The sequence below is a fragment of the Perognathus longimembris genome, chromosome 16 (genome assembly GCF_023159225.1).
Source record: "Perognathus longimembris pacificus isolate PPM17 chromosome 16, ASM2315922v1, whole genome shotgun sequence".
In the NCBI taxonomy this organism is placed as follows: Eukaryota; Metazoa; Chordata; class Mammalia; order Rodentia; family Heteromyidae; genus Perognathus; species Perognathus longimembris.
Genome location: NC_063176.1, coordinates 34,713,969 through 34,786,057, shown reverse-complemented (window position 1 = coordinate 34,786,057; position 72,089 = coordinate 34,713,969). Strand labels below are relative to the sequence as shown.

At 41.5% G+C, this 72,089-nt stretch overlaps 1 protein-coding gene across 2 annotated transcripts; it reads right to left on the bottom strand.

Annotated features, from left to right (window-relative positions):
* Positions 1-11,820: 11,820 nt before the first annotated feature.
* On the bottom strand, positions 11,821-40,882 carry Bend4 (BEN domain containing 4). Of its 2 annotated transcripts, none has more exons than XM_048364480.1 (5): positions 40,246-40,882; positions 31,678-32,241; positions 21,090-21,181; positions 17,261-17,501; positions 11,821-14,915 (listed from the first exon to the last, which is right to left on the bottom strand). In XM_048364480.1, the coding sequence occupies exons 1-5, from the start codon at positions 40,772-40,774 to the stop codon at positions 14,698-14,700; spliced, it is 1,644 nt and encodes a 547-aa protein (XP_048220437.1). In that variant the 5' UTR covers positions 40,775-40,882; the 3' UTR covers positions 11,821-14,697. The 2 variants fall into 2 exon arrangements, with proteins under 2 accessions (XP_048220437.1, XP_048220438.1); XM_048364481.1 differs by having other exon boundaries at positions 14,779-14,915; positions 17,332-17,501.
* Positions 40,883-72,089: the final 31,207 nt, after the last annotated feature.

Here is a 72,089-nt window from a genome sequence, read left to right as displayed (position 1 = left end):
ATTAAGACAAATTTAAATTGAACTATGTTAATAAGCAAATTAAATTTTAAAAGACCCAAATGTACAGTGCTGACAAAAATATTTTTGCATTTACAAAGATTACAGAATAATATGGCAGAAACTACCCATTTCAACATCAATCAAGAAAACTGTAAGCTCATGCCTATAACTTCACTACTTAAGAGGCTGAGATCTGAGCATCTTAGCTGGAGACAGTCCAGGCAGGAAAGTCCATGATATTTTTGTGTGCCTTGGTCCTGGGGCTTGAACTCAGCCTGGGCACTATCTGAGCTGCTTTGGCTCAAGGCTAGTAGTGCTCTGGCTCTTGAACTACAACTCTACTTCTGGCTTGGTGCTTAATTGGAGATAAGAATCTCTCAGACATTCCAAAAGTCATCTACAGATCTCAGCCTCCTGGGTAGCTAGGATTACAGGCCTGAGCCACCAGCGCCCAGCTCTGTGATACTCTTTGCTCAAGGATAGTACCTGGGCTCTGAATCTAAGCCCCAGGACCAACACAACATGAAAGAAAACTAGGATAGATATAGTAATCTTCGACAAATATTTTTTAAACATTACCAGGAAATCTTCAGAAAAATAATAGTTTCCTAAGTACTTACCTGTGTAAAATCAGAGCCTTCAAATACAGGAAGCTTGGGGCTGAGTGGTGACTCCGTAACAATATCAAAGCCCTGAGTTCAAACCCTAGGCTAACCAAACAGACAAAAAAAAAAAACCACCAAAAAAAAAAAAAAAACAGGAAATAAAAGAGACAGAACTGAGAGGAGAAATAAATCTGTGTAACAACTCACAATAATCAATAGAACAGGCAGGCAGCCAGAGGTGGGTTCTTACATAAGTAGAAAGAAAAAAGGAAAAATTAAAAGAGCAGCCTGCCTAGCAAGTGTGAGGCCCTGAGCTCCAGAACCAGGACAAAGAAGATCATACCAACTATTGGAAAAGGAAAAAAGGCAAAGCAAGCGGAAAAATGGGTAAGTGTATAGAAGACATGAGCAACAAGTCTGTGGATTCGCTGTATGTCCTGGCGGGCACAGTCCTTCCACCCCAGGCCTGCAGAACCTAGTCTGCTGAAGGGCAACGGTATGTATAGTTGCCAATCAAGCCCATCTGCTCTGCTGTAATAAACCAAGTCTTGGATTTAAGTCACACCAGTTATGTTCTTTGACCACAACAAAATGGAATTAAACACCTGTAACATGGAAAATGGAAGTACAGGACAACAATAGCAACAAGGACAAGAGTGGAGGAAGAAAAGGGCCATGTGAGATCTTTCATAAAGCCCTAAGACTTCATCTCAAAGCGGACTGTGTAAAGATGTATGTTGTAAATCACCACAACCATTAACGGAGAAAAAGAAAGAAATATAGCAAATATGCCCATAGTAGAGATAAAATAGAATCATCATATTACTGGATTAATCCAAACCAAGTCAATAAGGAAAGAAAAGAACAAAGATGGGACAACCAAATTAAGCTGTTTGTTTTTATATTCATGTTCATTTGAAGAGGTAGAAATTATTTTACAGAAAAGGAAACCATTTAAAATAATTTTCCTGGGTCTGGGAATGTGGCTTAGTGGTAGAGTGCTTGCCTAGCATGCATGAAGCCCTGGGTTCGATTCCTCAGTACCGCATACACAGAAAAAGCCAGAGCTAGCTGTGAGCAAAAGAACCTCAGAACAGTGCACAAGCCTTGAGTACAAGCTCCAGAATCAGCAAATAACTAATAATTTCCCTAAGATGATTCTCTCAGACTGGGATTTGAATTTGGTTGTACTTTAAGGAGGAAGTATTGTCTGACATGTAGATTTTAGCTGCTTGTGTAGAAAATTTTAAGCCTACATCATCCATTGTGCATAGGATTGACATTTAAATTTCCAATATGGCTAAAATATGTTCTCACCTTTCAGATGACATTGAAGCACAAAGAGTTATTCTTTTTAGTCTTTGCCCATCTGTCATTATTCTCCTCTGTGGGCCAGGATAGGCCTAGGTTCTCTGTAACTGAGGGATGAGACAGTAGTCAGAACTAGAAGGCCTCACTCCATACAGCCTGGGTCAGTTCCCACAAGCCTCTTCAAATCTTGTTGTGTGTACCATCTTGGTATGTTCATACACATATGTAAGCACAGTATATGAATGTTAGAAATATTTTACAGCTCCAGACAATATATCAGTTCCTGTGCTAAGCAGATGGTTTAAAAAAGTAAAGCAAATATATCATAGAACTAAAGTCCTAAAAGGGAGACACAGACTTTTTATAGAACACACACACACACACACACACACACACACACACACACACACACGTCTGGGCTCAGGGGCACATGTAGTCCCAGCTACCTTGGGAGACTGAGACAAGATCACTTGAGCCTCCCGGCCTGAACAATATAACCACTGTCACACACACACAAAATACAAATATGGAATATTAAGCCCAGTAGTGAAAGCAGAACTCCATGATGAAAACAAGGCCCTATCTGAAGCAATAGGAGAATAGATACCTCACCTTCCCATCCCCTCCCCAGCTCCTAGCAACCACTGACTTCTCTTGAGCCCATGGTTTGACCTCTTCCAGAATGCTGTGTTATTGGAGTCACATGGCCTTTGCAGTTTCTACTTGAAGTTTCCTCCTTGGCTTTTAATGGCTTCAAATGTCATTTCATTCAGTATTAATATTCTACTTGTGGATGTGCCACCCAGTTTTTATCCATTCACCTACTGAATCACACAACTAAGTGATTTTTTTTTACTAAGTTTAATTTATTTTAATTGTCAGGGTGAGAATGATTTATAAGAATGAAAATTTACTATGAGCTTTTCACAATAACATAGTCTTCTGAAGGGAAAAAAAAAACTTACCAGCTGTTCAGGAGCCCCAGTTTAAAATGGGTGCATGTGCACTTTTTAAAAGCTGGAAGAGAAGCTGTAGCCTGTGTAGACCTATGCCTGTAAGGGACGTGCTAGACCTGCACTCTTCGAGGGTTATTCCTGGGAGAAGAGCCAAGCCTGGAGCCTGGATTCACTTTCCTATTTTGCCAGGACCTGAACTTAACAGGGGCAAGTTTTGATTTCCTCCAAGTGGAGGCTGTGGGTCTCAACCCAATGAGCAGCTGCAACAGAGCAAAGGCAGCCCAGGTGGAAAGATCACTGGATTCTCCTTACGTGGTCTCCCAGCTTTCTCCTGGTGAGAGAAATCGGGGGCTACGCAGCCAATTAGCAATATTTAAAGGAAATAGAAATATAAGACCAATCGGAGTTGGTCATCCAATTGTTTCAGAAGCAAGAAGCATCCTGTGCTAGAGGCCAAGTTGGGTTACAAGAGAGCCAATCTCAAAAATAAAGCAAAAGCGATTGGATTATTGTGTGGTCACTTGTTTGTTAAAAAAAAAAAAGCTTTATATTTAGAAACAAATTTAAATGGCAAGATTTTCAATACTCTCCCTAAGTATTTTCATGGATAGGCAGTGGAGACATCTGCTCACTGAACAGACACCACGAAAGAGTAAAGCCATGCAACCCATTCTGCTTACTTTGCTGATTAGTGTTAAGGGGAGGGAGCGAGGGCAGGAGGGAGCAGAGTGTGCCTGATGGCAATGTAAACCAGCAATCTTGTCTGGTTACCACAATGGGAAGGATGCGCAGCATAGAATTGCCCTTAAAAATGTTTCCTGGAGCTAGGCACTGACTGTTATAATCCTAGTTACTTTGGAGGATTGTAACTCAAGGCCAGAGTAGACAAAAAATTGCTCCTAACTCCATCTCAATGAAGGGAAGTTGGGCACAGTGGCTTGCATCTATTGTCCCAGCAATGACAAGGAGCCTAAAATAGGCAGATTGAAGTCCAGGTGTGTACTTGGTCAGGAAGCAAAACCTTATCTTGAAAATAAGCAGCAAAAGCCAGAGCGGCAGGAGTAGTTCAGTGGTAAAAGTTCAGTCTAGTAAGTGTGAAATCCTGAGTTCAAACCCCAGCACAGACATGCTTCCATGTAGTTACTTCTTGGAGTGGCACCACTTTGCTTTTTGCTGGTTATCTTGGAATCTCAAAGACATTTATCCTTGGGATGGCCTTGAACTGAGATCTTCCAGAGTTGTCTCCTGAATAAGATTACGTTACGGGCCGGGGGGGGGGGGGGGGCGGGGGAGGCGGGACTGGCTGTGGGGCTGGAACTCAAGGCCTGGACACTGTTCCTGAGCTTTTTCTCTCAAGGCTAGCGCTCTACCATGTTGAGCCAGAGCTCCACTTCTGGTTTTCTGGTGGTTAATTGGAGATAAGAATGTCAAAGGGCTAGGAATATGGCCTAGTGGCAAGAGTGCTTGCCTCGTATACATGAAGCCCTGGGTTCGATTCCCCAGCACCACATATATAGTAAATGGCTAGAAGTGGTGTTGTGGCTCAAGTGGTAGAGTGCTAGCCTTGAGCAAAAAGAAGCCAGGGACAGTGCTCAGGCCCTGAGTTCAGGACTGGTAAAAAAAAAGAAAATGTCATGGACTTTCCTGCCCCGGCTGGTTTTGAACCATAATCCTCAGATCTCAGCCTCCTGAGTAGCTAGTATTACAGGCATGAGCCAACAGCACCTGGCTTGCTTACATTTTTAATGGACAAATGTAAATGTTTTTCTTTAACTTGGTTAGCTCAGGCTCTTGGCACAGACATAGACCGTCTCTACAGAGCTTTGAGATCAATCAGAGCGGGGAGGCATTCACGAAGGCCTTGGAATTGCAAGTCTTTTCAGTACACATTGAACATGCAGTTTATTTTGTTCAGCCAGAGCTGGAAAGAATAAAAAAACAACCAATTGTTATCAGCCTGACATTGCGATTATTTTTTGTCTTAAAGTCGTACTGATACTAACAATAACAATTGTTGGAGGGGAATGTGGCCAAAAGGGAACCCTAGCTTCAGAAACTAGTTTGCAAAGTAAGTAAACGATTTTGTGTGGGGTTGAGTCCTTGGATGTGTGTGCTGAATGCATTGTGCATCTTGTTTCCTCATCTGTGGACCGGGGATGATATGAACACTTACCTTACATGCTCACTGACAAGATTCAATGAAGAAGTATAATAGTAACACACCTAACCCAATGATTGATATGTGTTGACTATTTAAGAAGTCATCTATGCAAAGCTCTCACGATTTTAATGATGCAGAATCAGAGACCTTTGAACTACGGACTTAGCCCTTTCCCCTTGCAGCACTGCATGTGAGTGTGGGTGGGCTGTCTCGATTTCTAGTGTGTTCTGGCTCCTCCCCTGAAGTCTAGCTGTGATCCTCAAGTGAAGATCACAGTTCTCTAGCTCCAGAGTCACCAACCCTCTATCTTGCCTCTTCTGGCTGACTGTACCCTGCCCACTCTCTGTCACACCAAGTGTCTCTCAACTCCTTTGGGTATTTCCTGACAGCCTCTGGCTGGAACTTGAGGTGTGTCACTAAGGAGATCTCACCGTGAGCTCTCACCAGCAGCTGTCAATAGGAATGGGGAGAGAGGAAGGAGAAAAATAGTGATTCAACCAGATTTGTCAGCACAAGGAATCATTTCTGAAAGCTCTGAACTGTCAGATACCACAGCTGAGACAAAATCACCTCTTGGTATGACATAGCCAGCTTTAGGCCCTTATTTTCTGTCATTTTTATGATTGTTTCAGACTTCTGAAGACAGTTCATTTGGGGATCTTCATAATTAACTTGGGATCGTCGTAATTAATTGCTTATTTCCCTCCAAATAATAACTCAGTCATTAGCTGCCAGTTTAAAAGGGGTTGTTTTGTACATGTGTATATATTGTTTTGTATATATGTATATATGGTTCTGAAATTGTCTAAATGATATATTGTGAATCATCTTGAAAAAATCCACCAATCTAGTATTTTGACTATTCTGGACATTTCATACAAATTGAATGAATCATCTACACATGAGTCATCTACACATGGCCTTTTATTCACTGGTGTCTTTCACTTACCACATTTTCAAGGTTAATTTGTCTTACATTGTACAGAACCTTATGCCTTTTTTTTTTTTTTTTGCAGTCATAGGGCTTGAACTCAGGGCCTATGCTCTGTCCATTAGCTCCTTTGCTCAAAGGTACTGCTCTACCATTTTGAGCCACAGCTCCACTTCCAGTTTTCTGATGGTTAATTGGAGATAAAAGTCTCACAGACTTTTTGCACCAGGCTGGTTTTGAACTGCAATCCTCAGCTCTCAGCCTCAAGTACCTAGGACACCTTTTTATGACTAAGTTTCCTAATGTGGCTCTATCCTCTTATTCACTAATTGATGGACTTTTGGATTTTGCAGGGGGGGTGTTAATTATGCCATTAATGTGTACAGATGACTGTGTATGCACATGTATTTTTTATTCTCTTGGATATTTCACTGTGAATCAAATTGCTGGGCTCTATGACAAACTTTTCCTGTCCTGGAATTAAATCCAAGGCCTGTGAATGTTAGGCAAGCACTGAGCTATATTTGCTGGACTTAAAACTTTTTAAGGAAGTACCAATCCATTTTTTTTCAAATTTTTATTATCTAACTGATGTACAGAGAGGTTACAGTTTCATACGTTAGGCATTGGATACATTTCTTGTACTGTTTGTTACCTTGTCCCTCATACCCCCCTCCCCCTTACCCTTTCCCCCCCTGAGGTGTTCAGTTCACTTACACCAAACAATTTTGCAAGTACCAATCCATTTTTTAATATGACTACTTTCTGACCAGCAGGATCTGAGGGTTTTTACCACGCTAGTTAAGACATTGGATTTCCCTTATGATATTCAAATTGTCTATTTTTAATTGGGCCATTTTTCTTTACTGCTGAATTGTTGAAGTTCTCTATATTCTGGCTCTTTTCTGTTTCTTTTGGGACAAGGTTTTACACTGCAGCCCAAGCTGCAGCTGGTCTCAAACTTGTGACCCACCTGTTTGGGCCCCTTGAGTAGCTAGGATCATAGGCCTCTACAATCAAACCAATACACTCATCATATATATGACATGAATATTTTCTTCTGTGAATTTGTCATATCCTCTGAGGGCCATTTTTCACTTTGTTGAAATCCAACATTAAGTATTTAAGTGTGTTATTTATTTTGGTATATTAATAAAACCATTGCCAAACTAAGATCATGACTTGTCTTCCTCCAAGTTCTGTATCATTTGGGCTCCAGAACTTTTAAGCCTGTGACCCATTTTGAGTTCTATTTTGCTTGTGGTCCTATGGTCCCACCATGACCGGCTACAAAATCTATTATTGATCCATTGAACTACCTGGGCACCCTGTCAAAAACCTCATGGGTCATTGTGGCACAGTCTTATTCAGATGACTTGGCATGTGGAGATAGGCAGGTAGAGGTACAAGGCTGGCCTGACTGAGGGAAAGCATCAGAATGCTTGCCTAGCAAGCCTGAGGTTGTGGGCTCTGACCCTAGTACTACCAAACAGAAAAACAACTGGACATAAATGTAAGGGCTTTTGTTGGCTTTGAGCTTCCTAATTTCTGCAAAGCCAGCTAGATACTGGCTGATTTTACTGCATCTGGAGATTGAATATCGCTTTAGTAATACCAAGTCTTCTACTCCATCACCAATGGGCTATCTTTCCACCAGATGCTTTAAATTTTTTTCAGTGGATTGTTTTTAGTGCTGGTCCAGAGGCTTCAACTCAGGGCCGGAGTGCTGTCCTCGTTCTTCTTTTACTGAGGCTAGCACTCTACCACTTGAACCACAGCTTCACTTCCAGCATTTTGTGGTTAATTGAAGATAAAAGTCTCAGACTTTCCTGCTCACACTGGCTTCAAATTGTGAGCCTCACAGCTCAGCCTCTTGGGTAGTTAGGATTACAGGCATGAGCCACCAGTGTCTGACTCCAATGATTTCCTAAAATTGTTAAATTTAGTACTTCTAAGTATTTTTATGGGTGTGCTCAATTTTGTTTTTGGATTATTTATTTCCAGACTTGAGAGAACTGATCTCTGTATACCACCTCTTAGGTCCTGCAACCTTGCTCAGAGTTATTTAGTATGTACCATGCTACAAAATACTCAATGACCCACGCTCCTTAATATAATCCTTTCAAAATTTTAGAATAACTTTAATTCTAGCCCAAACTGTCAGGATTAAAGGAATGCTTTCCTCCAAAACCACTAATCTCTAGAGAAAAAATAAAACATCTTTATGTTTCCCCTAAGATGAAACTGTCTTGTTCTTTTACTTAGTCTGGCTTATGAAATAAAAATTTACTCATTGCTAGCTAGTGTTTCATAATCATGTCAGACACCTATTTTATGCAGTAAGAGTGGGAAGCCACATCCATGTTACCATACTTAGCCAAGCTTTTTTGCTTTGTGCCCAGAGCACTGTCCAAATATCAGAAACCATCACTATGTGTGTTTTTCAAGGTCTTAAAGGGCAGCTGCCATGATTTCCCTTCATGAAGGAATGGTATGAGGAGAGAGAATTATGAGTTCAATGTGTGAGCATACAAAATTCTGGATGGAAATCCAGTCACTCCTAGTCATTACTTCACTTCTTCCAGTCATGAGCTCAAATGAACTGCTGAAGATGCCTGTTCGCTTCTCTGACATACCTGAGCAGTAACTGGGTTTTCCTAAGCACGTGCTATTTTCTTTGTATTTCAGAGATGAGCAGAAAGCCTCAGCTTTTTTAAAGCTTTTATAATGAATTAGGAAAAGATGCAAAAAGAGAAAATAAAAACACTTAGCAGACATGACATTTATTGTGCAATTTTATTCCCAACAGAACATGTGGCATTCTAGAGGTATATGAGGTAATAAAATCAATACTCCAATTAGAACACCTGAAATAAGTGGCTCTAGTAACAAATGTCTCTTATAATTAAAAATATTCAATGTTTAAAAAACTCTTATAACATTTTAAGTTCCTAAAAGAAATGTACCTAACACTTAAAAAACAACTTACTCTTCTATATAAATTGTTCACAAAATTTTTTTGCTATTCTATATTACACTATGCATTTGTAGTTTTATTAACATGTTCCTAGTGAGTATTATTAACTCTACACAATACAATCCAATAGAAATTATTCATAGAGAATCCACAAGACTCCAACAATAAAAATCTTAGGACCAATGGATTTGTCACAGTTTCTTCACGTGTTATCGTAGAAAATAGAGTAAAGGCAAGTTGGCCCCAAGTTGGCTGCTACATGAAGTTCTGGAGAGGAGACACACAAAGGCAATGCTTAAAATGGGCAGGGTTAGGCTGGACCAGTGACCTGGAGTGTTGGTGACCCACCTAGGACATGATCTGTTCCCAAGAAGCAACAAACCCTCATAGCCTGGGGATGCTCTTGAACTTAAACACAGCCCAAGAGATGGTAAAGGATGGTAAATTAAGACCCTCTGCTCCCAACCAGACTCAGCAACACAAAACTAACACATACCAAGCAAACAGAATGTTGGTTAAGAACCAGTGCTATTTCTAAGAGTTTTCAAATGGTAACCCTTTGCTCGGTTCAATCTTTTCCTGTGTTATGATAGAAATGAACTGTGCCTTTAATTTACTATTTCTTCTTCTCACAGATGACAATCCTTATACAGAAACCTGAGCTGTCTTCATAGGGTATATGTGCTGTAAGTATGAACATGCTTTGGAAGTCATTTTCAGGAGCATAAACTCAACTTTTCCCTTGATGGCATGAATAACACAAAAGTGTTCAAAGTGTCAGCAGGTTTCAAGAACTATGCTTGACTATGCAGAAAGCCAAACTGCTTTGTAAAGCTAGAGACGACTTTAGTTGAGTGATCTGGCTGTTTCTTTATCCATAATATGAAGACAACAGGAACAGTCTTCCAGAGCTACTGTGAGGATTAAAACTAGAGGGTGCATCAGGGTGTTCACCAAAGCCACGGGTGCAGAGGAAGCCACTGGTTGCATCTGGCTCTAGCTTTAGTGAGCTACTGTGGTTGGGCTGGATGGTTTTGAAGGAGCCATTGTTTTCTACCATGCCCGGCACATGGGGCCACGTGTACTGTTGCATCGAACACATTTTGAATGGGTTTTACTCGGAGACATGTTTTCGTTGCAATTTGGTAAATTATTTCTGCCTTTCTATTAGACAGCAATGGATGCTTATGAGGAAAACGAATCTAGTTACCATGAATGCAAAGATTTGTTAATTTAGTACTTGCAACAAATTGACCAAGCTGGTTGGCAGGAAGAAAAAAAAATCCTGTCCTCTCGATGTTTCTTATTGTCTAATTTGCTGTGAGGGTAATGGTGGTCGGTAATGGGTAAATGAATTAGGCAGTTTTTACGTTTACATGCAGGAAGTGCTGATGGGCTCTCATTGCCCTTCATGTTGTAAGATGTCAATTCTCCCCTCTCCTCTAGAAAACACAAAGAACCAGTGCTACTGGCTGATAATATGAGTAGCTTTGCCAGCAGCTGAGTGACATTCTCCTGTTATTTCAAGTGAAGTGGTTATTTTTATCCAATACTTGCACGACTGAAAGAAGCCATCACTATGTTTACAAAAATACATCATAATGATACATACTGCTGTTTAGACACATTTACATTAGAGTTCTGACTCAAGCGTTCTATTTGACATGTTTTGCCAAGCAGTTCTGGCAAATGTCGCCACATTTAACATACACCAGCAAGACTTGCACCATATGCGCAAAAATCATTTTCTATTACATTTCTACAAATCTGTATAGGAAAGCTGTCAAAAATTAACACAGACCTGTACTGTGAAATGACATAGCACTGAATGAGAAAGCTTACATTTAAATCTTTTCTAGGAATGACCCTTTTTAAGGTAATTAAAATCTAAGTGGAAACTAAAGAGGTAGTCAAGAAGGACTCTGGTTTAGGTGGAGAGCACATATAGAATACAGAATATAAATGGGGGCTGAGAGTCCCTGGGTTAAATATCCACAGCACTACAAAACAAACATCCCCCAGAATAAAAAGCATCACTGGTCAGGACAATGCATGCTTGCTCTTCTGAATTCATTGTGTGCTTCCTCGTTATGTAACTATCCATACATTTTTTTAGAGCAACAGAAGGAGAAACAAGATACTGAAAGAATTGGAGATATGTAGAAATCAAGAAACTGTAGACCATCAAGTTTGGGTTGTCGTCCAGACTTTGTGTAAACATTGTAGTATGAGAATAGTTATGGGACTTAAAGGCTGATGCCACATGAAGTATACTGAAGCCATTTATATTTCCTTATTATCCCCAACACAACCTAACTCCTCTACACCTATCCCTCAGTATCCCTGTCAGTGGAGATGGACTCTCGCTATTCCTCACCTTCCTGGTGGAGGCCGTAAGTCACAAGTGAGTCCCCTAACCATTCTAGTTGGCACAAGGAATGCCAGAAGAGGATGGAAGAAACACTTTAAGGCAGAAGATGCTCCAGACTGAAGTGTTTACACTGGTTCTTGAAAGCCTCTATTGCTGAGGTCAAGTCACAAGATTCTAAACAAGGCACTGTCAAAAGACAGCAAGGGCTGTAGCCTTATTAACTGCTTGCAGAAGACCATGGCGCTCCAGGGGTTCCTGGCCAATGTCCAATACAGGTCATTCCAGGATTACCTCAACCTCGTGGGGACTGTGCTGGGGGCATCCAGGCACAGTGGAAAGCAGGCACAGCCTCTGACATTTTCATGTCAGGACACTGGACACTGCTGTTACTTTTGGCAGGTATGGACATGATAGCTGGGACTCTGGACCCATCGAGTCACAGCCCCAAACAGCATTTTCTCTCAATGGTGGTCACAACAACCCTGCACCCTCCTTTTCTCGCCTTCAACCTATTTCACACCAGGAACGGTAGAAGTTGACCTAAGACTAAGCCTTCTTGTTAGGGTAATATGTTCAACACACAAGACAGGGATGTGGAAAATCCAATCAATAAGATAAGCAGTGCTTTCAGATGCCTAGAGATCAATTAAAAAGGCTGACAGGGCAACAATGACATCAAGGTTAAGTGATGAACTTGTAAGCTTGTCACACATATAGGTCACCTTACCACAAAGCAAAAGGACATCATTTGTAAGCCCTGATTTAAGAATGAGGTAATCATGAAGGAAACCAGGATCAACTCAGGTGGCACAGCAGTCTTAAATGGTCAGGTGCTAAGAAGAGGAGCCAGTAGAATCTGTGAGCTAATGCTGTAGCAAAGGCTAAGTGTAAGTGGATGCTAGTACCTGGGGACAAGCAGTGAAAGTTAAAGAAATACAGTAATTACAGTCAGGGGTAGAATGGAGCGCCTGACTGAATTCCAAGTTCTAGACCCTAGAGAGACATTGGAACTGGTTGTGGGTGCTGAGCATCTCATCCCTACGGGCCTTTGGTTTCTTCACGTGTAGGATGGCTGGTCCTACATGTAATGCTCCAGTACATTCTAGAATGTGTGATACACATCCTGTCAAACAGCTCAATAAGAGAAAAAATTCACCTGAAATGGGAATGAAGGGGAGCTTTAGGAGCAAAGCTGGTGTGTAAACTATCACAGGTGCTTTCGATCACAGGTGATGAACATCTCAGCCCTCTGAGGTTCCTGTCCCCTTGGCTCACACCTGTGATGAGGTCATGTCACTGAAGGCCATGTGGAGCGAGCGCACAAAGCTCGCGTCACCCTACAGAGGACCAGAACCACACAGGACTCCAAAATGATATAGAAGAAATATGCATAATATGTCAAACTTAGAGTAAAACAAGAATGATTAAAGGTTTTTCTAACCATGGTCAAAGATTGCTGCTATAGGGGAAAAAAAGGACAATGTAGCAAGAACGACTAAAGCCAGTGCAAAACAGAAAAACAGACAAGATAAGGTGAGAGAGAGAAATGAAGCAGTGCTGGTCTTGCAACTTCTCTCCATCAAAGAATCTCTTAAGACAGACTGCCAAAGCCTCTGTACAAACATCAAGTTCCTTTTCAACTCTGGACATACAAAGAGACTGGTCTCACTGTTGTCTGAACAAACAGCTCATTTGCTCATATAGTTTCTTTTACTTCAAAATATTACTGTTAATTTTCCCCCATTGAGATTTCACTATCAGTTTTCCCTACACCTTTTGACAAATCTGGCTAATGACCATCGCATAAACATTAAGCTTACCAGCGGTTGCAAGCCAGTCAGAAGAAAAGCTGGAGGAAGATGCCGTGTAGGCATTTACATACACTAGATACCCTTTATTGTTTAATGCAAATGGTCATTGATGATTTTACTTTGGAAAAAATAGCCAAAAATATTTTATAAATGGATGCTAATCACTTTGAATATTTGTCCTATTTTCAAAACTTTGGTGTTGGTAGATAAAATTCCTAACTTCCAAGAAAGCTATTACTATAATATTTCCTATTTAGCTTGTTGCTCAACAAAGAAAATTGTGATCTAGCAAGTTTGGTAATAACAGGAATATCTGCTCATATTCAAAGCTAAGTGTTCAGAAGTAACGATTCTAGCACCTCTGGTAAGGAAAGGTTGCAAAGATACTACTAATTTCTTGTATGGAGGTCAATAAATTAAACAGGAGACGTGGGCAGGAGAGGACCAGTGTGAACTCTGCCAGAGACTGGGAGTTCTGGGCAACAGTGGGGGGTGGAAAGAGTCACAGACATGTAGCATGAAAACAGGTTCACCGATGAAGCAGAGGTTTCATACAAATTCTCAAGGTCAAGTAGGCACACAAAAGACCCTCAACCTTCAGAAAAACCACTGACGAGCCCATTGCATAAGAGTCAGGATGGCCTCGAAGTTGCACCCACATACCAGACATCCTGATCGATGCAATGAACGCCATCAGTCACACCATGCAGCTGGTCTTCAGTGCCTCAAACTGAGAGGTGCTTTCTCTGTTCAACCCATCACTCTGGCATGTAGACAAAGCGGGAGTAAGGCTGAGCAAAGGGTGGATTCTAGCTGTTCTGGAAACTGAGTATTTGAAAATGGTTTCTGGATCTTTGGATGTTTCTTGAGTGATATAATGTAAAAGCTACTTACTGTTTGTAAACTCCAGAGATCACAAAAAGCCTTTTTAATCAACACAGAGGAGGTTTTCCCTAGTAGAAAAAAAGTAGTTAATTATAAATGACCACTGTCAAAGCAGATAACCTCTGAGTTCTGAATTCAGTTACTAATAGACCTTGTAATAACGTATGGGAGCACAGGTGTCAACCATTCAGTGTCTGCTGTGAATTCTGGATTCAAGTCTTTGGAAAACATAAAGACAACTTATGATTAAAATAAGAGAATGCTTGTTCCTTAGACTCAGCCTATCAGTAGGAGTTCTCCCTAGAGTAGGAGCACTAACCTTCTGTTCCTTGGGGCACAGATCTGCTCAAGAGGCAGAGCTTATCTGAAGATTCAGGACAGGTAAAGGAGCCCCACCCCCTATTTCTCCCACCCTCACTGTCTAGCCAGTAATCAACTTTACATCAACTGTAGTTGTTTTTTTTTTTTATATAACATAATAGTCCTAAAGTCTGTAGTTGGTGCCAGAGACTTCCCAAACAACCTAAACATCCATTTCTATTTGGGAACGATGGCAACAAGTGAAGCTTTAAGGTTGAGAATGTGTAAAGTACTATAGGAAAACATGCTTTGGATTCTCAGGTCACAGTAAATGGAAATTCACAATTGGAGCTCTGGAAAGCCCAGCTGCTGCGGTGGGAGATTGTCCACTAATCCCCAGATCCATCCTGTGAACTCTTATTGAAGACTTCGTCCTGTGAGGCCTGGTGATCGATCCCTTCATAAAATGAGCCACCGTTGTGCAGAAAAGTCCCCACTGCCCGTCCCTGGCGGGCATGACCCACGGCATCGCTGAACACTTTGTTTATCTGTTCCTCTGAAGGCATCCACCAATCAGGGTTGGAGGTGCAGTGCATCCTAATGAATTCTGTGGGAATATATACAACAGTAGGAGAGAGAGAGAAAAAAATAATACAGCTAGTTTTGGCAGAAAATGACAGGACAGGCTGCTTAACTTATACAGATGCTCTATCAGAAAAGTTGCATGGGAGAGCCAGTGCAATGCTATGATGACATCACATGCCACACCCAGCTTATTCCACCCAAACTTCCTCAACATTTAACTGCTGAAAAGAAAAGTCAACTGAATAGGAAGATGGTGTGTACCATGCCTGGTATATTAGTACATTCCAAAACCTACGTCGTTATATGCTTGACTTTCGAGAAAGTCATCTCTAGAAGCACAACAAATACTGTCACTAAATTTTAAGTGGCTGCTAGTTTGAAGATGAAGTACAATAAAATCACAGGGTCTTGATGCATGAGGTAACTTTATCTCAGTTCAGAAAGGCAAGATGGGCTGTACTCCCTTCTCCTCTGCTGTAATATCTGCATATGAACTGGCAAAGTACTTTTTCAATGTTGTGTCATCTAAGTACTTGACTTCACTACAAGGCAGTTTGCCTGCCTGGAAGAGACAAGTTTCAGCCAACTCCAACAGACAGTCCTGACTTCTTGCCTGTGTACTTTTTACCTAAAGGCTGGGTGGGACCCCCAGTGCAGGCACTGGCTCGGCAGCCAGGATGGCATGAAGTGAGATAGTACATCAGTAGATATCTCACAGTAGCAACATTGTACCTCTGTCAGAGTATTTTAATCTAACTTGCTTCCCTAACTTGCTTTTAGAATGTAAAATATGAATAAAGTTTCTGCAGAGGGATTCAGCTGTGACACCTTTTATCACTTGGCTCCTTTTGGAAACTTAAGTATAACTTCCCTTGTGTCGTACACAGGAAGAACCCCATAGAACCCTCAACCTCAACACTGCCTCTGGTGAGTGACTCCGCTGTCTTTCACAATGCTGGACTGAGGGAAACTGAGACACATCGGCTAAGAGACAACCTAGAATTTCCAAAACCCAGAAGATGTTCTAGATTACTGATGCCTATGTGAACGATGTTTTGAATTCAGGTGGCTTCCTCAGGTACCAGCCAGCTCCATCAAGAGCATGCATGCCTTCCCCATCCCTGCTCCAAGAGAATTTCTGGGGTGGACAAGGCAATCTCAGCTGCACTTTTAGGCCCCCTAAAGGCTTTAGAATGCTGTGCCTAAGGTTAAGCCTGCATCCCAACAGCAAAAGTTGTATTGGTCACACTTTAAAAAACAACAACTGTGACTTCTTTATTAGGAAAAATTTTGATCCAACATTGTCTTTCTAGTTGATGAAATTACTATTAAACTGCCTATACAAGTTAACATCTGAGCTTTCTGAGAAGCCTATTTCTGTGTGTGTGTGTGTGTGTGTGTGTGTGCGCGTGCGCATGTGCAAGCACACACGTATACTGGCTGTGATGCTTGATCTCCTGGGTACTGTCCCTTAGCTTTTTGCTCAAGGTTAGTGCTCTAACATTTGAGCCACAGTTGTTTTGGTGGTAAACTAGAAATCACAGTTTCACAGATTTTTCTCCCCTAGGCTAGCTTCGAACTTGGATCCTCAGATCTTGGTCTCCTGAGTAACTAGAATTACAGGCATGAGCTATCATCACCCAGATAAGAAATATTTTTAACACAGGAAATCTTTAATCAAAAATTTTAAAAAGTATACTTCAGGCACTAAGAAGAACCAAATTCCAAACAAATTTAATGAGTTGGACCAAGTATTCTTGAAGAAGAAGAAAGCTAGATGGGGAGCCCAGGCTAGAATGGTAGCTTACCATTTTATCATTTTTTCTAAGAGAAGAAAAAAATTGGGGCTGGGAATATAGCTTAGTGGTAGAGTGCTCGCCTAGCATGCATGAAGCCCTGGGTTCAATCCTCAGCACAACAGAAAACAGAAAAGGCCAGAAGTGGGCACTGTGGCTCAAGTGGTATCATGCTAGCATTGAGCAAAAAGAAGCTAGAAACAGTGCTCAGGCCCACAGTCCAAGCCCTAAGACTGGCAAAAATAAATAAATAAATAAATAAATATCCCCTTGTTCCAGTACTGCTGGAAGTGGCCTTCTTTGGTAGCAAAGAAAATCTGAATTTAAAGCGTGAAACATGAAGTGCTATGCAATGCTTAGGTACCATAAGTGAGAACAACAAGACTAAAGCAAACGAAGATTGTTTAGAGCTTCTCAATACCAAGTAGATGGGGCACATGGAAAGCCTGTAAGATCTCAGTGGAAAGAAATCAAAATACAGGAAGGCTAATAAACATTTGTACGGGGAGCCACAGCCAATGCGGTGAAATGGGATCACGGATGGTGGACACTGAGCGGAAGGATGCAGTACCTCGGAGGCATGTGACTTTAACTGGATCCAGAGGGCGTCTTTCAGGACCTGTCTCTCCTGACTGCACTGACCTTTTCCTTTTCCCAAGGCCGCATGAGTACTTAAGCTCATCGGTTGTGAAAACAAATCTGATGAGGTATCGCAGGAGCCGTCGCCCATCTTTCTTTGAAGAATTTACAGCCTCATCCCACTGTTTGCTCGTTATGTAGACAGGATAGTTGTTCAACAGCTGCTTGCTTCCCTGGAAAAGCAAAATATTTTCTCATTACCTACAGAGCCAGGCAGCCAGAAGCCAAAGCGATCTCCATTTCAAAGGCAAACATGCTTTTTAACCAAGTGGCTGTGCTGACAATGAACCAAGTACTGAAGAGCACAAGTAATTGCTCACACTCAGAAACGGGCACTTTTCAAATTACATTTGCATTTTCTATAACAAGAGCCAATGAGGTATAATGAACACCTTTGAAAGAGGAGCTATTTATAACTCGCATTTTAACAGGTAGGTTAAAATGTGTCAAGATCCAATGACAGGGAACACTATTTAAATATAACCTGTAACTTTCCTTTTCAATCTATTAAAATATGCAAAAATGACTTTGAAGACTGCGATCAAACAGGTCCCTTCATCCTTTGGCTGGCAGTCAAGTCCTTGTAGAAATGATGCTGGTGGTCTATTTTAATAAGATATTACTTGTGTTTAATGTACCTAACATCTGATAGTTATTGCATTACGGTGGATGCAATATTAAAGAGTGAATTTTTAGAAAGAGGAAAACTGAAAACTAGGAAAATATAGTAATGCAAAACATTATCCTTCTGCAAATGCTACTATGTCAATTCATTTTTTTATTTTTACTTTTCACCTTCATAATTTATGTCTGCTATAAAATTCCCAGGCTAAATAGCTGCAGAGGGACTAATTACAAGAATTTCTGTAACATTTATAGGCCGTGTTGAGTCAATTGCACCTACATGACCATTACTTTAGTTCTGGCTGTCCATAAAATTCTACAGTCCAGGACAAATTAATTAACCTGTGATCTCAGTTTTAATGTACTCCTTTCCAAGTAATTAAGGTATACAAAATAAAAAAAGGATAACTCATCCAACAGTTTTACAACTGCAAATTTACTATATGTTATAAATTTGGCACTGTTTGGGTCTAACAGTGTTTTATTTTTTAAAGTACTCTAATTATTTAAGCATCGAGAAGCGTAAGCAGCACAGAAGGCAACAGCAAAGAAGTGGCGCCAGAGTTGGTTAGGAACCATCACTGAATTGCGCACATTTTCCTGAAGTCTGTGCTTTGAAAGGCTGGGTTTAAAGTCAACACTGATGTCATGTTCTATTAGATTAACTTGAGCAAGTTACTTCAACTTGTTGGACTACACTTTCCCCTTTTGTAAAACAGAAGACCTACATCAAATGGGCTTAAGATGTATTTGGTGCCAGGTACGGCCTGTAATCCTAGTTACTCAGGAGGCTGGGATCTGAGGACTACTGTTCAAAGCCAAACCTGGCAGAAAAGTCCCTGAGACTCTTGAAAAAACAGAAATGGCACGGTGGCTCAAAGTGGTAGAGTACTAGCCTAGAGCTAAAGGGCTCAGGGACAGTGTCCAGGCCCCCAGTCAAGCCCCACAAGTGACAGAAAAAAAAATATAAATGAATGAAGTGAATACTTGGGAGCAAAGATGAACCCTTAGCTCTGTGGACAGTAGGAGATACTGTGTCCAGAGATAACTGGACAGTGCGCAACGAGCAGAAGATTCACAGGCTCTTTCAGTCTGCAGGAGTGAGGTGTGACTGGGTCTGGGCAGGGTCAAAAGAAAATGAGAGATGCAGAAATGAGGAGAGCAGGCAGCCAGCTCACAGAACCAGGGTGTGGGAGACAGACAACAGATGATTCCTCAGTGAGATGGCAGTGGCTTGTACCAAGTTAAGACTTCGGGGTATGACAGGAAGAGGAGGGGCAGCGCTGTTTCCCTGAGAGAGAACACATTAGGTTCTGAGTAGTTTACCCTCAGCCCGAACTGCAGTCAGGTATGGTCTAGGGAAGGTAGGAAGGTGGGATCCAAGGCTGGTTGGCTTGGAACCACTAACTGTATGGAAGGCGTGTCTGTGGAAGAACATTAGTAATAGGTGTCACCCATTTACTAAATGTCTGATAACGAGTCTGAGGTGCTCAGGCCAAGCACTCTGCACATAGTTTAGGGTTCCTTCTCTTTCCAGGAAGCAGAGCGCAGGCAATTACTGGACTCTGGGTTCACTCTGGCGTGGTGACTAACTACCCTTCTTTAACTTCAGCTCCATTCTGTCAAAATAGGGATAATGATGGCATTTTGCTAATTGTGGTAAAGTGTCCACAAATCTCCCAACAATGAGCTCCCAGGGCATAGAACAGCACTTGCCTTAACATAGTTCACTTGTCAACTGCCAAGCCCAGTGCAAAGCTGGCTGCACCAGCAGACACAGCACTGGTGGCTACAGCGAAGCACTTGCCTGTGGAGCTAGGGACATTTAAGACTTTGATGAATATAAATTTCAACTTCTGACAGCAACAGAGACAAGGGGCAAATAAGAAGAAACCCCAACCATCTTTAATTTAAACCCCTCTTTTATTAATGGTCTCTTATAAATACACTTGTTGGCCTTAGAAAAGGAGACTGTACAAGGTGTTTTTACAATTATTTAGCACTATGTAAGTTTTAAACTCCCCTCCTGTATGTGAGCTCACTTGCAAAGTAGATTATTTCTCCAGCAAGGTAGTTGTATCTTTTCCCAAGGTCTCATACCTTAGAGACAGAGCTGGGGAACTCCTCCTAATGCTGTTCCCCTAAGATAATTCTATTTTAAGATGGGAGACACTTTTAACAATCCAAGAGCTAATGATCCCAAACAGGGGTTATGTCAAATTCGTAGCAAAATCCACTCTTACAAGAGCTCAGCATTCATCCAAATGCAGAAGGCCACATAAAATATGCATCTCATAAAATATAGAAATATCATTTGGAGGCAATTTTCACCAGAAAACAGAAAAGAAAGAGAACAAGCAATTTACAGCCCCAAATACAACCCAGAACACCCTATGGGTTAGGGATGAGAGTTATTCTCCTAGTTTTAGCATAGTTAATAAAAATAAAATGTGATAAACAATAAAAGGAGAAAATGTTCATGTACCTGAAGTAATAAGAATAGTATACTTGCTGGGCACTGGAGGCTCACACTTCTAGCTTTTGGCTAGCTATACAGGAGACTGAGATCTGAGCATCACAGTTCAAAGCCAGCCCAGGCCTAAGACTATTATTGCCAGTTAGCCACAAGAAAGCCAGAGGTGGAGCTGTGGCTCAAAATGGTAGAGCACTACCCTTGAGCAAAAGACCTCAGGGACAGCACCCAGGCCCTGAGTTCAAGCGCCAGACCGATCAAAAAACATAAAAAAGTACAGTAATAATAATGATGGGTGTTAAAAGTTTAAATGATCTTTTCCTAGGAAATACAGATTATTTTCCCTATTTTTATGGAATTCTGATTCTATATCCTCTTCAAATAGCCACCAACTTTGACCTATTGTTGGGTTGCTTTTGTAAAAAAACAAAACAAAACAAAAAAGGCTAGGATGACTAAATCTCATTTAATTTCTTCATAGACTCATATCCAAATGGAAGACACAGGCACAGGTGTAGATTTGTAGCTAGTTCTGAATTAAGACCTTTGAACAATGAACATAAGCATGAAGCAGAAGGTGTGGTCAGAGAGGTTCCCAGACGAAGAGAACTCTTCCTCTAGGGAAACTACATACAGAATTTTCCTTCTCTTCCCAGAGGCCTACCTCAGTTGGCTGGTCAGCAGGTTGTGGCATCAGGAGCTGGTTGTGGTGCTGTAGCACTGTCTTCAGATAATCTAGAACGGTCTGGCAGGGCACTAGGAAGGGGAATGCGATAGTTATATTAAAAAAGAGTTCTTTTCATCGCAATATACTCTGAGATCTAAAAAGATGTTGATATGAACTTTAAAAACAGATTCTATTTTCCAAAGGAAATAGAATCTTTTTTAAAATTTGACATTCATAGTTACTTCATTTTGTAAATATAGAACAGATGCTAAAGTTTCAGGACAAGTTTTAGGATAACTTTCAAATCCAACTTATTTCAAGAGAAACCTAGGTCAACAATAAACAAGGAATACCTCACAGAAGAAACATGCTTCATTTTCTTTGACTCTAGCTATAACCTGAACACCTCAGGCACTTTCTGAAAGTAAAGTACTGACCTAGTGTTTCACAGATATTTTTCTTGTTAAGGTACTACAGTTTGAATTTAGGACCCTGATAGACAAGACACTCTATACTACAAGCCACACTCTCAACTCTCTTTTGCATTAGTTGTAAGAGACAGCCTCTTGGTTTTGGACCAAGTCTGTGCCTGGACTGTGCTTGCTCTATTATGTTTTCCACGGTAGTTGAGATAACAGATGTGCATCTGTGCCACCATGCCTTCCTTTTCACTGAGATGAAATCTCACAAAACTTTTAAATTCACAGGCTGGCCTGGAACTGCAATGTGCTTGATCCAAGGCTCACATGAATATGCACAGCTATTGGATGAAAAGGTCTTAATGATCTTTTTTTTGGCTAGGATGACTTTAAACTGTGGTCTTCCCAATCTCAGCCTCCCAGGTAAGTAGGATTGCAGGTGTGAATCGCTGCACCTGACCACAGGTTTTTAAAAAAGGATAATATTCACACCATTCACGTGCCGGCAGTTTGGCCTTTGGTGATGTTGAGAGATGGTGGAACATTTTCAGAGGAAGATTCTAATGCCCAGTGTCTGGGTGGAATAGATGATGGTCTTGAAAGGAACTGAGACAGTGGGACCCTGAGATAGCTCCAGAGAATGGGCCTGCTATGAAAGACCAGATCCAGCCCCTCCTATGCTCTGTCTCCCAGTCTTATCATATACCTCTTCATGTCACCTCTGCTCCCATCAATGTGCCATCTGCCATGACCTACACAGCAGGCTCCTTGCCAGGCCCAGCACCATGTTCTTTGAATTTTCAGCCCACAAACCTGTAGACTAGATTATCTTTTCTCTATTATCTACCAGTCTCAGTTCATTATAGTAACATAAAATGGACGAATACACTTTTTTCTTCTGTTCCAGTACTATGGCTTGAACGCAAGGGCCTGAGTGCTGTTCCTCAGACTTAGCTCAAGCAGCTCAACTGCTGGCTTCTTGTTATTTAATTGGCTCTAAGAATCTTATAGATTTTCCTGCCTGGGCTGGCTTCGAACTGCAATCCTCAGACCTCAGCCTTCTGAATAGAGAGGATTAGAGTGCATGGCTTAATGCACTCACTTTGAATGACAGAATCATTCCTGTTTCATTAGTAAGCAAGAATCCCATCCAATTTAAGTTTGCTTCCCAGTATGAATATCCCTGGCTGTAGAGCTCATGCTAAATGTATCCCGTCCTCTTAAGAAGCTCAACTGATTTGATCCAGTTCAGGTTTGACTGCCCATTGCACTGCCCTGTTTTTGCAAGACCTTATTTTATAAAATCATTGAATAAGAGACTGGGAATGAGGCTTAGTCGTAGAGTGCTTGCCTAGCATGCATGAAGCCCTGGGTTCAATTTCTCATCACCACATAGACAGAAAAAGCCAGAAGTGGCACTGTAGCTCAAGTGGTAGAGTGCTAGCTAGCCTTGAGCAAAAGAAGCTCGGGGACAATGCTAAGGCCCTGAGTTCAAGCCCCAGGACTGGCAAAAATAAATAAAGGAAAAAAAGGGCCACGCTCCCTGATGGTCTAGTGGTTAGGATTTTGCATTTCCGGGTTCAATTCCCAGTCAGGGAAGCCTTTCTTTGGGGCTAGGAGTATGGCCTAGTGGTAAAGTGCTTGCCTTGCATATGTGAAGCCCTGGGTTCTATTCCTTAACACCACATATGTAGAAAAAGCCAGAAGTGGTGCTACGGCTCAAGTGGTAGAATGCTAGCCTTGAGCAAAAAGAAGCCAGGGACAGTGCTTAGGTCCTGAGCTCAGGACTGGCAAAAAAACCCCAAACAACAACAAAAAAGGCTGAGATGTGTATTCAGTGATAGAGCGCCTGCCTAGCCAGTATGAAGTTTCAGTAGTACAAAAAAAAAAAAAGATATTAACTCAATATAGATATCATTTTATTGTACCATTGCACAAATGCCTACATTCTAAGATTTGTTAAGAGTGCTTGCAGAAGTATTAGCTGATTTCTCTTACAGGTAGCTTAATAATCTAATTTATGTGAATTTTTGCTGTGTTTTAAGATGTTATTTTGTCACACTGAAGGAAATAATAAACATTTAATCTAAGCCCCAATTTTAAACTATCACCACCAAGCTTTCCTCACCTGCTTTTCTCACTTTTTTTTCCAGATGGCAAATAGATATTTATCTTCATCCACTCACTGCAAATGGCCTAGGGTTTTTAGGCAACATCACATTATTACATAAATATAAAACTTATCAACATCCTTTAGAATAATTTAAATGACAAAAAGCAGGAGGTTAGGACATTTTTCTTCTTGCCAAAAGATATTTCCCTTAAAAAAATTTTTTTATAGGCCATAAGTCATGTCCTTCCATGAACTGTAATCTGTCATTTAATTATTCGGTATGTGTGTGTGCAAGTACTGAAGCTTGGACTCAGGGTCTCACACTCACTTGGCTTTTTTGCTCAAGGCGTGCACTCTACCACTTGAGCCACACCTCCACTTCCAGATTTGTAGTAGTTAAGTGGAGATAAGATTCCTAGTGACTTTTCTGCTCTGGCTGGACTCGAACCTCAAATCTCAGTAGGTAGGAGTACAGGCATGAGCCACCAGCACCCGACATTTAAAATGTACTCTTCAAATTGAGTAAGTACTCACTGAATACCCACAGAAGATAACCAAAAGAAAGTCAGCTGCTTGAATTTGAAGTATGCTGCTAAACCAAAGCTTAATAATAATAAAAAATTAAACATCTTGAATTTTACTGGCCTATGAAAGTCCAATCCAATTTATTGGTGTTGTAGAATACACCTTCTGGATTTGGGCACTCAATATGGAGAAAAAACAGCAGAAGAGCCAGCCAGGTCTAGTGGAACATACCTATAATTCCAGGATATGTTGAAGCCTAGCCACAGCTGTGTAGTAAAACCCTGTGTCAACACATAAACACACACACACACACACACACACACACACACACACACGCAGAGTTTGAGAAACTAAGGGTACTAAGGGATACAGGCTATAGTTAGTTCAGGATGTTTACTTTAAAACTTGTAACTTCTATATCAGAGTCTTCTGGATCCTATAAACCTAGTTTATGATTAGGATAAAATGTAATGGTACCGGGAGGAGGTAACAAGTTGAACAAGAAATGTGCTCACTGCCTTACTTATAAAACTGTAACCCCTCTGCACATCACTTTGACAATAAATAAGTAAATATTAAAAAGATGCAATGGTACCTACGGTACTGCCTTGTCAAATGACTGGGGGAAGGCTTAAAGCTAAACTAAGCTTGGAAGTTTAGTAATTGACTAATCAGTATTTAAATGAACTTCCTTTGATCTCACTATCCTTATTCTATAGTTTTAAGAATGAATATATACATACATATATGTATATATATATATATACACACACAAACACACACAAACACACACACACCCACTCTTTTTTTTTGTCAGCTGTGGGGTTTAAACTCTGGGCCTGGGTGCTGTCCCTGTGTTCTTCAGCCCAAGGCCAGTGCTCTACCACTTGAGCCACAGTGCCACTTCCAAGAAAGTATTTTTAAATGAAATATAAAAATGCTTCCAAGGAAACATATTAAACTGAATATGGCCGAGTGGGTAAAGTGCTTGCTTCATATACATGAAGTCCTGGGTTCAATTCCTCAGCACCACATGTATAGAAAAAGCCAGAAGTGGAGCTGTGGCTCAAGTGGTAGAGTGCTAGCCTTGAGCAAAAAGAAGCCAGGGACAGTGCTCAGGCCTGAGTTCAAGCCCCAGGACTGACTAATAATAATAATAATAATAATAATAATAATAATGTGTTAAAAAAGGGAAGAGGTAGGCACTGATGGCTCACGTCTGTAATTAGCTGCTCAGGGGCTGATGTCTAAGAGGCTGTTTTAAAGCCAGCCTGGGCAAGAAAGTCTGTGAGACTGTTAACAATTAACCACCAGAAAATTAAGTGGTACTGTGGCTCAAAATAGCAGAGTGCTAGCCTTGAGCAACAGAGCTGAGTTCAAGCCCCAGGACTGACAAAAGAGAGAGACAGAGAGAGACAGAGAGACAGAGATAGAGACAGAGAAAAAGAGAAGGAGCCAGCCAGTACTAATAATCATAAACAATGATCTACATTTTAGATGTGGAATGATGGTGATGGTTATTCCTTTATCACCCTTATAAAAACCATGAAAGTGTTCTGTAGTGCATTGGTGCATCTGAAACGTAAGTGGATTTCATATTCAGATTTGGGTCCCATCTCATTCATTCCCCATTCATTATGTATATGAAAAAATCCCCAAATCTGAAAAAAAAAATCAGCAATCTGAAACAGTTCTGATATTATTACAGATGAGATATTCAACCTGTACTGTATGTAAATAAAAAACTTTTGGAGTGAGCATAACAACTTAACAGTTGTAAGAGAAGTATCTCACCGACTGTTCTCTCTCCCTGAGCTTGTATCTATGATCCTCAGTGTTGAGCATAGGTCTGGAAGAACTGCCGGGCCAATTCTCCCACTCTGCACACACCGGACATTTAGGCAACACTGATAAGCTCTGACTAAGGCCAACTGATTCACATGTTGGAAGATGATGGGATTGTATATGTATACTTATTGGCTACTGGGGGCTGTATTTAAGCAGTAGGGCCTGTGTACTACTGCCTACACCTAGGAACAAGGCTGAAGTCCAAGAAGGCTCAGGACAAAGCTCCTATTTAGTAAATAACCACTCCTTAGGGTACTCTGAATGGCTCTGTCCTTCAGTCTCTCCCCTCATGGCCTTTAAAGGTCAGAGGCCTCTAGTTTCTCCCTCCCCATCCTAGAATGTGGAATACTACTCTTGGCTGGGGCTCTTTGGGTAACTGCCTAGGTTTACACAGAGAGGCTACAGGGTTGATTAAATATTTTCTGTGAAAAAGCCAAAAATAAGTCAGTCAGTCAGTCTGGAAGATGGAGATAGTAGAGCAAGGCCCACTGCCTACCCAGGAGAAACATGGAACACACCACAAAGGAATTGTGGAAACCGATTCTCCTGCCTCTTTGTTCTTTAAGTCTACAGCTCTGTGGACAACTATGGTGGGTCAGGGCTTACAGCTACCTAAAGGTCAATAGGGGCTGGGCACTGGTGTCTCGAAGCTGTAATCCTAGCTACTCAGGAGGCTGAGATCTGAAGCTCATAGTTCAAAGTCAACCCTGGCAGGAAAATCTGTGAGACTCATCTCCAATTAACCACCAGAAAATAAGAAGTGGATCTGTGGCTCAAAGTAGAGGCCTAGCTTAAAGCAAAAAAGCTCGCGAACAGCACTTAGGCCCCGAGTTCAAGGCCTATAGCCAGCAAAAATAAATAAGAAATAAAAAATCAACAGGGCCCTAGTGGAGCCAATTACACCCTTCATAGGTCTTCCCCTAAATTATTCTTTATGCAAATCATGAATTTAAGCAAATGGCAATAGCTGATGGAAAGATTGTAGCGAACTACTGGGAAGATTCCATTCACTTATTTGTGCATTCTGCAGAACCTAGTAGATACTAAGTTTAATGAGAAAATAAATGAGGAACCAAAGCCATAGAAAACTCCACTGAAAGAGAAGGCTACAAAGGAACCCAAAATGTACCTAAAACCTTTCCAGACACTGATATTTAAAGTGTTTTACAAGTAACAGTAATTAAAATGCTCATCAGATAATCCTGGGAAGGTAAAATATCTGGGAGAAAAGGGGAGTGTAGAAAGCTTTTATCCTGTCAACAAGAAAAAGGAAGTCTCTATAAGACTTTATCAACGTCATGGAAGGGTAGTTAATGCAACACAAAGTCTTTAAGGCGTTCAAAGATAATGTCAGCACTGTTTGCTTTAGCAGCAAAAAGGCTCAGGAATTAGTCCTAAAGCAATGGTTGGGCACTATTTTTTTCAATGTACTGACCAACTTTAGGTGATTCTGGTAGAGTTACTGAACCTCTTAGAGATTCTACTATCTTACTTGTAAGGCTGAAATAAGTATCTATTGTATTTGTAAGGACTAACTGAAGAGAGAAAGTACCCAGGACTTCCTACTGCTAGATACTGAGTCTGGTTTATTCTTCAGAGGCTACAATTATGCTGACTTCCTGCTTACTATCCAAGAAGCTACTAGTATTAAGGGTCTTTTGTAAGGCAACTACTCCAATTTTGGTTTTACTCACATTAAGAATGAATGTGTTTCTAATTCCTGATAGCATTATTATTATTATTATTATTATTGATAAAGTCTGGCTATGTAGCCCATGCTGGTAGTAGACTTTCAATCTTAGCCTCCCAAGTGCTGGGTTTTTAAGTGATCACTTCTCCTCCCAGCTAGTAACAGTTTCTCTAGACTTTCCTCAAGCATTATTTAACCTACTTTGCTAAATAGTTATTTTTGAAAGACTTAAAACTTTTCAAAATATGTCACATACAAATTTATTGGGAAGCTGACATTTCTTACATTCTCTTGATAATCTGTGTGCTTCAATCATTGTTAAGGGGCCTATTCACATTGTTTCTGTAGCATATAATCTTCTGAAAGTAAATATTTAGAAATAAATGATCAGCCATAAGTATTGCTCAGCTTACAAACGTAGTTGTATTTTTGATAATGACAACATCCTGTTTTCACTTCAATTAATGTGTACAGCTGCAACAGTGTGCCAGACAGTGGACTAGAATATGAGAATTCAAAGATGACTGACAATCTCTGCCCTCAAGGACCTCACATGACTTGCTGCTCTTATCAGGGCATCAAGAGAAACACACAAAGCAAACACTCCCTTGATGACAACCTAACACAAGTATGCACTGTGAACCTCAGAAAGTCCTTAACTTTGCCTTGGAGCTGGGGGAAGGGTCTATTACACAGGAGAGCATCTGTGTACTCAGATACCCAGGAATTTCTCAACTGCATTAGGAAGATTAGAAGGAGTAAAGAAGAGTAGAGGTAGAGAAATGTCTGGCTGCCAGGGTCATAAACTGTTCAGTGAATTGGAATACTGAGTAACTGATGTGCAGTGAGGGCTGTATTGCTAAAACTGAAGACCCTGGAACTGAAGGGCCTCAAGGGCCGCCCTGGGGGTTCTAGAACTTATTCCACAGAGCAGGTCAAGTCTTTATGGCTTTCTGTCATTTGGGTCCTTGGGGCTGCTCAAGTGGAGTCACTGGGAATCTGGGAAAGGAATGGTGAGGCCCTTGCAGGGGTCAGTTATGAGATGGTCCCCAAAGAAGGCAGAGGGAAAAGGAGGAGGGTCCAAACCCACAGATGCATGAGAAGTGCAATCCAGGAATGGAAAATGACTGAAACTGGGAAGAGACAAAATACACTGGGCTGAAGATCCCTAATAAACATAGCCTCGTCACAAGGTCAGGATAGTGCCTTCTAATCCAGGAAAAGTACTTTAAAGTCTTTGTATTGTCAGGCAGAGAATGACTTCCCTCTTCTTCTTTGGGTTAAGACAGGGCGCCTTGCTAAGAAGCTTTAGCTTTAGCCTTGGCTCAGGCTCCCAAGTTGAGATCATGGGCATGCACCTGACAACTCGTGGTTCAAGTTGACATTTGCCAAGTACTCACTGGAAGACCCAGTAGGTACTCACTACTTACTGAGTCAGTACTTCCAGAATTGTTAACCTTGCTTAAAGCTGAAAGGGGAAACTGAGACTCAGAATGGTTAAATGATTTGCCAAAAGTCACAGCTAGCAAACAGCACATGTCTGCACTGCAGCCTCTCTAAGGGCCTTTTGTTCTTGTAAAATTCCTTTATCTAAAACTGGGCAGTATTGATTTATAAAGTTTTAATCTTCCCACTTAGAAAATGACAACAGTGGACAGACAGGATCATTATTATAATCTAAAGTTAGTTTTCTTGTCCATAGAATATATTTTAGACACTCTTACTACAAAAAAAAAGAACCACAAAAGGGTAACTGAAGTGGATGTTAAGTTTTTCACTATAGTAACCTTTTTACCTATATCACATAACGCTATGTCACACATATTACATACACACAATAAAATTTCGATTAAACAAAATCAAGCCAGGTGCTAGTGGCTCATGTTTGTAATTCTAGTTACCTAGGAGGCTGAAATCTGAGGGTCACAGTTCAAAGCCAGCCCAGGTAGTAGTCTATGGGGTTCTTACCTCCAATTAACCACCAAAAAGCTAGAAATTACATCTGTAATCCTAGCTACTCAGGCGACTCAGACTTGGAAGGATTGTGCCCAGCTAGGAAAGTCTATGAAACTCCATCTCCAATTAACCAGTAAAATGCTGGACTTATAGACATAGCTCAAGTAGTAGAGCACTAGCTGTGAGTGAAAAAGCCAAGAGACCCTGAGTTCAAGCAAACCCTGGTACTAGCATCTTCTCTGTATTTGGCACTTCGTGAATTTCAAGGGATTTTATTTCCCACATTTTGATTTCAGACCCATGGGTTTTATTTTGTCTATAGACACTGTGTCTTAAGATAATTATAATGTACAATTATGATTTAACAGTGTTCTTTCTTCTCTTATTAGTGGAGAATAAAGACTGATCTCTTATATCCAATGGCATCCTAAATGAGATAAGTATAGGATCTTATATCCACCCTCCTCTGTGAGTGTACTTAAAGAGTTGAGGACTACCTTACTATTTACTGAGAAATGCCACCATTTGTTTCCTTCCAATAAACTCACTCAGTACTTCCTATTCCTAAGCCAAGTAGCATTTCCTTTTGTGACTTTTCCCTTTTAACCTAATTCCATTCCTCTTGAAAAAAACTTAACTTTTTAACATATCTACTGTGATGATCTAATACAAAAGACAAGTACCAGTGTCATTTCCTAAGGGTAACAGTGAAATGCCTACATCTCCAAGAAACTGATTATTAGTAAGACTGTCTTGAATATGTCACACCTAATACCAGAGGTAGGGTCAGTAATAACATTTCTCCCCAACCTATTTTTGATAAAGAGTAATACCCTCCCCTTTTCCCCTTTTATAGTTGCTCAAGTGAAATCATTTATTTTTGCAGACTGATAGGCTTTCTTTTAATTCACCTCAAGAAAAGTTTCTAGGTATGAAGGCTTTATTTTCAGGAAAGAAAATGACACAGGAATCTCTCAGTTCCTCAATAGCACATTCCTGGAAAGGGAGAAGAGAAACAGGATACCCCAGGCTCTGCCTGTAATATTCACATTTGTCTCAATATGTTCCCAGCGCTAGCATTAGCATGTTAACCACTACATCTACCTTGTTAAAAAAAAAAAAGTGGTATGTTTCTGGACACAGGTGGGCCATGCCTATAATCCTAGCTACTCAAGAGGATGACATCTGAGGAATGTGGTGTGAAGCTAGCCCAGGCAGGAAAGTCTGTGAGACTCTATCCTCTAAGTAAGCACAAAAAAAAAAAAGCTTAGGACCAGCACCAAAAAAAAGTGATGTACATTGGGTGCTGGTAGTCTATATGCCTTTTCACCAAGTCTACTTGGGCGTCTTTGGGAACACCCCAAATCTGTTATCTCTGTCTTAATAAAGACACCATTCATACTGGATGAGGATATCACTCTAACATCCCATTTAATTTTACTTACTACTTTTTCATAGGCTCTAACCTCTACATGCAGTCATATTCTGAGGTTCTCAGTTAGGATGTGACCAAATGAACTTGCAGTGGGGAGACACGATTCAGGCTATCACAGACTACTGACCATTCTTAATGATAATAAACTTATTCTTAACTTTAGGACAGTAACACACCATTGGGCACTGGTGGCTTATGCCTGCAATCCTAACTACTCACCAGTCTGAGGTCTGCATATCCCACTTTGAAGCCAGCTGGGGCAGGAAAATCTATGAAATTCTCATAACCAATTAACCACCAAAAAGCTAGAAGTAGAGGTGTGCCTCAAGCAGAAAAGCATCAACCTTGAGTGAAAACACTAACAGACAGTGTCTTTCACTTAAGTGTTTTCACTGTTCAGATTAAGACACATTGGATAGCTCATCCAAAAATTATTTGCCATGGGCAGGCTAAGGAAGCCTTGTCAAGTCTATTTTCCCAAATATTCTAAACTACTGGCAGAAATAAATAAATTACACGCAACATATACTGCTTACATATTAACAGCCAAGGCCAATGAGAACAGTTGCAATTGTCCTGAAAGTAATAGGGCAGTATACCTGGGATGCTCTCTAGCTTCCTTCTGAGCTCTTCATTTTCCTGTTGCAGTGAAATAACCTCCTGCTCCAGCTCTTGGCATCGAGGACAGTAGCCTTCCTCTTCCTCTTCTTCCTCCTCGGGCAGTGTAGAAGAGGATGGGTGACCATGGGATTCGGATGTTGCTGGAGAAGTCCAGCCACCCAGCGTATGCACAGGGGAGGTTGAAAGAGGATCCACATCAGCCAGGTGGCTGTACTCACTGACTGATGATGTGTTTGGAGTCGGGAAGCTCCCCGAGAGCAGGTAATTCTGGAGGGAGTCAGTGAAAACTCTCAAAAAGGCAGAAGTTTGTTGTTTCCTTTGCATATATTGCATCTCTATGTCGACATTGTCTGAGGTCTGGCTGTGGACCCCTTTCCCAATGTGACATGGCTCTTGTCTGTCATTATAACTAGAGCCTTCTTGCTTTATGCAAGAAATCATGGATTGAGAATGGTTGGAGTCCAGAAGTTTTCCTCCACAATTTAAGAGACTAAGAACACGACTGCACTGCTGAGCAAAAGCGTCCAAGATCATACGACTCTCTGAAAAGAAATAAAAAGACACATCAGTGGCTGATAGCCAAAGGCAAGGAAGAAGCCGAATGTTCAACCACATTTAAAAAAAAATAGGCACTTCTATAGGCACTCTGTCATAAACCAAGGCAACAAATCCACTATTAACAAGACACACCAATTCCTGAGAGGCCTGATGAGAGACCCTACCCTTTCCTCTAAGAATGAGCAGGGCTTTGACTCTTGGCCTTGTGGAGATTTCCCTCTCTGTGGCATTCACTGGTCTGCACAGGTCTAATTGCACACCTTTGGTTTCATTAATATCTTTACTCTAATGAATTGAGCTGGCCACTGATACTCGATTCCTCATTGATAGGAGGACTTACAGCAATCATTACTTCTATTTCTGGAGTGCCCTCATGCCCTTGCTATTAATCAGCTGATACAATCCCTGTCGAAAGAACGCAGCTCCAGATGCAAACTGGAGAAGAGAGATAAGTGTTTTTGTAGAGCTAGGTAAAACAAAGAGTGGGTCTTCAGGTAAAAGATGAGCACAAAACTGTGTTATCTAACATCTGTATTCATTATGCTACTTTTTAATTTACATACTAACTTGGATTTGTCAAGGTTAATGCTTACGCTGCCCTAGATCAGCATCATTTGAAAATCACTAGTGCCTCTTCTCAGAGACTTCCGTCAGGTTGTCAGATCTCCTAATATGGCACCAGGTAGCCCACATTCATGAATTCTAAAGCATATTACCAAGCAGTGAAAAGCAGAAAGCAAGCAGAAAGTCCAAGCAAAAATGAAGAAAAAAACCCTCCCAATTTGTGAAAAAACTTACTGCTGGTCAGCCCTTAGGCTGGTTCTTGAAAAACAGTTTAAGTGTGTCAAAGGCAGCTTTCCTCTTCCTTGCTACTCTCTACAATGGGGTATTATAAATGGAGTAATACTTTGCAGGACTTACATAGTGGTAAGATGTCTCTGTTTCCTCTTCTGCTTATCTAGAAAAATGGCAACAAACTAAATACTGGAGACTGCAGATACCAATAATCCTACAATAGAAATACTGCTAGCCACTGGCTGTCCCTGAAAATGCTAACTGCACTTTTTCTTTCTAGAAGAAACTTTTAAGGTAAAATATGATGAGCTGCTTGAGGGCTTGCATGGGGCTGGAAATAAAATAAGAAACCCTCTACAAAATATAAACATGGAGCCAATTGACACCACACTTTAAGATGCTTCTGTGTTAAACAGGCACTGTAGTGTGCACTTGTAGGTATACTTGGGGAAACTGAGGCATGTGGGGAGAGAAGGGGAGGAGCTCAGGAGTCGGGGACTAGGATGATAGCAGTTTCTAGGATGACAGCAGTTTTAGGCTAGCCTAGGTAAAAAGTTAGCAAGGCCCAACAACTAGGCAAGGTGTCATGATACATATACATTAGTTACCTCAGCTATGTGACAAGGACAGGTAGGAGGACGTTAGAGAGGGGGCCTTCCTATCTGAACAATAACCTGAGGCAAAAAGGGATGGGGGCATGGCTCAAGTAGTACAGAACTTGTCTAGAAAGCATAAGAACTTGAGTTAAAACCCCAATGCCATCAAAAGAGTAACAGTGATAATAATATAGCCATACATCGAGGCATAGTCCTATATCAGCTAGCAACTAAGAGGATTCCGAATTCAAGTCCAGCAACTTAGCAATACACTGTCTCAAAATAAAAAAAAATCCCTTCTTAAAAAGGGCCAGGATATATATCAGCAGCAGTGTACATACTAGGCCTTAGGTCAATCTGCAGAACCAAAGGATTATACTTAGAGAGCCCACAGCACGGTGCCCTGAAAACAGAAAGCACCCCTCACCTCCCTACAATCTGTACAATGATACCATCCCAGATTTCTCCTAACAGCTTCTTAGTCAGAACCTAGAGGCCAGCTCTTCCATCTAAGTAACTGAATATCCTGGGGTGGGAGGGTCAGCACAGTGCCTCAAGAAATACTGGATGTGAGGCAGGAGTTCTTATCAATACACAGAGACCTCAGTTCATAGCATTTTCAAATTTACTTGCCTGGGGTGGGATGGCAGGACCACCTTTGGATGCAGAGACCACCCTTGGGACAGTACTTCCTTACTCTTAGGCACAGTGCTACTACTCATCCTTATACCTAGGTGGAGGAGCCCCATGCCTGACCTTCTTCTTCCAACCTATCATCTTCCTATGGCAAAGTCCTCAAGATCTAGAAATTCCCTACATAAACCTTGAGGGAATGATACTTGTCTGTTTCCTGAGCCAGCCATCCAGACAGACCACGGTGCCAGAGTTCAAAGTACAGACTGGGGCATTTCTATGTGTGTGTGAAGTCCCTCCTCAGGACGGAAGATGAGGCAGAGTAGAAAAAAACCATGGGTTTGTCTGGTCATTATGAAAGTATTTTACTTAACAGTTTATTAGCTTCATCCAAGCTTTTTAATTACTTCATACATGTTATGTGGGCCTGCCTTTTACTTTTGTCCTGAGTCTCATAAATACTTTGGGTGCCATTTCTTTACAATGACCTAACCATTTAAATAGGAAAGTGAAGGGTTGAACCACATAAGGGGGGGAAAGCATTTAAGATGTTCCACTCTCATTATTTTACTTCCCAGTTTTTGTTCTTTTATTAGTGAAATCAAAGGATGATATTGATTGGGAATGTTCAATTCTAGCACAACAGCAGTTTTCATTCATTTTAATCCTATAATCCCATTCTAGACCTGAAGTTGTATTTACTGTTTGCATTTTAATCAGCCTTGTCCCAATTGATTTCCATCTATCCACCTTTAACATAACCTTGATAAAAGGGACAAATACAGAGGGAAAGGCTGAAACAGAATTGCCTACCAAAAGGCTGCTCAACTACATATCTGTTTAATGTCCTGCAAAACACTCAGCTGTTTTAATCATATTGATGAATCTCATTATGGCATAGATTTTTAAGCGGGGGAAAAAAACTGACTTAGGGACAAGCGTGATTTGTTTTCTTAATTGAAGGATAAACTCATAACATGCTAAGAAAAAAATCATTATGTAATATACTACATTATAAAGATAATCTATTAAAGTGCACTCAATATCAGAAAAGGGTTACATTCAAAATAGTTCTTGTCTGCAGTTTCGGAAAAGCTTTCTTCTACATTCATTCTCTGCAGATACAGAAAAACCTGTGAAATCTTTCAAGTTGAAATTTTCCTCTTTCACCACCTTAGTATGTATTTGTTGCTGTTATTTTGTTTCTTATCTTCATTGAAAAGATGGCGGGGAGGGGTTATAGTTATGTAAGTTACATAAGCAAGGTAATAAGTACATTTGTTTTTAAAGTTACCCCCATCCTTCATTTTCTCCCACGTACCTTTCCCCTCATTTCTTCCTCCCCAAGTTGTGACCTTAATATATCTTAGTAGTGTATTTTTACACTGATACACAAGATTTTGAAACATATGACTACTATATTTGGTGGGAAAACAGCAACTCTTTCCACCTAATACATATGCCAACTTAGGCTTTCTAGATGAATGTAATTAGATACATAAGTACTGTGTGATACCCATTACTATTAATAAGTGAAGTTTACAGTTCTCATACCAACACAGTGGAATGGCTGTTGTTCATCTTCATCATCATCATCATCATCATCATCATCATCATCATCAATATTTGGTTGGTTGTGGTTGAACTCAAGGCCTGGGTGCTGTCTAAGCCTCTTATTGCCACTTCCAGTTTTTGAGTGGTTAACTGGAGGTAAGAGTCTCACAGAGACATTTCTGCCAGGGCTGGCTTCAAACGGCTATCCTCAGATCTCAGCTGCCTCAGTAGCTAGGATGATATGTGAGCCACCTGCCCTCAGCTTGATCATGAGCAAAGCATGAACATGTATTTTTATTTTTTCAACTTTTTTGTTATAGTCATAAAGTCTTGTAACACTCAAAGATGGCACAGAAGTAGAGACAACAGTAGGGGCTTTAAAACTGCCTGCTTTATTCCCAACTTCCCTGAGAGGAAATGCTGAAAAATAGTAATTAATAAATCACAACCACAAAGCACTTTAAAAATGACCACTTCTCATTCATTTTGCTTTATTGTGCAGCCTGTTGGGAGAAAGTATCATACTACAAATGGTACTTGGTCTGATTCAAAGCAATCTAAAGTCATGCCTTTATTTTTTAATTAAAATTTTCATTTCTTGAAATTCTTCTGCATTTAAATGGTTTAATCCATCCTAATAAGTGACTAAGAGAAGGGAGAGGAAGTAGACAATCATACAGCCTCCCTACTTTAATGTCCTTCTTTGTAAGGAAAGCCTGCACCGAATGTGCCATCACAGAAGATCCCCAGGAGAATCCTGTTTCTAGGAGGGAGATCACAGTAGTCAAGATTAGTGGTAACCTTTTGATTTTAGTCCACTGAAGGGTGAAATATATTAATATTAAAAATGCAGAAGCAGAAATTTTTAGTGGCCTATTGTCATGTGTTCATATATCTTCCATAAAAGCTTTCAAGTAGTTCAAAATAGATGATTTGCTAAAAATACTAAATTCACTTCTTTGTAAGAGAGGACTTCTTGGAAAAGAAAATAAAAGTTGGAAAATGAAAGCATTGCCCTTAATGAACAATGTCACATTTTTAAAGGAAAATGCTATTCAATTTTTTTCCATAATGACAACATCAACATAGCAAAACAGCATGCAATTTTTCTAAATAAATAAATCAATGATGTGTCAAAAATTAACAGATGAGTTAATATACTTGGTGCTATCAAAACCAGATGGTGCTTCCTAATATTCATCCTGCTCAGTCAATCCCTGAATATTTTCTGGACCATCGGTATATAAAATAGGATGCTGCTATTTGTGATGGCAAACAAAAGCAATCATGCCTGCCAAGCACATACTATAACAGGCAGCATTTCAGCTCTGCTAGACAGAAAGTAATTAGAATGCTTTTAATGTCCAAAAGAATGATGCTGATAGGCTGCCACAGATGTGTAGATTTATGAATATTTATATGGTGGTTTATAGCTGACACTTTTATCAGTTGAAGAAGATAAAATATCTGCCTGACTCAAAAGCTTGACAGTCAGGTTAATAAAATCTCATTAAAGAGAATGACCTATGCAATTATATAGGATTTATTGTAATTCATTTTTGATTGTACTCTGCTTAAAGATGCAATTTCCCATTTCCTGATGCCAAATTTAGGCTGCATATCAAGATCTACGGGGGTTTTAACTCTAAGCCTCCCACAGAGGAAAAACACGCTTTTAAAACCATGGTGTATTACCCTTTTAAGGAAAATTACACTCTTCACAAGATTTTATAAAATTGTTGAAAAAAATCTATTTTTAATCATGTTTCTCTTCTCAATGGTTTATGGCACTTAATGGCAAATAAGATTCACTTCAACCCTTTCATCTTTTCACAACATTTACCTTGGGCAGTCAGTTTTGCCTCTCCTATCCGGGACCCATGTGACCATACTGAAGTTTTACAATTTTCAGCTTACTAGATGGTGTGAGATACTGCAGTCAGATATCACATTGTTGTCAGGGTGCAACGGGCAAAGTTCCAGCAGGCCCCACCCCATGTGTTTAAATGGTCCTAGTGTCTACACTGATCTCATTGGTTCAAAGTGGAACCTTTAGTTCCTCAAAGAGCCAATCAGCTCTCTAGGTGGCTGTCCCTCTGATGGTCACTCACATAGATGGCTTTGTCCACTGATGAGTAAAAGGACAATTCAAGATTTATAGTTCTATGGCTTCCCCCCCCCTTTTGCCTGTGTAATATTTTACTCAATTCATGGAAGAAATCTATATTCCATTTCTCATCTTCCCAGCAAGTAGTAGCCAGTCTCTGTGTTATCTACTCTCCTTAAGAGTTCACTAAAAATAAAATCAGGAATAGAGGCATGGCTCACGTGGAGGAGCCCTTGCCTAGAAAATACAAGGTTGAGTTCAACTCCAGAACTGCTGAAACAAATGAATATTGAAAAAGTAGCCTTGAAAGCAATACAGGGAAGTTTGAAGGGCAACCAAAGAGCTCCTTCACACCTTTACAGCCAAAAATGTTGGTTTCTATTAGAGGACAGACAAAACAATGAGAAGGAGGGCAAGGACCATAAAACAAAATCTCTCTGTGTGAGGGAAAAACAGCAGAGAAACTTTCAGATCCAGATGAACCATGGGGAGATGGCAGGTGACTGCAGCACAAAGAAACCTACAGTACAGGGATACATCCAGAAAAAGCAAGGTTAAGGTACAGATAAAAACAGAAATGAGAGGAGGCAGATTTACAATGTATAAAGCGAAGTCAATGATTGGAAGATAGTCAGCAAAGCCTGAAAAGATGAGTACATGAAGATGAAAAGCTGAGCCAAGCTCTTTTGTAAAAAGGGGAAAAAATCCCCAATGGAGATGGTGGAACTAAGGTTGAGCAACAAATAAGCAAAATGGAAAACGGACCCAAACTGCAGAAAAACAACATAAAAAAGGAAATGCCAGAGCTGGGAAATAAATGTGTATGAATAAGGTGCAAACTCCAGGGGTTACATGAACCTCAAAGAAGAAAAATGAGGGAAATGAAAGCAGCTTAACAATGAATACGGAAACACAATGGAATAGTGGGCCAACTGCAACTGGGGGGAAAGAAGGCACCCCACAAACAGAAAGGAAGCTTGTGGAAGAATCCCACTCAAACCCTTCAAACATCTCCAAACCTGCGAGGGATGTGACAGAACAAGTCTTCCTGATAACCTGTAATTAGATTTTCTTACTCAAAACCAATCCCTCCATGTCAAAATATTGACAAACAGTTGAACGTTTAGCTCATCTATAACTCATTTAGAGACAAAGCGCTCCCATTTTCACTAGAAAGAAAAAAAATACTCCCACTTTACTAATACGCAGAATTAAAAAAACTTTATAGTGCTGTAAAAGGCCAGAGAAGGAACTTTTGTCCACACAAGCTGATAAACCTGCCTGTGGGTCCTCTGGAAGCAGGGCTCGCCCCTTGGGTGCAGGCCTCAAGCAACCACCTCTCCACCAGCCTCGTGCTTCCCAGCAGACCCGCAATGCGCGGGCCTTCCCCGGGGTGCTTGCTGATTCCTGATCCAGGAGACGTGTTTTGGGAACCCGGGGTGCGTACCCCCCCCCCAAACCCGGCCCATTTCTACAAAGCTCGGGAGGGGCCAGACACTGCGGCCAACAACCAGTGTCCCCATGGGAATCCCCGTGGCGATGGAGATGCGGGAGGACACGGGCTCCGGGAGCAGAGGCTCGATTGCCGCCCCGACAGACCCCCGGCCCAACGCCTGGAGCGCCCACGGGCAGAGCGGAGAAGCTACGCGTCGCGGCCAAGGCTGGGACGCGGAAAGGGGGCAGAGATGGAACCAACTGAAGAGTCCAAATGGGAGCTGGAGTGATCGCGTCCAAGAGATGGAGGAAAAGAAGAATGGAGGGAGAAATAATGAATGGAAAAAGAAAAGACAACCGGAGAGAAGGAAAAACAAATGAGGGCAGGAGAGGGGAAAAGGGCGGAAAGTGTTGGGAAAAGTGGAGTGCCCGGGGATAAGGCGCCACGTCCTCTAGGAGCCAGCAGCCCCTGGCCAGTCCCCAGTCCGTCGCGGCTGTCACCCCAGGACATCCGCCCCTCCCGCCCTCCCCGCCCGGGGAGACCCCAGCCGCCCACCCGTCGCCACCGCTGCTCTGGGGGGGGGGTGCAGCCTCGAACGGAGCCACCTGTTAGGCGCGCGCGCCGTCGGAAGCCCGGAACCTGGTGGCGCCAGGGAATGTTCCCGAAGTTGCTACCGGTGGGGCGCGGGGAACTCCGGGACTGCTCTTCTCTTACCGGCTGGGCGCAGTCACCCCCACCCCCGCGGCCGTCCCCACCGGATCCCCCCAGCCCGGGGCGCACGCGGGGTGTCACGGCTCCCCTCGCCCGATAGGATCCCTCTCGCACCCCGCCGCGGCGGGAAGGGAAAGTTGCGCCCCAGAGTTGGTACCTGCGCTGAGTTCCAGACTGGCGCTGTCGCTAGCCCCGAGGCTGCCGCCCGCGGCCACCGGTGGGCCGGGGCCGTACCTGACGACGGCGGCGAAGGAGGACGACGACGAGGCGGCGGGGGCCGGGGGCGGCGGCGGCGGCGGCGCCGGAGTCCTCAGGTGGCCCTGGGACGCGGCGGGCGCGCAGGAGGGCGACGACGACGAGGCGGCGGCGGCGGCGGCCCGGCCGGACGCGGGCGGGTAGGAAGTCTGCGTCGGGTACGGCGGCGGCGGCGGCGGCGGCGGCAGCGGCGGCGGCGGCGGCAGCGGCGGCGGCTCGCTGCTGCTGATGGAGACGGCGGCGTGGGGAGCGAAGGGCGGCGGGGGCGGCGGCCGCACCGGCGGCAGCTCCACCAGGGTGGGTCGGTCGTAGCGCTTGGCCAGCGCCGGGCGCTTGCTGGGGAACGTCTTGAGAACGCTGTAGGGGCTGCGCTGCTTGTAGATTTTGGGGACGCTGGGCCCCTCCTCCGCCGGCTGCATCTCCTCCTCCATTCCGCGCCTCCGGGCCGGATCCCCGTCGCGCGTCTCCTCCTCCGCCTCCTCCTCCGCCTCCTCCTCCCAGCCTGGCACTGGGCTCCGAGGGCGCCTCGGCCGCCCGCCCGCCGGCTCCGCTCCCGAGCGCGCGAGTGGGAGGGTGTGTGTCTGCGCCGTGGCCGCCGCCGCCGCCTGTCGCCGAGCCTGGCATCTCCGAGCCCCCGCGCGGGGGGCTGCCGCCCGAGCGCTGATTGACAGGCCGCCGCGCCAATGCCTGCAGGGAGAACGGAGGTAAAGAGCAAGTGTTTAGGGTAATATCTGCTAATGATGATAGGGGCGGGGGCGGGGCCTGGCGCCGCCGCGGGCCGAGCGGGCCCGGGCGCCCCGGGCTGCGGCCGGAGTGGGGGGGAGGGGGGGAGAGGAAAGGGGGGAGGGCAGGGGAAAAGAGGGGGCGTCTGGGGGGTGAGGGTGGGGGGAGAGACCTGGAGGGCGTCCTGGTAACAGGTGAAAAGAGCTGGGGACCCGGGTCCTGGTAAGGGTGAGACTTGGGAGACCCAGATGTGGACTCCAGGCGTCTGCTGCCGCTGGCAGGGTCCGAGCTACGGAAATGGGCGGGAGGCGCCCCCCGGCGTGACCTCTCACTCCCGGAGTTGCGCGCAGGGGGTGGGTCCTGGTAATTAGGGCGGGGTCGCCGGAGTGCCGGGGTGGAAGGTTCGGGGAGTTCTCCCAGAAGGTAGAGTGCTCCCCCAACATTCGGAAGAGAAAGTCAGAGAACTCCGCCCAGGTCGAGGCTTGGAGTTCGCGCCCCACGAGGGGTCCTACGCCCCGGGGCTCGCGGCCCAGGACGGAGCGCTGGCCGATCTCCAGAGCAATCACCGGGCACCATATTTACACATTCATTCTTCACTCCCCAGATGAACCCTGAGAGATTGCCTTTATTTCTACCCATTTCCCTGACGTGAAGACCGAGGCGCCTACGAGGTTAAAGGGACTGGCCTCTCGTCAGGCGCTGAGGAGTGTGTGATTGAATCGTTAGAATGCTGCAGATCTTTATTATTATTACATTTTTTTTAGACGGAGGGTGGGGGCTTTTTGAGACTGCATCCTGTCTTGGAGCCCAAACTGGCTTTCCATTGCATCAGCGGATTGACCTGCCTTGCAGCCCAAACTGGTTTCCAGCTAGGGATTGTCCTGCCTCAGCTGCAGCCTCCCCAGTGCTAGGATTACAAGCAAACACTATTGAGCCTGACCCCCAATCCTTACTTCTTATAGCAAGTAGACTGAGTATACAATTGAAAGTAATATTAAAATAAAAACAGTGGGATAGTGAGTTCTTACCACAACATTTTTAGTGTACACATACGAGTACCAAGATGGCCTAGAAACTCTTAACTCCCTGAATTACCCATAGTCACTGAAGCTGGTGACAGCAGCAGGTCATGGTCTCTGGAGAGCACACAATTTCAGTGGTCGTAAGAATAAGATCTCAGTGGTTTAGAGGAGCCCCTAGCCTCACCCCATCTGGTACAAATATCTTCAAATACAGAACAAAGTGTCTCCCAGCCTTGTCTAAACTAGAGTCATTCCCCGCCCCCTCAAATTAGCCTTCCATTGAGCCAACATTCCTCCTCCCAGATTTGATTTAATTTCCAGCCTTTTTTTTTTTTTTTTTTTTTTTTGGTCTGTTGTGGGGCTTGAACTCTGGGCCTGGGCGCCATCCCTGAGCTCTTCAGCTCAAGGCTACTGCTCTACCACTTGAGCCGCAGAACCACTTCCGGTTTTCTGGTGATTAATTGGAGATAACAGTCTCACGAACTTTTCTGCCGGAGCTGGCTTTGAACCATGATCCTCAGATCTCAGCCTCCTGAGTAGCTAGGATTACAGGCATGAGCCATGGGCACCGGGCTCCAGCTTTTATTCTTACAATAGAGATTACAGTCATGGGTGCTCCTTCATATCAAACATTCATTTCTCTACTTTGAAGATAACTTCCTTAAACTTTCCATTTAGTTTTGGGAGAGTGACCCACTTTCTTCTGGGGTCTGAGGTTTGGGCCTCACATTTCAGGGCGAGTCTCCCTTCCTTCGGAGCACTTCGCCCTGTTCTGTGCTGGTTCAACTCTTATGTTCCTCCACCCAAGACTGTCTCCCTCTCTGCTGCAGGCTCCTCAGAGGGTGCTGTGCCCCCTCCCTTTATTAAAGATGAAATAAATAATACCATAAATAAAAAGTATTTGGGAGTCCAGGAACTGTCAGGGCTGATTAGGGCATAGAGGACATTTTCTTTCTCATTATGCAAAAGCATTTCATGGGGAAATAAAAGAGGTTTCATTGTAACTCATGCATGTCATATTTCAAGGAATTCAAGATATTAATCATATTTAACATTATTTGCAACGTTTCTCCCTGGCTTCTGAAAATGGCTAAATGAGGACACGTGGAGCAGTAAGAGAAAGGGAGACAAGCAGGAGAGGGACAGTTAAGAAATAATGAAATGCTGGTGAAAGACACACAGAGAGAATGAGATGCCAGGGAGAGGTTTCTTAGGCACATAAGTGAGAAATGGGGGAGCTACTCCGGAGATGTGAGACAGCTGAAATTGAATGATATACTGGAGGAAATAAATGATAACAAGCCTTCCCACACTTCCTTTTCTATAGAGCAGCTCTGAATCTTGAATCAAAAGATTTCCCTTCTACTTCCAGATTATTTACCAATAAGGTTTGGCTTTTGAAAGGAAATTATGATGTGGCATGGAGTGTTCAGGGGAGAAATCTCATTTTTCTACTGAAGATATGATTTCCTGTATTTGGAGATTTTCTCTTTGGTTTAGGTATTTTTAAAATGTATTCCCTCCTCACTATTTAAACTCCATAAGTGATTGAGACTAATACTTCTGTTGTTAAAGGGACCTGCTATCCTTATATCACAAGTGGTCATATTTTTTATCAAATCGACTGCTGAAATTAGTAGTTGCTATGGTTTGAATATCTCCAAAAGTATATGTTGGAAATTTAATCCATGATGCAATGATATTGGAAGGTGGGGCTTAAAGAGAGATCTTTTAAGTCATAAAGGATACACCCTCATGAGCGGATTAATACCTGCCATAAAAGAGCTTGAAGGGCCAGGCATAGTGGTACATACCTGTAATGTCATCTACATGGGAGGCAGAGGTAGGAGGATTACCTGTCAGAAGCTGGTATGGGCAAAAGCATATGACTGTAAAAAGCTCAAGGAGCTAAAGCACTTGCCTGACAAGCTCAAAACCCTGAGTTCAAAACCCCAGTATTGCACCCCCCCAAAAAAAATCAGCAAACAAAAACTAAACTTGACACTGTGAGTTTAATCTCTTGCCCTACTGCCATGTGATATCTTCCACCAGGACTCAAAGAGAGAGAGAGAGAGAGAGAGAGAGAGAGAGAGAGAGAGAGAGAGAGAGAGAGTCCTGAACAAACGTGACCCCTTCAGTCTAGATTCCTTGTCTTGCAGAACTGTATGTAAGAAATTTCTGATCTTTATAAATTTCCCAGTCTGTGATAATTCTGTGATGGCAGCACAAAGTACACTAACATAGGAAATAGATAAGAATTTGGAGGAACTACAAGAATATGGACGAGTAGGTTAGAAAAAGCCTAAAATTGTTGTCCCTGGAGTGTTAAAAGCAATTCTGATGAGTGGCGCAGAAGGAAAAATACTAATGGGAAAATATGGAACTCTTACAGATTGCTTAAGTAGTCTTGTTCAAATGCTGGTATAATCAGATGTATCGGTACACAGCTGTAATCTCAGAACTTGAGAACTGAGGCAGGAAGATCAAGAGTTCAAGACCAGCCTGGGCCATAGAGATTACTATGGATAGAAGATAGCCAGGTGTTTGTGCATTCATGAAGATGTTGGCAGAATGACCCTCGAGGCATGTGATCAATCTTGGAGGCGAGCTACTGTCATGAGAAGTTCTCCTGAGAGGTGTCTATAGGATCTCAGCATTTGCTGCTCAGGGCCACCTTGGGACTCTGGCTTCCACTTTCTGATTCAGTGCTCTGGACCACCACAGGCATGACTTAAGTGGGGCTATGTGTAGCTCTTGCCATAGCTCTAGCCCTGTAGGGCACAAGTGCTAAGCCATGGAGGTGTTTCCTTAGGGTTGACTCTACAGACTTGTGTAGAGTTTGGTGCCATGATAGTCTCCAGCTAGATTTCAAAGATGTCCGTGAGATCCTAGAGGACCAGGAAAAAAAACAAATTGGTGGTGGTGTGTGGGGAGAACTACTATAGGCAGCCTTATCTAAGGCAGTGTCTACTGCAACCAGGCATTGAGGCCAACTTAGAGGTACCCAGAACAGCAATAGCTTGGGAAAGCTGCTGTGTGAGCTGAGCCCAGCAAAGTCTTAGGAGCTGGCCCACTAGAGCATTCTGGGGCCCAATCCCTCTTGCATGCCTAGGATGTGGTACATGCCTACATAGACTACTCCAAAGTTTTAGGTTTTAATGATGGCTCACACCTGCAATCCTAGCTATTCAGGAAGCAGAGACTGAGAAAATGGAGGTTTGTGAACAGCCCAGGTAATAATAAGTTAGTCAGATTCCCACTCTAAATCAATAAGCTGGCCATGTGGTACACACCTGTGTTCCTAGCTCTAAGGGAGGTATAGGGAAGAAGACTGCAATGTGAGGCCATGAGACCCTATCTGAAAAATAAAGCAAACAAGGCTGGAGGAATGGCCAAGTGGTAAAATACTTCCTGGCATGTACAAAGCCCTGGGTTCACAACCCAACAGCACAAAACAAGAAAAAAAAAAACCCAGTATTTAATGTTCACTTAGTATAAATTTGAACTTGCCTTAGGCTGGTCTCACCATTGTATTTTGAAAATAGATCATTTGCATATAAAGGAATCGACTGGAATGGATTGTGCCTTCAGTCTCACCCAAGTGTGATTTAAAATGAGACTTTGAATGTGGGACCTGTATGCTGATGCACATTCAGTTTGGGACTATTAGAATGGAGTGATGTATGCTAGAAGGACATGCATTTGAATGTGCTCTCCAAAACACATGTATTGGAAACTTAGTCCCCAGTGTGACAGTGTTGGAAGTGAGGCCTAGTGGGCCCCAGTTAGGTCATGAGGATTCCACTGCATGAGTGGATTAAAGCAGAGTGTGAGAGGGCTTGAGACTTTGTATTCGGTTGGTTGCTTTTCCTCACCTACAAGATATTTTCTGCCGTGTTCTGATGAAAGCCTTGACCCTTCAGCCTTGAACTCCAGCCTCTACAGCTGTAAGCCAAATAGATTTCACTGTTTATCATTTGTTCCATTTCAGCCATTCTATTATAGCAACACAATAATTAAACAAGAATGTGATTTAGCTCAAAACACACCCCAAACCAGAGTGGTCTCCCAAAGTAAAGTATTATAAACTTGAATGTCATCACCTTCAGACAGATCCATAGTGAAAATTAAAAGTACTTAGCTGGGTGTGTTGGCACATGCCTATAAGCCCAGCTACTACGCTAGAGACAGAAAGTAGGCAACTAGTGAGACTACATTTAAAAATAAATAAATACCTGGGCACTGGAGGCTCATGCTTGTATCGTAGCTACTTAGGAGGCTGAAATTTGAGGATTGCAGTTCAAAGCCAGCCCAGGCAGAGCAGTCCATGAGACTCTTATCTCCAATTAAGCACCAGAAAATTGGAAGCAGAGCTGTGGCTCAAAGTGGTAGAACACTGGCCTTAAGCAGAAAAGCCTAGCATGCACACCACCCTGGGTGTATAATCCCCATCACACAACCTGGGTTCAATCCCCAGCACTGACAAGGAGAAAGAGAGAAGAAAGAAAAGAGAAAGAGGGGGCAGGAGAAGGACTTAACAACTTAGCAATGTTTAGAAAATAAAATGCACAATAATCTTAAGAGTAAAATATATATACTCCAAGGGTGGAATTATATGCATTTTTTAAATTATAACTTACCAGGCTGGGAATGTGGCTGAGTGGGAGAGTGCTTGCCTAGCGTGCATGGTGCCCTGGGTTCAATTCCTGAGTACCACAAAAACAGAAAAAGCCAGAAGTGATGCTGTGGTTCAAAGTGGTAGTGTGCTAGCCTTGATCAAAAGAAGCTCTGGCCAGGTCTGTGAAACCAAAAACTGCTTGTCAAATGGTATTTCCCACAGGATTGGGGCAGCGACCCAACAGTATGTAACTAAAACCAAACAACTACTCAACATATAAAGGTCAAAAATCGACCTCTCAGTGGATCACAATAGCTCAAAAGCTATGTATGTACGTTCATATAAGACTACTGTCGACATATTATCTAATATCAACATTACATTTAAAGCCCTAGGCGAATTTTCTTGGGCTTGGCCACGTGGCTACTGTATATGTTCTTGGTACATTGTATATTGTATATAAGTCTACCTGACCTAGAGAAGGGAAAGAAAAACAGGGCGTAAGATATCACAAGAAATGTACACACTGCCCCACTATGTAACTGTACCCTTTTTGCACAACACCTTGTCAAAAAAATTTGTGTTCAATTAATAAATAAATTAAATTAAAAAAAAAAGCTCTGGAACAGTGCCCAGGCCCTGAGTTCAAGCCCCAGGACTGGCAAAAAATAATAACTTACCTTTCTTCCATGCTTGGAGTTGTATGAGGTGAATATTGTACACAAATGTATGAAGCTGAGTTTCTTTGAAGAAGCCACATCTATATTAAAATTCTGCAGACTGCTTAGCCTTCCTTGACTGACTAGAACATCATGCTTGTGCAAAGATGGAATGTTGCAGGTTTAGAGCCAAAATGGTCTTGAACTATCTTGGTCCCTTTAATGGCTCTTTACTTCCAGCCACTCTATCTGACCTAACATCCTTGTGACTACTAGGTAAAATTTTTAAAAGGGATTAATACGCTTAGCTGACCTCTAGTCTCCACCAACCCTAACACCAAGCAGGTTGTAACATCTGCCTTACCGTGGCCTCCTACCTAATCCCTACACCAGTGTATCGGATAAATGTATTGATTTATGGCTTTTGTTCTGTGGCTATAACAGTTTTCATAACTTCTTCCACAACAGGGCGTGCCATTCATGATAACTGGAGTCCAGGTCCTGGGCTATGGTCACTGAAACTTAACTCAGAATCAACTATTATTCCCTTGAAAGCAAAGTTGTTATTTTTCCAACTCTTCATTGCAAATGTAATGTACTGAAGTGTTTATAAATCACTAGCAGCACTCAGTAAACATCTTGCTCTAAACTGTAGTCTAAATTATCAGATGGTGACTTTGCTGGTATCTTTTCTTGGGGGCCTCACAGGGGCTGATAGGATGGTAATTACATTCATGCTTTAAATCTTTTCAGATATTTACTCTTATCTTGAAAAAGAAAAGATAGTGAACTTTTAAAAGCCAAGGGAGCTATTTATGGACAGGGTGATTTTTTGATTGGCAGCATGTCAATTCCTTGAGCCACTCAGAATATAGCTTTTAAATAATAACTCAGGCATGAGAAATGCTTTTTATTGCACCAATTTCAATGATATTTAATGAGCTTCTGATTGACTGTTTGATCTCCCAATGTTTTGTGCTACTTTTAATTCATTTTGTATAATAGAAAAAAAAGTAATTGGAATAAAATTTTGTGACAAGATAATGACCTTCCACTTTGAAATTAAATGTCTGATTAGCTTCAACATTTTAATGCTGAGATGATATTGCAGCAGGCACAGGAGTGCATACTATCATTCAGTGGAAAATGACTAAGGAGTGCTCCTTTGCTTTTCCTATTGCATACCAAAATGGGTGTGGTGGGCATAGATTCATAGGATTAGAAAGGCATTAGTTAGTGGTTTTTTTCATTGTGACTGAGCCTGTGTCCACAGCTCTTCAACATCCCTGTCAAGAGATTATAATGAACCATGCTTAAATGTCTCCAGTGATGGGGATCTCATTACTTCCAGAAATATCATTTATTCAACAAATATTTACTGCATGCATGTCTACTGTGTCCTAGGCACATTGATGCATAGCACTGCTGGATATAATGGTGAACCAGAATTTGAGGCCCTTGGAGAAATGAAGAGCAGATAATGACAAAAGTTGGTAGCTGGCCTAAAAGTATTATTTTAGATAGCCATATGTTGAAAAGAGTAGAGAGGGCATAACTTTTTATAGGATGACTGAGAAGACCTCCCTGAGGTGGGTCACGTGAGCTGAGTTCACATAAGAGAAACGTGTGTGTGTGCATGAGAAGAGCTATCCAGGCCAATGATAAGGTCTATGAGCGCTGTAAGGGAAAGAGCACACTTAGTGTTCTAGAGAGCTGAAAACAGCAAATGCTCACAAGTGCCAGCCAGGCCCAGGCCCAGGCAAACGTTTGTAATTCATCCTAAGTGCACTGGAAAGGCTTATAGAGGGTTAAACTGACAAGTGATGGGACCAGATTTATGTTCTTAAAAGGCAATTTTCAGGAAAGGTAAAATCGTGACTCTCATACAGACATAAAAATGAACATGTGTTAAAGATTTTATTAAGCTTACTCAACTACCTTCATAGTGTTCAAAGGAGATCACAAATTGGTAAGGAATAAAGGGATGTTGGATTGAGTATGTACATAGATTTTTTTTTTCCAAGAGATTTTTGGGGGGACAGGCAGACAAACGGAAAGGGATCCCAGACAGACCAATTTGCATGTCTATCAGTTATATAAACTTTAAAAATTAGGAGGGATCAAAGATCATGAAAGAGTAGAAGCAGATAACAGTGAGGAGGGTGCTCCAGTTACTAAGTCCATAGTTTCCCACAGAAGTGCAGCACTTATTCTAGAAACTCTTCATTTGGAAATAATTAGATTAACAGGAGGTCACAGAGTACAGAGAAGTCCCACGTCCACTGCGTCCATTCTTCTGGCAGGTAATCTTGGGTACCTATAATTTTAGAATTATGTTATATGTAACCTTTGGAAACTTTTTACTTTAGTCTCTTGAGGTCCATTCATACTAGTTTTATGTATTGGAAGTTTGTTCCTTTAAATTTTTTAAATTTATTTACTGACTGAGTGGCTTATTTGTGGTGATGGAATTTTGATCTCAGGGCCTTGTGCTTGCTAACCAAGCACTCATATACTTGAGCCATGCCTTCAGCCCTCTCTACTTGCGTTATTTTTCAAATAGGGTTTTTCTTCTTTGTCTGGGACCGCCTGGATAGTGACCTTTACTTTTACACTTTCTGAGCAGCTGAGATGACAGGCATATGCTACCATACCCAACTTCTTTTTCATTAAGATAGGGTCATGTAGATTTTTTTTGCCCAGGCTGTCCTTGAACCTCTATCTTCCTGATCTCAGATTCCCAGGAAGCTAGGATTACAAGCATAAGCTACCATGCCCAGCTCTTGCTTCTTTTTATTACCAACTAGTATTCTGTGTTGTGGATGTACTGTAGGTTTTTAACCAATTACCTTCTCTAGGACATTTGTTTCCTTTTAGAGGCAGTTTACAAATATAGCTATTTTAAAACATGTATAAGTTTTGTGAGGGTATAAGTTCATTTTTCTGAGAATAAATATGTAAGAACTGATGATGGAGTCATTGCACAATATTTTCAATGATTCCTTCTGTTTGTGGATAATGAACTTCAAAGTATAAGATTGGCAGCAGGGAAACATTTATTTTCAAAACAGCAGCTGAGTGATCCTTTAAGAATATTATCATGCTGCTACTCTGCCTCCATTATCTTACTCCTCCCTAGAATAAGATGCAGAGTTACAACTACCACCATAAGCTCCTCAGGATCTATAGGGACCCTTTTCTCTCGAGCTACCCCTTTTCCCCTCTCCCTCCTTCATTCTACTCCAGCATCATTGGTCTCCTCCAAGTCAAAAACATTTTACCTGGGCTAGGCATGGTGGTTTACACCTATAATCCTAACTACTCTGGAGGCTGAGATCTGAGGACCAGGGTTTGAAACCAGCTAGGGAAGGAAAGGCCACGACACACTTTATCTCCAGTTAACCATCAGAAAACCAGATATAATGCTGTGGCTTAAAATGGTAGTGCATTAGTCTTGAATGAAAAAGCTCAGGGACAATGCCTAGGTTCTGAGGTTAAGTCTCATGACTGACAAAAAATAAATAAATTTAAAAAATTACCTGGAATGCTCTTTGTCTAGATATGTGTCCAGGTGCCTTCCCCATTTTCTTCTTCCACACATTATCTCCATTCCTTTTTAGCACTATCCCTTACTGCCTTTCTATGCATTACACTGGTTTATCCTTTGTTTTTTCTCTTAACTATGTCATCTTCTTAGGAGCAGGGCGTTTTGTGGATTTTGATCTGTTCTAGGTCCAAGGCACTTAAAACAGGGTGAAACATGAATATTTTTTATTTGCACAGGGGACCCAAGGGGCCTTTCTGGCAGCAGTCCAGAGGAGTGCTAAGATTGCTTGGAACCATGTAGCCGTAGTCACGGTAGAAGGAACTAAAGATATGCAGAACATACTCAAAAGGCAACCTGTTCCATTTTATACAGCTCTCAGCAGTGGAAAGCTCATCCTGTTTTGAGCTGAAATTTATTTCTTCACTTTTTTCAACTGTTGGCTTTTGGGCTACTCAGAAGTCACTCGCTTCCTTCCTCTTCTTTCTTTGGAATAAAATTTGTACACTTTGCTTTCTATAAAAGTTTCTAGGATTTTTATGGAATGGGTATTATTTTTAAAAATAGAAAAGGACAACCATCTTTGTTCTAAGTGCTTTTTTCCCTAATAGAAAGTCGAATTCATTAGGACTTATAGTAATAAGTAATTGAAACCCGACTCAAGTGAATTTAAGCATAGAGTGTGTTTTATAGAACAATGAAAGCTAGAGATTATCTTGTAAACTAAACAGGCACATATGGGATGTTATTAGTAAGTTACTCTCTACTCTTGCCACCTGATTTCTTTGTACTGACTCATTCTTTTGCAGTCTGTATGTTCATTGGTATAGTGCCCATTTGGCTACTAGCAGTTGTCAGATATACAAAGAGTATCCCCTGCCTATTGGCTCCAGCAGAAAGACCACAATTGACCATCACTGCCTAATTGGGTCTTGAAAATAGATTCATTTCTTTATGAGAACTTCTAGGATTATGATGTTGGGGTCATTTCCTTTTAAGTGAAGAGAACTGAAGAGCCAACAATTGAATACATTTTCCCACAGACATCCAGTAAATTATTGAAGAGTTTAACTGAAGTTCTTCTGTTTAACCAAAGTAGCAAATGTATCTTGTCAAGTTTAGTAAAATGCAATGTTTTATTCTCTTACTCTTCAACTCCTTCCAATTCCTAAAAGAACATTACTCTCAAAGAGCTGAAAGCACCATGGACAATAGTATGAACTTGAGATATCTAGTAGAATAAAGCTGGATATTAATACCAGAAGGGGAAAAAGAGAAAAAAAAATCAATAGGAGAGCTATCAATTCATGGCTCATACCTGTAAGCTAGCTGTTTAGGAGGCTGAGATCAGAGGCTTGTGGATTGAAACCACTCAGGATCGAAAAGTCCATGAAACTCTGATTTTTAGCAAAAAAAAACCCCCAAAAACCCACAAAAATCCAGACCAGAGGCATGGCTCAAATGACAGAGTGCCAGTAATGAGCAAGCAAAATGAGAGCTTGAGGCTCTGACTTCAACCCAGGGTGCTAGCACAAATGTAAACAATGGAATTCTACTCATCCATCAGAAAGAATGATATTGTACCATTCATAAGAAGGCGGGGAAAATGAGGGAGGAGGTAACAAGTTTGATAAGAAATGTACTCACTGCCTTATGTATGAAATTATAACCCCTCTGTACATCACTCTGACAATAAAGAAATGAAAAAAAGTATTACATTGAATAGAATCTAGAATAAAATTAAATGGTTGCATTTAAAAAAAAGAAATAAGAAAATGGAAAACCTTGGAAAAAATTATATTAAGTGAAGTACACCAGACCCAGAGGAACACGGGTTGCATGTTTTTCCTTATTAGTGGGAGCTAGAATGTGCCTATAAACCTAGAAGTAAAGACGTTGGGTGGTATCCAAGCACTTAGAGATGAATTACCTGAGGTGTAATAGACTCTATGTAGAGTACAAGTGGTATAATTCTTCGGAAAGACTAAGTTAAAGCCCAACAAAGTCAGTATCAGGAAATAGGTACTTGCAAGGGGGAAGGCAAGGGGAGAGAGGTAGAAGAATGAAGAGAGGAAATGAGTAAAAATGCAGGCAAGAATGCATTGTATATACCACAGAACTGAGAAAAATAAGAGGAAAGGTGAGTGGAAGCAGGGTGAATATATTGAAGGGATAACACAGATCAAGATACATTATGTACATACATTGCTTTGTTGAATGGCAAAAAATTCAATACGTAACCTAAAAATTAAGAAAAGCAAGGGAAGAGGGTGGAGTGAGAGGAGTGGCCAAGAATGTTAAAAAGGGGTGACATTGATCAAAAGGCTCTGTATTGGCAAACTGCTCTGTTGAATGGCAACTCCTTTGTACGAGTACTTAAAGATGATAAGAATGTTTAAAACAAACAAAAATACATGTTAATTTCAAGTCTTAGTAGGTGTAGAACAACTGAAGTGCACAGTGATGCAACAAATAGTGCTGCTGGTGGGAATGCAAAGTGCTGTAGTCACTCAGAACCAGCTTATCAGTTTCATAAAACAGTAAAGGTAAATATCCCCTATGGCCCATTATTTGACCTTGAGCATTTGTCTTATAGAAATGAAAATACATGTTCACATCAGCTTTGTTGTAGTAGCCCCAAGCAGTAATTTTGTTCCCTATTTTAATCACTTCATTTTAGTTTAGGGGGATAGAATTTTGTTGTATAGCGAAGGCTGGTGTATAATTCATCAGCCTCCTGACTCAGCCTCAGAGGAATTGGGATGACAGGCACATCTTTCCTGGATTGACCTAATCTGGGTTTTTGTTTTGTAGATTTTTTTTTCCCTTATCATGGCCAGGTGCTAGTAGGAGGCTGAGATCTAGAGATTGTGATTCAAAGCCAGCCTGGGCAGAAAAGTCCATGAGACTCTTGTCTTCAATTAATCAGTAAGAGACAAACATGGAGATATAACTCAGGTGGTAGAGTACCAGCATTGAGTGGAAAAAAGCCAATGGAGAGCACCAGGCTCTGAGTTCAGGCCCCTGTAGCAGAAAGAAAAGTTAAATTGTTTAAAAATTATGTAAGCAGTATTTCCTACCAACCTTACTCCCCATCCTTAAAACAACTTCAGCTGATTTCATTGTTCTGTTTTCATACACACATTTAAAATACTTCCACCATGCTCACACTTATTCTCCTCTCCCTTCTCTCTACAATGAGTAACATTGTATATAACCAGAAAAATCTATGAGCCAGGGTAAATGCCGCTAAAAATGCAAGCTGGGGCTGAACAGACTTACTTTGTGTGGGATGTGTCTTTGCGTGTAGTTCTGTGAGTTCCAGCACATGCACAGGTTCTCCTAACCAGCCCTGCCATCAGCACAGAGGAAATCTATCCATCACTCCTGACCCATACTCCATCTACTGCGGAGCTTCCTACCTCTCACAGGCTCTGAACCCAATCCTTAGCCTGGCTGGCTCACAAGGATGAAGGGGGAAGGGATTAGTGTGATCAAAAGGGAAGAACCCCACCTGCAGAGATGCAGGGGTGACAGGAAGGGCTGTAGGAGAGGAGAAACACAAACTTACTAGTTCACTGCATTTGGTATGATCACTTCTGTTCAGCAAGCCTGGTTAAGCCTTCTTTGTCTTTGAGAATTAGCTGATAATACACATCATGAATTGCATGAAGATCAATAACGGGCTTTAGCTTACTACTTTAGGTGTTCAAATAACTCGGTCTTCCCCTCATTATGGCATCAAAAGTGAAAGATTACAAACTCTTAGACTATTTCTTTTCCCTATAAGGGTCTGTATTCATCTCCAAAGACTGTCATAACCAAGTACCTCAAACTGAGTGGCTTAAACAAAAATATACTTTCTTGGGGTTGCTTTTTAGGACTAGGAGGAAGAATGGTTTATACCTCTTCCCTCGCTTCTTCTAGTGAGTTTGCTGGCAATCTCGAGTGTCCCTAGATATGTAGAATATCACCTGTCTTTGCCTTTACCTTCACAAGGCCTCCCTGTGTGCCTGCCTTTGTATCCATATTTCTGATAAGCCACCCAGTTTACTGTAGCCTCAGCAAATGAATACAAAAACCATAGACCATCCAGGTTATAGGTTCATCTCTATTAACTAGAAAGAATTATGTATAAAAGATAAAGTGTTCTCCCTCTCACTCCCTATTTTTTTGTTAACAAAGGCAGATTTGTAAAATTTCATATATAGGGACAGAAGGCTTAATTGCACACACTGATACACACATTTGGGTACAAAGCATGTGTTCTTAGGAGGCCACAGAACACAGAGGCAAGGTGTGACTGTTAGGAACAGATATATCTGCTTATCTCTACTCAGGCAGAGGCATGAAGGTCCAGTGTACTTTCATGGACCTCCCAGGAAACACTCAATGACAGTTACCTTAGCTAATATCCATGTTCTTTCCAACTCCACCACAAAAACAAACAAAAAACAGGGACAGAGAACAAGTTATTCTAGTTGAGTTGCTTATAAAAACAACTGAAGCCATGTACAAAGAAAAGAAAATTTGCGGCTGGGAATATGGCCTAGTGGCAAAAGTGCTTGCCTCCTATACATGAAGCCCTGGGTTCGATTCCTCAGCACCACATATATACAAAAAAGGCCAGATGTGGCTCTGTGTCTCAAGTTGGCAGAGTGCTAGCCTTGAGCAAAAAGAAGCCAGGGACAGTGCTCAGGCCGAGTCCAAGCCCCAGGACTGGCAAAAAACAAAAACAAAAACAAAAAAAACCCACCAAAACAAAAAGAAAAGAAAATTTTAGTCAGACAATTAACCTTGACAGGGAGAATTTTGAAAAATACTCCTATCAAGGTCTCTCTCTAGACCAATTAAAATAAATTCCCTTGGATGAGATCTTGGCATTGGCATTTTGGAGATCTCTGCAGGTAATTTTACTATATGGCTGTCTTGAGAACCACAGTTCTAAGTAATGACAATGTCACTGGATAAGTACATCTGAGTATCAAGGTAATCCAGATGTGTTTACACTGAGTACCTAAGGTACCCAGTTGGGAAGACCAGGATACATTGGAATGCCCAAACATTTTGCCATTTATGAGTAAAATGGTATATTTTCCTGTCTTCCCCCCAAACAAAGATACTGTAGTTAGAGATCGATTGTATTTTCCTCAAATCTAGAATAGGTGCAAAGTAAATGCAAAACTGGGTGCAAAGTAATGCAAAAAGGACTGAGGCTAGTGGCCTGTTTATTGAGTATACAGTAAACTTAGTGCTTTCCAGAGGAGGGAAATACATTTGGCTCAGGCAGATACCTTCTGTGAGAGGTCAAACCAGAAATTTAAACTCCTAGTCTTTTATTTGATGATTCCTTTTTTAGTTGCAAGGGGGAAAAAATCTAACTCAAACCAGATTAAGCACAAAGCAAAATGTATTGACTTACTCAACTCTGAAGTATGTTAAACTATCTCATAGGAAGGAAAGACTTGCAGGACATTTTCTATAGGATTAGAAGTAGGCACACTGATTCCAGAAGTTTCTCTTTCCATTTTTCATCTCTATTTGTGGGCAAGATAGCCTGTAAAGCTCACTATTTACTATTTGTAAGCTGTTGGAGAAACCCAGGAGAGATGGTGAGGTAGTTTCAACTAGGCATGAGTAGTAGCAGAGCCAGTAGTATATCATCTAAGCTTAAATCTACAACAGAAGACCAGCTGTCATCTATCAGCCTTGAACTAGTTGTTATTGCCTGAATGTAAAGATCTTTTTGCAAGTAGGCCTGAGCCACAGGGCATTCCCAGAATTTCACATGTTTCCATGGGTACACAAAAACAACTGCTCTATCCCACATCTTAGAGACTTAGTTAATAGCTCCATAGCTCCTCTTTTCAACCTTTAATAAAAGACATTTCTGTGGGACAAAAATTTTTCCCAAATCAAGTTAAAAAATACTTGTAAAACTTACTTGAAAAATGAAAGGACAAAGGCAGTTATTCATAAATGTCAAAAGTATGGTCAGATAATTTTATGCTTTGCTGTTTTTGTTCTAGGTGATGAAGTCCAGGAAGATTCATCAGGACTTGTTTGTCCACTGATAATACCAGCATAGAGGCGAGATGCTGCCCTCATGACTTTGTAAACCAGATCATGTATTTTCTATAATATCCATGACAATGCTTTACTTAGGTTCCTTGCCTTTAATAAAGAATCTAGTTTTCACCTTCCCCCCCTCCCCCCTGCCAAATAGTTCTCCAGACTTCTCATGGAAGGTCATCCATTAAGAAGATAAGGAATGACCTTGCCTTAGGTTGCTCATACCTTGAACCTGTGGGAACAAGTATTTTCAGCCTGTAGAATGGTTCATCTCCCTATTGTAGCCATTCCAGATTTCCAAGAACACAGATTTCATTTCAAATATAGACTTGTTGCTCTATTGAGTTGAAAGTGAGCTCAATTTCTTGTCTTAAACATTATAAGCTGCTCCATGTCCCAGCTGTCTCATTTGCCAGGAGAGGATAACACAAGTGTTGTTCTGAATAAAAGTGCAGGTGCCTTAGTGAAGCATTATGAGGTAGACTGTGTTAACCATGATTACATGTATGTCTGAATATCTGAAGAGCGCACTACAAAGAAGTTAGGAGTAGGGACTCCGGGACCAATTGTCTGGGCTTTTTCTTTCTTTTTTTTTTTTTTTTTTTTTTTTTAATTCTTTGCCCTTTTCAGTACTGATGTTTGAACTTAGGGCCTAGAACTTGCTAAGTTCTCTACCATTTAAGCCACACTTTTGGTCCTTGCCTGGGCTTTTCTTTGACTCTTTCATTTCCCTGGTGTATGTCCTTGTGTTGGGGAATCCATCCATAGGTGACAATAAGAGTGTTACTTTGAAGCATTGTTTGAAGATTAAAGGAATGAATGCACAGTACTTGCCACCTGAGGCATGGTACTGTAGGTGACACTGGGAAAGTGAGGCCACACTCTAGTGTGCCCCAGCTCCTCGCTCTCTGTTCCTGAAAATGGATCCTATACTGTCCTCTCACTTGTTCTTAAGTCTCTCATTTTGTCCCGATTTCACTCCCAAGATTTGCTATTCTGGATTTCAGAAAATAGTTCAGTTGCCAAAATTGGTTGAATGAGCTACTTTTAAATTTTGTCAAGTGATACCAAGTACTGCTCTGTGGAGTGGTTCTAACAATGCTCTGTGGAGTGGTTCTTCACAGACCCATTCTGTAAGGCAGTGTTAGACAAATGAGGAGGATTTATAAAATTCATATCAAGAGATCTCATTTTACTGTCCACTCTCAGGGAAATCCATATGTCATATAAATCTTCCTAAACCAGAGGAACAAGATAAATCAAGACATGGATCATTCCCCAAATAACCTTACTTGGAGGTATCCAAAAGATCCACATTTAAAATGTATTACTATTACTTTTTGGGGTACTGGTTTAGTCCTGACTGGATGGCCTCAGGTTGTAACCTTAGCTTTTTAATTTGAAATTGGTTCAGTAGCTCATGTTTATGGATAAATGAACAAAACAGTAAAGATCAAAAGCAAAAAATAAAATTACTATGGAATTCAATACTTCAGAAGCCAGAGCTGGGTAAATGTTAGTGAAGTGTAGCGTTCAGAATGAAAGGCTCCCACTTATGATAATATGCCTAACAAGGAAATGAGATTGACACAGCAATTCTCTGTGTTTGTTGTCCCCTGAGGTTAGAGATTATGCAGTGCATGTTTCTGTTTTTAGCTTCTTTGGTAATTCCTATGGTGAGAGACTACACTCTGCATATTTGTCACAGTTGCACTTCTGTCAGGTGCCAGGGTCTTTGAGGTTGCACAGGAAGTGCTGTTCTCGTCTGAGCCTTGAACTCCCCCCTCCCTATTCCCCTAGATACTGGAAGCCTTCTTCCCAGGACTGGGGCTGATTTTCTTTTTAATTGATGTTCAGTTGCCAGGAAATTCCCTAGGGGAATCATGATTCTGTCTCAGCAAGAATTGTTGCTGTATGAATGATGTCTAAGTGGGAGACCCAATGACAAGAGGTTTACATTCCTTATTTGATGACTCATTGTAATCCCGAGGTCTTTCAATACTAATTGAAGGTAAATTAAGAACAGGAAGATAAGCATGGAGTAGAATGAAAAAATAAACTAGTTAGGCTTCTCTTATGACAAAGACATAAGTTTGGATCTGTTGACTGTTTGGTAAAGTTCATTGTGGCTGAACCTTGGATGTAGATGTCCTCAACAAACTCAGAGTTCTCCAGAAAAATAGAACATGAATACATACATTGGTGGGTAGATAAATTTAAATGTATAAAATGGAACTAGCTTGAACAATTCAGAAACTAAGAAAGCTTACTGTTTCCCATTTGGAAGCTGTCAGAGAAATCCAGGAGAGATGGTGAGGTAGTTTCAACTAGGCATGAGTGGCAAGTCTGGGAGCCAGGAGAGCTGCAGATGTAAGTTCTAGTTCAAGTTCTAGAGAAGACTGATGTCCCGGTTAGGCAGAATAAATTGATCGGGGAAAGTGAGATTAGGGAAACTGGAGCCAGAAATTCAGAGATAAACGCATTGTATTATTGCGTTTCTTGATTAAAAGCACACATATACTATGTTTTTGCTTTTGATTTTGCTTTAATCTTCTCACTCCCTCATTGACCTGTAATACAGAGTAAACTATAAAACAAAACAGATAAAGTAAACAATTCTCTCCCACTGACCTTGTACATTGCCCAAATGATTACTTTGCTCTGAGATCCGAGCAGAAATATCTTAAAAAGAAACACTTATAATTAATTATCCTGGGAACAAAATGTTTGCTAGATGATCCTTTGATCACAAAGTGCTTACAAAGAAAAAACAATTGTTTATCTGAAGGTAGGACAACTGTCTTGAAAGCATCCAAAGAAATTTATTCTTTATTTAAAGAGATGCTCAAGGGGCACAGCCATCTGTGTCATAATGACTCAAACTGAGTAAACTGACTAGGCTTGTTATCTCTGGGCCCAACTGATAATGTCAAAATAGTTTAACAACAAAAATGATTGAAGTATACCAGGTATCCAGGACAAAGATGAGCACTTATTCAAAGGTGAATCCAAACTGAACCTCCAACCCACTTTTTCACCATCAACACCCCTGATGTTAGAGCACTCGGCATGCTTATCAGATGTGCCTGCCCAAACTGTGCCTGCTCTGTCATAAAATTATCATTATTTTTTGTGATGTCACCAATTCAAATTTCAGGGATCAGGAAAGAAGCCTTGTCTTTTCTGGAGATGTACCCAGAGCTTCATTGATTCTAATAACACTTGATCAAAACCAATGAAAGAAAAAGTTTCCTCCCAACTGCACTTTATCTCTTGAGCCATGCTTCCTCAGTGCTTTAGTTATTTTCCAGATAGGGTCTCATGCTTTTGTCCAGTCCAGCTTCCGACCACGTTTCCACTAGTTCTGCCTCGTAAGTAGCCAGGATACCAGATATGTATTACCACCCAAGTGTAGTCCTCATTTTTGTTTTATCCAGGTCTCCAAAGGATTGGATGGGGTCTACCAATGTTGGGAAAAGCAATCTGCTTTATTAAGGCTATAAAGTCAAATGTGAATTTCATCCACAATCACACTCACAGGCACATTTAGCATAATGCTTAACCAAATATGCAGGCACCCAGTCATCCAGTCAGACAGATTCATCAAAACAACCATTCATGGGCTGGGACTATGGCCTAGTGGCAAGAGTGCTTGTCTCGTATACATGAAGCCCTGGGTTGGATTCCCCAGCACCACGTATACAGAAAACAGCCAGAAGTGGTGCTGTGGCTCAAGTGGCAGAGTGCTAGCCTTGAGCAAAAAGAAGCCAGGGACAGTGCTCAGGCCCTGAGTTCAAGGCCCAGGACTGGCAAAAAATAAAAAACAACCATTCATCAAAACAACCCAGACTAGCTTAAGGAGAAAAGGGACATGTGGACTGATATATCTGAGTAAGATAAGAGAATACTAGAATCCCTAGCAGTCAAGCAAGGCTAAAGGAACCAATAAGGTCTTAGTGCTGTCAAGGCTTCTTTCTTCCTGGTCTCTGTTTCAGTTTCTCTTTGGGAGTCACCTTCCTTCTCTGCTCTCTACGCCTTAAGACACATGGTCACCCTCAGCCCCAGATTTATGTACCAAAAAAATAACAAGGATTATCTTATACATGGTTTATATATAAATCTCACAGAAGAACATTGGTTTACTGTGCTTGTCTTAGCTTTTGGATCAATCACTATTTTGCCAAAGGATAAATATTGTTATTGGTTGACCTTGGCCCAGTGCTCATCATCATAGCCGGTGCAGAAACTCTGTTCCTCTAGCTTTCTTTTCTTTTTCTTATATTTGTGACAATGACTTCTATATGTTTTCAGTTGATAGTTTTGTGAATTTCTCCCTGGACTTTTATTATTATTGTTTTTGTTATTTTAGAGATCGGGTCTCACTAGACAACTCAAGTTTGTCTCAGCTCAAGATTCTTGTACTTTAGCCTTCTGAGTGCTGGGGTTACAGGCCTATGCCACTAAGTCCAGCTACTTTCTGGGTATTGTGATGACTTGTAGAGCCAGTAGAATGCAATATATGAAATCATGAATTGCTAGGATCACAGGGCAGAATAAGCGTTTATGATCCAGCAGAGCAGGCACACTTTAGTTTGGAGGAGTGATCTTTGGTTCTTTCATCAATATGGAAGGTTAGGATTTAGGTCAGGACTCTTGTTAATTTCTTCTCCCCTCCTATACTCTGTTCTCTCTTCTCTCCCCAAATGGGGAGAGTAACAAGCAAACAAAATAGCAAAGACTTACAAGTAGACCAAAACTGAGTTCTGAATATGTTCCAGAAGTTGTAGATTCAGAGAATTATATAACTTGACTTTTTGTGAAAGGACAGTACTTTATTCCATCCTGCACACTCTTGGACCTCTAGGACATTATAAATGACAGAAGTGCTGTTTTATGTGATATTATTATTATTATTTAGAATAACTTAGCCTACTTTTGTTTTGTTTTTGTTTCTTGGCAGTACTGGGTTTGAACCCTGGGCCTTATGTATGCCAGGCAAACACTATACCACTGAATTACTACACCTTTTCAGTCCAGTTTTGAAAACCTCAACAGACATATTTAATATGGATTAATCGATGGAAGGGAAAGGCTTGGTGAGAGCAAGGGAAGGGGTGACATTGTCCAAAAAGAAATGTACTCTTTTCCTGATATAAGTAACTGTAACCCCTCTGTGTAACATCTTTATAATAACAATATTTTTTTTAAAAGATAAATTAATGGATAAGTTGGACCAGTTGGGAAGATTGTCTTTTCTTTTTTCAGTTTCAGGTCAAATACAACCCAGGATTTGTAGCACTGACATCAGAGCTTATTAAAATGACTGTCGTGGGTCATATCGTTTCTCTACTGAAATGTGATGGCTAGTTTCCCCCCTCATTCAAGCCAAAGCCCTCACAATGCCTGCAGCGGCCTTTATTACCCATCCTCTAATTCTCACTGTCTGATCTCACCTTCTTCTGTGCTTACTCTGCTCCATCCACATCACTCTGGCTGCTTTAGGACACCGGAGAAGCAACCTCATTTCAAGATGTTTGCTTTTGCTGTTTCCTCTGCCAGGAACACGCCACCTTTCTGATCCACATGGCTTACTACTTCAGTTCCTTTGATTCTTGGATGAAATTCTGAGCATAAGCATGCTCAGAGGGAGAGGTCACAACGTCAGCTTCCCACAGTGGCCTTCCTGTGCAGGCCCACAGCCACCTAGCTTCTCCTGCTTCCTCCACAGCCATCATCCCTCTCTAACAATCCTTGTGTGTTAGTCCTCCTTCCATTGTAAACTCCATGAAGCACGGTTTTGCTCACTCCACTATCCCACGCACCTACGACAGTGACTGGTTCAATGAATGTTTTTTAAACAAATAAACCAGAGACAATTTCCTCAGGGCTTAAATGATAAATACAGATGTTCACTCTCTAATGGAATAGATATCGTCTTGAAAATTGGGTATAAAATAAAATCCCTTTTTGCCTCTTGATTCTCATTGTGGAGGTAAATATTCATTTTAAGGGGCAAAACCTTCCCAGGAGATTAAGCAAGGATTAGGAAAACTTCCAAGCCCATCATATCCTGGGCATCACTGTCAGGCCATGGTTGCTTGCTGTCTTGGCATTCACTTATCAGTTCTTGCTCCGTGTGACACTTGCAGCTCATATTGGCAATATTAATGCTATCTCTCTTTTTAAAATTGTCATACTTTTCTAACTCTTTAATAATGTTCTGAACTTGCCTCTCTTTTCTTCTCCTTGGGTGTAATGTGTAATGGCATTCGCCGAAGATTACCAAGCACACTACCTTAAAGATACAAATGAAGTCAAAATCAGAGTCAGACTTCATGTTTGTGTTCTCCCTTTCTCTGCAGCATCTCTTATCCTGAAAATACTTCCCTTAACAAATATCTCTTAGAGTTCTCTGAGAAGATGAACCCCACAATTTGGATGCCAGCCATAGACACCATTTAGTGCCGCCATGTTCTTCGCCTCATGTTTTGGCTCTTGTAGTTGATATCTTTGCCAAAAACAGCCCTTGGAAGGTTCACACCGCCATCAGTAGTCGTGTTTGCTGGAAGCACACCATAGTTTATATGCCAAGCATGCTGCCTCATGGTGCTCCCAAGGCTGCCCGTTCTCCAGGTGGCCAAGAAAAAGAAAGTAGAGAGGTTAGTTTTTTTTTATTTTGTTCATTTTTGTTTGTTTGTCTCTTTGTATATTGACTGACATTTTGGAATGACATTTGACCTGATTTCTATTAATCCTGCCAATATTTCTAAAATCTGAAGGTCTGTTCATTCATTGCTTCACCCTGAGTTTCCAGGGCTTCCTGACCTTGAAGGTACTCCGGTAAGGACTGGAATTATCCCACAAGGAAGGCTGGGAAGGAAAGCCCTCAGAAAAGGATCCATATGTTGCTGCTAGTATCAATGGTATTGTTTTCTGTAGGGGAACTCATTATCCCAGCAAATGTGGGTCTTTACAGATATTCACTTTAATGTCAATACAAGCTCAGGTTATTCATTATTTTTCCTCCTTCTCCTCCTCCTCCTCCTCCCCCTCTTCTTCCTCCCCCTTCTCCTCCTCCTTCCCCTCCCACTCCTGCTCCTCTTTCTTTTTTCTTCTTCTGATAATGGCATTTGAACTCAGAGTCTTGAGCTTGCTAGGCAGGTGCTCTACTACTTAAGCAGTCACACCTCCAGCCTTTTGCTTTAGGTTGCTTTTTAGTTACTTTTTCCTAGCTGACTTGACACCAGTAAACTCCTAGTTTTGTCTACCACAAAGCTAGTGTAAGTCTGATTGCCTCCTCGCCCATAGATTTGGCATGCTCCCTTCCTAAACAACACTAGGCCCGTCTAGTAAGGGCAGTGAATAATTAGCCTCCACACCCTCTTCCTTGAGATGGCACTCCTTTAGGGCAATTATGACCATATAAGGTAACAAGATCCCCTTAGAGTGACCTTCAGGCCTGGGCAGCTGCAGGACCCCTTATCTACCATTTGGATAGCAGCCATAAATCATAGTCCGACATGGTGAAGCCCCTGGTCTGCACGTCCACACCAAGGTCCCTGCCTCTAAGACCTCCTAGGTTATATAGGTCACCCCCAGACAATAGCACTTCTTCTCATTTCTGCCAGTGAGAAGGGGTCTTGCTGGCCCCATTTGCCAGCAATAAACTTTTCCTTTGTTCTTCTGTACCCAGATGTCTGTGTGTTTTCTGGCAATGTCTAATATATTCTAACAGCTAGAATAACAGATATGTACCACTCTTCTTGGTATGCTTCTTGAGATGAATTCTCACTAATTTTTTGCCTACATGGGCCTCAAATCACAATTCCCCCATTCTTAGCCTCCCAAGTAGCTGGGATGACAGGTGTGGCATGCACCTGTAATTCTGGCTATGGATTACTGTGTCTGGCCCCATTCATTTCTTCATTCACCAGACTGAGCATTTAGTTCATGCCAGAAGATGGGACGATAATAATGAACAATAGAACATAGATTCCACCCACCAGAACTCATAGGTATACTCCACGCTCAGGTGAGACCTGGAATTAAAAATTAATATTGAAAGGAATTTTCATAAATCTTAAAATTCTTCATGCAAGAGAGGCACTGCTTCATTTCCTCATGATCTTAAGTGACAACAATGTACTAGGTTTCTTGTTTTAAATGTAATATATTTGAAAATGCATAACATCCTTAAAATTCAAAAGCCTAATGAAAGTATATTTATTTCTAAGGAACCTAACTCTTTGCTTAAGTTTATGTTGAACATTTTGCTCTCTCCCTCCTCTCTCTCTCTCTCTCTCTCTCTCTCTCTCTCTCTGTGTGTGTGTGTGTGTGTGTGTGTGTGTGTGTGTGTATTTTACTGGGATTGACCTCAGGGCCTTGTGTGAGCTTAGCTCTATATCACTGAGCTGCATCCCATCCCTTTTCAAAATCCCCCCCAAATCCAAAACTTGCCATTGTTTTATAATAAAAAACAGTGTAATGATTACATGGATAAGGAAGCTGAATCATAAAAGGCAAAGATTACCTCAGAAGGTGAAGCAGAAAAGTGGTAGAGCTGTGCCTGGGAGGTTGATTTGTCTGCTTCTGCCCTGCTGGTGGCTGCTGCAGGGCGCCCTCTCTCAGGATGTAAGGAGGTTTGTCTGGAATGAAGAAAGCAAAAATCTAGATTTAGGTGGCAAAAGAGAAATCGGAAATGGTTTCCGTGTGTGTGTGTGTGTGTGTGTGTGTGTGTGTGTGTGTGTGTGTGTGCGTGCGTTAGCAGTGACAGGGCTAAGACCCAAGTCTTTGCACATGCTAGACAAGTGTTCTACCTCTAAGCTGTATCCCTAGCCTATATCCTAGTTAGAGACATACATGTAACTGGAGCCTATTCAGGAGACTGTTCTGCTGCTTTCAATTATTGAATTTACCAGCATTTTGTGTTCATTTAGGGACTGACTTGCTACTAGAGAAAGAACTCCTTAGGACTTTGGTATACATAAGGTAATATTAAGATATATTTGTTATTCTTTCTCCTTTTTTTGCCAGTCCTGAGACTTGAACTCAGGGCCTGAGCACTGTCCCTGGCTTTTTTGCTCAAGGCTAGTGCTCTACCACTTGAGACACAGAGCCTCTTCTGGCTTTTTCTATATATGTGGTGTTGAGGAATCAAACCCAGGGTTTCATGTATACGAGGCAAGCACTCTACCACTAGGCCATATTCCCAGCCCCTCTCTTTTTCAAGAAATGAAGAACTATATAAATATTGGTCCTGAGGATTAAGGTGGGCTAGATCAGGGAGAGTGGATCATGAGAAGCAGGGAACAAGAGTATATAAGCTTGTTTTTTCTTGCTCTGCTTTAGGCCTTACACGTCCTCACTGAGCTGCAATAATTAGTAAAAGGAGACAAAGGAAAATAGCAGCTCTTTTCCTGTGACCTTGCCCTTGTAATATCTTAAGGACAAATGTGGGCTGGGGCTGGGGGGGAGGGGGGGAGGGGGGCCTTTGGTAAAGGTTGGATATCTGGCTAGAAGGCAGCCTCTGGTAAGTGGGTAGATTCCATACCTTGTTGAAAGGGATGCTTAGGCATCTAGGTTATAATATTCCCCAATTTAGTAAAAGTTCAACCTTAAAATCTCTGGGCCACATTGACAAAACAGTGTGACAGAAAGAATGATTAAATATATCAGAACAAAGTCCCTGTTCCTAGGGTGAATTTGGGCTAACCTCTCCCCAACCCTAGCGTGTGTGTGTGTGTGTGTGTGTGTGTGTGTGTGTGTGTGTGTGTGTGTACTGTTGTTTTTATTATGCCATAAATACTGTAAATGAAAAGATAGCTCAGTGTATCTCCCTTGGAACACCCATACTTTTTCTATTAGAATATCCTTCTGTTTTCTGCTGAAATAAAGATACTGTGTCTAACCAGTGCCATCTTAGCACGTGCTAGATAGGAAATTAGGCTTAAATAGAGCCCTCTTGTCTTCATGGTGGAAGAAGGTGAAGTCCCAGTTCCCCCCTGCCACATGATGAGTGTGCCTGAATCCCTAGAGGCAGGGCCAGGTTGGACAATAGGTTACTGGACTTGCCAGTCTTGGATCATAAGCACTCAAGCTCCCTGTGACCCTTCCTCCTGACCAGGACCCTATTTAGGCCCAGACTAGCTCAGGCACCACTACTCCATGCCTCTTTTTTTTTTTTTTCAAATTTTATTATCAAACTGATGTACAGAGAGGTTACCGTTTCATACGTTAGGCATTGGATACATTTCTTGTACTGTTTGTTACCTTGTCCCTCATACCCCCCTCTCTCCTCCCCCTTTCCCTTTCCCCTGCCCTGAGGTGTTCAGTTCACTTACACCAAACAGTTTTGCAAGTATTGCTTTTGTAGTTGTTTGTCTTTTTTTACCCTGTGTCTCTCAATTTTGGTATTCCCTTTCAATTTCCTACTTCTAATACCAGTATACACAGTTTCCAATATACTCAGATAAGATTACAGAGATAGTGTAGGTACAACCACTGGAAGGTGATACAAGAACATCATCAATAATAGAAGCTACAGATACACATGGGACGTTGAAAGTAGTCACAACTGTGATATAACAATCGTTTCCATAACATGGAGTTCATTTCACTTAGCATCATCTTATGTGTTCATAAGGGTATAGCTATTGGGCTCTTGTGATGCTCTGCTATGACTTGCCTAAACCTGTACTAATTATTCCCAATAAGGGAGACCATAGAGTCCATGTTTCTTTGGGTCTGGCTCACTTCACTTAGTATAATTTTTTCCAAGTCCTTCCATTTCCTTACAAATGGGGCAATGTCATTCTTTCTGATAGAGCATGCCTCTTGTCTTCTGGCTCCACCGTGGCGTCCTACTTCAGTTCTCCATTGGAGTTAATCTGGTTTGTTGGTATTGGTTTTCTGCTGTTTGAAAATTGTTTCTCCTATTCTCATGGCTTGGTTTTCTAACAGTGTTAAGTATATTTGAGGGGCTGCAGGTGTTTATGACAGGAACCCACCTGCAGTCACTGGCTGTCCAATAAAGATTCCCAATTCGGCCTCTCAAAATGTGGCTTCTCTGCATCTGGTGACTGAATTCCCTTACAACACTGCTTGCTCGCTCAGTGAAGCTAAATTTCCTTTCCTTCCTCTATTACAGTTCCTTCCTCTGTGACTTGTCCAATAATTCTTAGTATGTGATCAAAGCCAATGACCTGGAACAAAACCCTGAGTCCCTAACATTTAAAGGGGATCTTCATAGACCCTCAGCAGCCGGTACACCTTATAGTTCTGACACCATAAAAATGTAAAGACTGATTACAAGTTAGGCCTTCACACTAGTAGAGAAGGAAAGGAAAAGATGTGTATACATGTATTGAGGTCCCAATCCAGTCAGCAAATGTTAAAGAAATAAAATAAAATCAGGACAAGGAGGCACTAAGAAACAGCTCTGCAATCAATATGCCCTCCCTGCTCTTCCTTGGCCTTCTCTATCTCTGTCGCTCTTTGCTCTGCTAAACTCCCTTCATCTAAGAACAAAAGTAATAGGATAACAAACAAAATTTCAAGAAGATTAAAAAAAACCCCAACATATAGTAAGGTTATAGATACAAAAAAAAACACTGCTAGGCCAGTAATTGGGCAGCCTGATGACTCAGAATAAAGTCAAGAAGTAGACTGATTTCCAATTAAGTAAAGGAAAGCATCTCTGGTGACACACTTGGCAACTCCTATCAGAAACTAAAACTATGTATAGTTTTTGAGCCCATAGTTTTGTTTGCAGCTGAGTAGGCACTTTCAGCTGCTTCCTTTATATGTCTGTGAATGTGCCTCACAGTTGTTTTGTGTGTGTGTGTGTGTGTGTGTGTGTGTGTGTGTGTGTGTGTGTGTGTGTGTGTTTTGTTTCATATGCATCCTCACAGTAATTTATAAGGAACCTCCAGAATACCTGAGTCATCTAGACTCACCTCTTTTGGGTGACTCTTTTGAGTAACCTTTGCCCCTTCGAATACTGAATTCTCTGCTGGGAGGCAGAATATACCTAGCCACTCTGAATCATGTGCAAGAATGTCCTCACCTCTACATGCTTTGAAGAGTCTATCCAGCATTAGTAGCTATGAGTTTCCCTGATAAAAAGCCTTTGCTTTGTTTGCTCAGGGAGACTCTACTTTGGGCACAATTGCTAGTGTGCTGCTTACTTGCTCCTCTGTTTTTGATAGGTTTGCACCTAACCAAGAGGTGAATCCATTCCCTTCAGTTACAGTTTCACTTAAAGGGTTCTTGTGTTTTCAGTTTTGATGATGTTTGGGGTCAAAACAGAGAATGATTTTCATACAAAATAAAAACAATTTTTTTTTTGGGGGGGGGGCCAGGCACTGGTGGCTCACACCTGTAATCCTAGCTACTCAAGAGGCTGATATCTGAGGCTTGCAATTTGAAGACTGCCCAACAGGAAAGTCTCTGAGGCTCTTATCTCTACCCATCAAAAAGCCAGAAGTGGAGCAGTGGCCCAAGTAGTAGTGTACCAATCTTGAGCACAAAAGCTCAGAGACAGAGCCCAGGCCCTGAGTTCAGCCCCAGGACTGGCACACACACACACACAGACACACACACAGACACACAGACACACACACACACACACACACACACACAGTAGTTTTGGCCAGGTATGGTGGCTGTCCCCAGTTTAATCCTAGCTACTCAGGATGTGAATTATAGAGGAGGATTGTGATTAGAGATCAGCTGGGACAATAGCTTTGCATGCTCCCATCTTAACCAATAAAAGCTGGATGATGTGGGACTCATGTGTCATCCCAGCTGTGTAGGAATTATAAATAGGAGGATTGTTGTTCAGGCCTCAAAACAAGATCCTATTTCACTAATAATTTACACAGCCAGATGCTGGTGGTTCACACCTGTAATCCTACTATTCAAGAGTCTGAGACCTGGAAGATCTTGATTCAAATCCAGCCTTGGGAAAAACATTTATGAGATTCCACTGCCAAAATAATCAGCAAAAAACAGGGCTAGAGGCATGGCTCAAATGGTAGAACACCAGCTGAGCAAGCAAACTGAATAAGCCCAAGGCTCCAAGTTCAAACCCCAGGACTATCAATAATTAAAAATTAATATAAAACATAACTTAAGCAAAAAGATTCAAAGCACAAGGCTCTGTGTTTAAACCCCAATACTGCCCCTATCCACACCAAAAGTAATAGTTTCTGCATTAACAGTCATAAATATTTAGTTATATGCAAATTTACTTGTAATAAAATTATAAATAAACAAAGATGATGTTAATTTTCATTAATAATTTATATATCAATTATATATCACAAAGCTGTTTAAAACAAATATATACTATACATGGAAAGTGGAAGAAAATATATCAAATTATTAATAATATTTCTGTCCTTATAGATGATTTTTATTTCTGTCTTTAAACTTTTGTGAACTCTGAATTTCCTACTGTATCATATATAGAGTATTCAGTAAAAGAATATTTAAAAAGGCTTTCTCTGTGGCTGTAGAAAAATTTGAAGCAAAATTTTTCTTGGATGATTACCCAGTTAAATTATCAATCTTAGATGCTGCAGTTGAATTAATTTATGAATCTATTCTGTTGTAGCTAAGGGAAGGACTCTTGGTAGAGCAATCAGAGAGGGAAGGCAGACCAAGGCATGCTGGTTTATGCCTTAAGTATTTATATGCTTCTTCTTCTTAAAAAAATGAAGCAAAAAATAATTTTTTTCAATTGGATTGGTATATTGGTTCCTGCTTATCCTCTTATAGGTAAATGGTGGCCTCTGGAAATGGGAGACAATACCTTTCAGTTAAGTTAGTCCATTTGTGACACTTATGGCACATTGTTGTATGTAGCAACACTAACAGAGAAAGACACACACACAAAGAGACAGAGAGACAGAGAGAGAGAGAGCAAGAGAGAGAGAGCACTTTCTGAATAAACCCCAGCTCTCAGGATCTGCCTCAGTGGTATTGCTAGTGCAACATTCTGCTTCGGGAACATTAAGAAGGCTATGAACATTAAGAAGGCCATGATTTGAATATGAAGTAACCCTTACAGGCGCTTGTGTTCTAGGGCCAACTAGAGACCTAGAGAGGTTCTGGAAAGCTTAGGAGAATGCCTAACTTGAAGAAGTGGGTTACTGGGAGTGGGGGAGTGTCCTAGGGAGTGGACATTGTCTTGTGTCTTTCTCTTTCTTCTCTCCTCTCTCCTTTCTTTTCTCCCTTCTCCTTTCATTTTTGCCTCATCTCTCTTTCTGTCCTTTTCCTGTCCACCATGATAAGAGCTGTTCTGTTATGCCTCCCTCATTATAATGGATTGAAACCTCTGAAACCATTAGCCATAATAAATCATTCTTTCTTTAATTTGTTTCTGCCAGGTATTTCATCACAGTGACAAAAGCTCTGAATAACATAGGCCACGTCAAAGTTTGGAGGTATGTATTTTCCATCTAGAAGTCATTTCTACATACCATCTGCTAGGGATAAAATCAATTGTAATTTTTAACTGATTACTCCTCTAATGCATAAGTCTGGTAAAATATAACATCACAAAGGATATTGCTCTCAGAGACTACAGTTTCAGTAACTTGGCAATATAAATCTTGGAAGTATTGACAGAGAGTGTTTATACAGATATTTCCAAATACCTTGACATGAGCAGAAAAGTGGGAATGAATAACAAATTACATTCAACAGTACTTTAAAAAATTGATTTCCACTAAAATCAAAGTGAAAAAAGATTCATATCTTGGGTGAATATTAATTCTTATCCTCTTTATAGAGGGCCAAATTAATCTGTAGTATAGAAATTGCAAGTCAACCAAATAAAAGCTAAACCTCTCAAGAAGACCTCAAAGTTTATTCAGTAAGTTTTTTTTTTTTTTTTGTCAGTCCTGGGCCGTGGACTCAGGGCCTGAGCACTGTCCCTGGCTTCTTTTTGCTCAAGGCTAGCACTCCGTGTCTTGAGCCACAGCGCCACTTCTGGCTTTTTCTATATATGTGGTGCTGAGGAATCGAACCCAGGGCTTCATGTATACAAGACGAGCACTTTACCACTAGGCCATATTCCCAGCCCCTATTCAGTAAGTTTTAAGA

Coding starts and splice junctions, on each gene's coding strand:
- Bend4 (XM_048364480.1), bottom strand. CDS start 40,774: ATGGAGGAGGAGATGCAGCCGGCGGAGGAGGGGCCCAGCGTCCCCAAA. Junction 21,182..31,677: donor GAAGCTAGAGAGCATCCCAG/GTATACTGCCCT, acceptor TCCCCTTCCTAG/TGCCCTGCCAGACCGTTCTA. Junction 17,502..21,089: donor CTGCTGACCAGCCAACTGAG/GTAGGCCTCTGG, acceptor TTGCTTTTCCAG/GGAAGCAAGCAGCTGTTGAA.